A 72,089-nucleotide genomic window follows, 5' to 3' on the forward strand; every position below is an offset into this window, starting at 1 on the left:
ACCTAATCTAACATGAACATTTTTCTCTTACTAACTAAACGCTCTCATTTAGGGAATAAACTTTTTTCTCAAACTACCACCAAAGAAATAAATGGATATATTATATTTCTTGATAATGGTATGATAACAAGGGAAAGCAGGCATACATAAAGACCATTATTTGTAAAGCATGAGAAGATAAATTGACAATCCTATGTCCATGAGCATATAACAAGTGGTGGAAAAAATGTGTTATAGATTTAGGAGTAGGATTAGTGGATCGTAGAGTTTTATTGCTCTTTTAGATTTCTTCTCTCTCAAACAATTGTTCTCTATAGTGAATAATTAGTCATTTTGGTTCATCAATTTTTTTTTCTACTTATTCCTTTCACAAACAAATTCAAACTCACAATCGGCACAACATGCTTAATTAATGGTCTCCCTCTCAGTTACAAACAAAAGCATGTTATGTCCAATACCATACCCTCCTTAATTCAAATTATTAAACAAAAATTTAAAATGTCCAGGAACTCGCCAAATTATTTTATAAGAACATATTTTTGATAGCTATTATATTTTATAATCTATGCAAGGTTTCGATCTTACTTCTGAATATAAGATCGCTATATAATATTTAAGGAAATGTACTTACTTGAAATTCAATTGCATCCTCAATTCCCTCGATGATTGTTTCCATTGTAGGTCGTTCCCGCAAGGTTAAGCTTATACACCGCCATGCAAGTTCTTTGAAGGCATGAAAAGAACGGTTATCAATTTGATCTTTTATATCACGATCTATTAATATCTCGAGTCCCTTCTTATAGTTGCGTCGGACCAGACTTATCATGGGTTTTGGGCCATAAGCCAGCATTCCAGTCAACATTTCCAACAACACGACACCAAATGAATACACGTCAGATTCTCTACTGAGGGCATTGGTTTCTCGGTAAAGGGGATCAATATAGTAGTTGGTACCCGCAACTTTTGTATAGTATTGGGTATCATATTGGTTTTCGGTGCCTTCTTTTGACAAACCAAAATCACAGAGTTTGGCTTCAAAATTTTCATCTAATAATATATTGGCGCTCTTAATGTCTCGGTGTATTACCCACTTGTCCTTACCTAGACGCGAGTGAAGGTAGTCAAGTCCTTTTGCTGCCCCTAAGCAAATCTGGAGGCGTTGTGACCATGTTAGGAGACTCTTTTTATTCGGGTTGTTGAGATGATGATCAAGGCTTCGTATTTGGAAATAATAATCATTTGATCGTCTTCATCACAGTAACCGACGAAAGGGATGATGTTTTGATGGTGAAAGGAGGAAAGAAACTTTACCTCATTACTGAACTCCGTCTCTCCTTGGTGGCCTTTTGGATCAAGGCATTTGATGGCAACTATGCAATTAGCCCAATATTCCGAGAGTTGTGCTTTGTATACTTTACCATATCCACCATCTCCAATAGGAGTTTCTTGACTAAAGTCTTTGATGGCCAAGTTGATCTCCTTTAGTGAAATTCGAAAACTTTCGAGGTTTTGATGTTGGATGCTTTGTGTGGCTATGGTAGAAGCTGCTTCGTAGTGGTTCTGTGAATTTAAATAAATTGAAGTTAAGTCTCACTAATATTTCAATGTATGCCATGTATATAGGCAAAATTTATGAAAAATCATTGTTAATAAATTCTTTGAAATCAACGGAGAAAATGGATTTCCTTTTAAAATTTTCCATAGTCTTATTTCTTGTTCATAAAGCTGGATTTCCTTAAATAACTATTAAAAATTCTTACTTGTATATCTTGTGCTTCCTCAATCCTCTTTACAATCCTTTTAATTGTAGGGCGATCCTCTAAATTCAAACTAATGCATCGATACACAATCCTTATAAACAAACGAAAAGACTGGCTATGAACTTGATCATGTATAAGAGGATCAATCAAGACGTCCAGTCTTTGATCATCATAGTGGTGCCGAACCAAATTTACGAGAGTCTTTGGTCTATCATCACCAATGCTCTTTCGATGATGAGCCTTCATCCCACTTAACATTTCTAAAAGTAACACCCCAAATGAGTACACGTCTGATTTTGTGTTGGTGAGGCGACTTTCATTGTAAATAGGATCTGTGTAGTATGAGATACGTTCAAGACGGTTATAGACTTCTGGTTGATTTCGGTCTACTAATAGTGACAAAGCAAAATCACTAACTTTTGCTTGGTGATCTTCATCTAACAGTATATTTGAGCCCTTTATGTTTCTATGAATTACTACACTTTTCTCCTCAAAACATGAATGAAGATACTCGAGTCCTCTTGCTGCCCCTATGCAGACTTTTAGACGTTGTGCCCATGTTAGGCAATGCCTCTTGTTGGGTGTAGGTTCATGGAGATGCTGATCAACGCTTCCATTGATTGCATAATCATAAACTATAATCTTCTCTTCGCCTTCATCACAGTAACCAATGAAACCAATGATGTTTTCATGGTGGAAACTGGAAACCATCCTAAGCTCATTGTGGAACTCGTCCTCTCCGTGGTAGCTCTCCTTATCAAGACGTTTGATGGCAACTAAACGGTTTTGCGAGAGTTCTCCTTTGTAGACCTTACTTGATCCACCACCTCCAATATATCTTTCCTGACTGAAGTTTTTGGTGGCCAAGAGAATGTCTTTCAGTGGAATTACAGAGCTTTCAAGGCTTTGATGCTGGTGGCTTGGTGCTGTATTAATGGTTGAAGATGCTTCGGGATTCTGAAATATAAATGGAACTGAGTTCACTTAGATATATTAAGACAACAATATGAAGGCTCCAACCACGCAAGAAAATGAAACAGCGGGACCATCCGTGTAACAAATTAAAGTTAGAGACGAGACTAGCGAATCTGAGAAACCACGGGGATCGTTCATGTAATTTTGTTAACAGTTGTCAGTTGACATAAAGTGATAAAACTTCGTGGTCATGACAAAATTGTAAACCGTTTGTGGACTGAATAAACTATTTCTCTGTAGAGCTAGAAAATGTGTATTGGTGTGGGAATCTATATGGTTTAAGTGTTGAAAATTGTTTCAAATTTCTTGGAAAAGTTTTCAAAACAATAGGTGGAGTTTTCATTTTTAATAGAAAATTTAGAAAATATGTTTTGTTAAAACAGATGACTTTTAATTTTATATTTTAGAGAACTAGAAAACCTATGTTGTGTGGGAATCTATATATTTTAAAAAACTTTTGAAATTTAGGAAAAAAACTCCAAAACAATGTTTTTCAGTTTTTTTCAAATTACTTTTAATTTAGAAGATTAAAAATTTATTTTTTCTTGCAATATTATTTTTTGAAAAAATAATAAACTAAACACTTTTTGGGACCCAAGTTATCCTAATTTCGTCTTGATCAGAATCGTACATTTTACAATGAAACAAATCGCCCCCAATAAAAAAAGGAAAGTAGAGAAATTAAGGATGCGTTTGGTTGTGGAAAATTTTCTATTTTTTCAGGAGAATTTTCTAAGAAAAACGGAAATTTTAAAAACTAGAAAAGTGATTTTATACAGTTTTCTGAAGTTTTTAAAATTTCTAAGATTGAAAATGAAAACTCCACTGTTTCCGACCAAACACGTTTTTTAAGCTTTTCATTGAAAATTGAAAATAAAAACCCAACTCTATTTTTTGAAAACATTTTCTTGAAAAATGAAAAACAATTTTTCACAACCAAAGACATCCTAAAATTATGGTGTTGTCCTATTTATGATTGTTTTCTTTCTTACATATTAAACTAGATTTCCTTCAAAATATTTGAATGAAAGACTTACTTGAATATCCAGTGCTTCCTGAATCCTCTTGATGATCGTTTTCATTGTAGGGCGATCCTCTAAGTTCCAGCTAATGCATTGATACGCAATTTCCTTAAATATATGGAAGGAACGAATGTTTACTTGATCTCTAATATCAGAATCAATAAAGTTGTCTAGTCCATCTTCATAGTAGCGTCGGACCAAACTTATGAGTGTTTGTTTCTGCTGATTATCTCCAAAGCTCCTTGGTATGTAAGCGAATGTTCCATTCAGCACTTCAAACATTACAACCCCAAATGAGTAGACGTCTAATTCTGTGTTAACATTTCCGCCTTCCTTGTAAAGGGGATCCAAGTAAAATGAAGTACCAGTGGCCCCATTTTGAGAGACTTGTTGCTGATTTTGATCTATTAGTATTGACTGATTAAAACTACGAATTTTTGCTTTGAAATTATCATCTAACAAAATTTTTCCAGATGTAATGTCTCTATGTATTAATGAGCTGCCCTTTCCACGACCCGAGTGAAGATACTCAAGTCCTACTGCCGCGTCTAGGCAAATCTTGAGACGTTGCACCCATGTTAGGGATCTCCTCTTATCTGGGTTGTAGAGATGTTCTTCAAGGCTATTATTGACAGCGTATTCGAAAACTGTTATCATCTCATTGTCTTCATCACAGTAGCCGATGAAAGGGATAATGTTTTCATGGTTGAAGATGGATGTCAACTCAATTTCAGTTTGGAAGTCATGCACAGCGTCCCTAAAATTGCGTCTGACAGCAACTGTGCGGTTTTGCCACCGTTCTGAGAGTTGTCCTCTGTAGAAGTCACCAAATGATCCACGACATCCAATACGATTGGTCTGAATGAAGTTTTTGGTGGCCAAAAGTATCTCCTCCAATGGGATCCGATACTCTTCTAAATTTACTCTTGAAGAAGACATTGTTTTGTAATATTGGTGAGACTATGTATGATTATGGTACCTTTGGTTAGGGATTAAATAGATTCGCGCTTGCGCTTCTACTTATATTGCATTTAGCTTGAAACAACTGTCATATAAAATTGATAATAAGACAAAATATATATTTTGTGGCAGATATATCTCCCACCTAACGTACCCCTTGGATTTGATATTGTCTAATGGTAATGATGAGATCGCTGATATGCTTATGATGTGATCATTGATTCGCTGATCAGTTTTGACAATTAATAAATTAATATAGAAGGTTTATGAGTTATGACTTTATATTATTGCATGTCTTCATGATCAATATTGAAATTAACTTTATAGTTGCATATGTATCTTGTATAGTGTGTTGCCGATTTAGCGTCTGTGTATGTGTATGTGTATGCATATGTAATATGTTGGTTGTTAAATGTTAATCATGATTGTCATTTGTCTATAGCTGAAATTCATGAATACATACACATCAATTAGATATAGTGTATGACTGTTATTATTATATGTATGTATTAAACTACTTAATTGTTGTTGGCTTGTAACTTGTTGCTGCATATTATTGTTATGTCTATCTACTTGGGCGCCCAGTGTGTTCAACACGTAGCCAAAGGCCAACCCAATAATTTTTCTGGAAGAGGGAGCAAAAAAAATTAATTTTTTTATGGGGAAAAATATTTTAATTTGAAGAGTCAAAATATGTCATTTTGAAGTGGTCAATATATATATATATATATATATATATATATATATATATATATATATATATATATATATATATATATTGGTGTGGTGGCAGTTGTTCCCTTAGCCACCAGTGTAGGCCCGTCCATGCCCGTGGCTCTCGTGACTCTGAAGGGCGCCTCATGCTTTTTAAAACCAAAATTTATATACCAAACTACAAGTTATGTTTAGAATAAAATACATATTACAGTAGAAACCAACAATTTTATATTATTTCATATAAATATATATATATATATATATATATATATATATATATATATATATATATATATATATATATATATATTTAAATTAATGTCTTAAGTATGATTCACATTTTATTTTAAACTTACATAACGAGTAAAACTTGTATTGTTCCACTAATTAATATCTTATAAGAATGTTTTTTTTCCCATAACTGACATCTTCTCATGTTTTTTATGCAATGGATGAAAATTGTCATCCAACAAAAGCAAAACGAATCAATGAATGAAAAATACACATTGCGCTTTCTTTGGAACATGTTTCCAAAATAAAATTAGGGTTTTTGGTACTGTAGCACAACAATATTTGACGAATTTATATATTTAGTCACTCAAGTATTTTTTGTGTTCAATTGGTCCTTAACGTTAGAAAATACCAACTAATTAAGGGTTTGAGGGGAATTATATCAGGTTTACGGGTGACATGCTGACGTGGATTGACATATATGAGTTTGTTTTTGGCACTGTAGCACAACAAAGTTTTGTGAATTTACACATTTAGTCATTCAAGTAACCGACTGTTCCTGTATCGGATCATATAATTGTTTAATTGATGGGTAAATTTAACTTTAATTGTCTATTAGATACAAAAAATACTTGAGTGACTAAATGTGTAAATTCGTTAAACTTTATTGTACTACAGTGTTAAAAACCTATACAATTATTCATTGTCACAATTTTACTCACATAGAGACAAAGACACGGACATGACAACAGGGACACAACACACATTTAACAACCCTAAGAAAATTAAGGAAAAAATATTTAAATATAGTTAAATTGTTGTTTGGGTACTTTTTGTCAACGATGTAATTAGAAGTTTGCGAGTAGGAAATTCATTTGCCAAAACATCAGGCGAGTATATTGGTTTTCACATGGGGAAGATAAATACGAATAAAAGGTAGGATTATTTAGTTTCTCTTAAAGTTAATCAAAAAGCAAAAATTAGTTGTCACTTTTAGACGATAAAACTATTTCTCAATAGAACCAAAATCATCAAAACATATACGATTATTATGTTTATGATGATGTTATATCCAATTTGAGATGTGCGACAACTGTTTCATAAATTACATGTCTTCCAAGTTAATCAAAATAACAAAATTACATAATTACTTACTTCATCCAACAAATTGTAATTTGTGTTTTCCCCATTACCACCATAAATGCTGTGTTGAAGATTTTTTTTTTTTTTTTTGCTAATAAAAGTAGTAGATGAGGCAATGAATAAGTTATGTCTCGATTGTGTGAGCTTTGCTCTTCCTTTGACCTTCAAAATAAACAAAACCAAGCATTTTTGAAGCGGGGGTTTCTTCGATGACCCTTTATGCAATCGTGAAGATTATTATACTACAATCAAAGATCTATAAAAGATCAACAAAATAACACCCATTCTCGGTGTGTGTATGAGAGAGAATGCCACTCTAACATATATGGATCTGTTAGGATCTAGCCATACATATACATGTGGCACATCCGTTGTTGATGCATGTGAATTTTTGTCTCTTTTAATACTTCACAATTCTAAGGATACTCTTAGCTCAACACACTAGTACAAAAGACATTTAATGATCATGTGGTTAAAACTATTAGTTGATGCGGTTTTCAAACTGCACCAATAAATATAGCATCAAAAAATAATATATTTGTTGATGCGGTTCCAAAAACCGCATTATAAAATGCTCTAAACCGCATTAGAAAATGTCCGGGAAAAAAATACAAATAGCACCAAAAAATAACATATTTGTTGATGCGTTTCCAAAACCGCATTATATAATGTTGTAAACCGCATTAGAAAATGTCTGGGAAAAAAATACAAATAGCACAAAAAAAACAAGAACCACCCTATTAAAAAATCGCACCAAAAAATGGGAACCGCGTTAACAAATCTGCTAAAAGACCGTATTTTGGTGCTTTCTAGATGCGGTTGTCTTATTTTTTTGATGCTACAGATATCGCACCAAAAATTTGGAACCAACTCTATTAAAATAGAGCACCAAAAAATAAAAAGCGCATTATTAAAACAAATGGCACCAAAAAATGAGAAACGCATTTTAAAACATTGGCACAAAATACCAATAATTTCTAACTGCGTGTTTAGTTACAATAAAACCCGACCGTCTATTAAAATATCACTTAATACTACAAAACATCCTAATTCTTACACAAATTTTTTCCGACAATCATTCACCATGTCAATTAAACGCGGTATTATTTCTAAGACCATATTTTCAGGTTCATTAGGCAAAGCATACTTTTTCTTCTTCCAAAACTGCAACAAACAAACAAATTTTATATATATATATATATATATATATATATATATATATATATATATATATATATATATATATATATATATTAATATATTTTTAATATCTGCAAAACACTTACTCTATTTTGTAAATCATGTTGAAAGGTTTCAACAAACTCCCATATGAATTTAATTACTATGTATCCACATTCCCAGTTACCTTTTTGTTGGTTGCACTACATTTAATTCACAATTAACTATTGTCAAACTAATTAAAATAAATTTATAAAAAAATAATAGATTACAATCCAAATGTTAAATTGTCCTAGGAAAAGTTTATCAACTAAAGAAGGAAAGAGGTTTTCGTCCTTTTGGTCATTTTCGTCTGTTTTGTCTTTTTCGTTCTTTTTGTCCTTTTTGCATTTTTTCTTTATACCACTCAAAGAATCAAGAATATAACCGGAATTGCTATTTGGACATAGGATAAAAAGCACCTAATGCCGACTATAAAAATAAAAATTACAGAACTAATAACCATGTATGTGTAGTGTGTATATGTATGTATATGTATTATTGAACAAGGAGTTTACTCTTGTAAATATGGAGTAACAAAATACTTCTTCATGATACGAAAATACTTTTTTGATGTGTTCAATGGTGACCGTCATATTTGTTCGACGATTTAAATTGCTAATGTAGAACGAATCAAAGAAAGCACATTCAAAATTGGGCGACCTAAAAAGAAGCTTTTATATATATATATATATATATATATATATATATATATATATATATATATATATATATATATATATATATATATATATATATATATATATATGGGCGGAGAGGGTAGGGGGCTAATGGGTGTTTCCCCCCCCCCCCCCCCCCCCCCTAACTCTTTAGGTATAAATGTATTACAAGTCCACTGTATGCTCCATTTCTTTCACTTGGAATTTACTTAAAATACAAGTATTGGATGGTACAAGTAAAAATACACTATTTACAATTACCCTTCTTTAATTATAATGCTTTAGAACTAAATTATATATATATATATATATATATATATATATATATATATATATATATATATATATATATATATTACGATGTCAGTCTAAGCCCCCCTTATCTAAAATTTCTGGCTCCGCCATGTGTGTGTGTGTGTATATATATATATATATATATATATATATATATATATATATATATATATATATATATATATATATATATATATATATATATATATATATATATATATATATAGTAGGCGAATGCCCGCGCGTTGCGCAGAAACATTTATATAGTTGAAATCTTTACAAATATATGTTTTTTTAAATATAACAATAATGTTGTTGTTAAATTTGAAATAATAATTCATATACTAAGTTGATATAATATATTGACTATTTTGAATTATATGATAATATATACATCTATTAAAACTACATAATCTCAATCTTTTGAATGACATCTATCCGCGGGTTACCATAAATAAAATTAAATATAATATATGGTTTAATGTTATTTATAATTGTTGTTATTGTTAATTATTTTTTTAAAATTTATTTGCTTAACGTTTTAATTTCTATCATTTTAATTATTTAAAACATCAAACAATTTTTTTATTATAATCATTTATATAGAGTTATTTTAACTATTGTTAATGTAAGTTATTTTAAGTTACTTATTTGAAAACTTTTAACGATTATAAAAATATCTTTAGGAAATATTTTAGTTAAATTGATATTATAAGTTAGTTTTTGCATTTAACACTACAATTTATCACTTTTAGATACTCACAAAATATTCTTTGGAATTTTTAAGTGGAACTGAAATTTATATTGAAGTTGGCCATGTAATATTATATTTAAATTAATAATTTAAGTACTTTTTTCAAACTGTTCAAAAGTTGTAGCTTTAAACTGATAATGGTTTATATACAACATATTAAATCTGATAAATTAAGTATAATATGTTAAAAGTAAAAGACATAACTTTATAAGTAGAAGTAAAAATATTATTTTAATATTGACATTTAGTTTATTTATGATTACACTTTAGGTTTGATACTTATTTGACCTTATTAACCAACTTATAATCATTATTAGAAAGACACTATAATTTATCACTTTTAACTATTTACAAAATATTCTTTAGGTTGTTTATGTTGAACTAAAATTTATATTTAAGTTGATCCTATAAGGTTATATTTAAATTAACAATTTAAGTATTTTATACAAATTGTTCAAAAGTTGTAGCTTTAAAATGATAATGGTTTACATACAACAACATATTAGACCTAATAAATTAAGTATAATATGTTAAAAGTTAAAAACATAACTTTATAAGTAGAAGAAAATATATTATTTTAATAATGAAATTTAGTTTATATATGATTACACTTTAGGTTTTATATTTATTTAACCTTATTAACCAATTTATAATCATTATTAGAGAGAAAATGAAAAGTCATGAGAGTTTCAAATGAATGTGATGAAAGAAAAAAAATGAATGGGAGTTTCAAACGAATGTGGTGAAAGGAAAAATGCTTCCTTTATAAGTATATATATATATATATATATATATATATATATATATATATATATATATATATATATATATATGTATGTTACACAATGTTAGTAAAATTAGTTATATCTAAAATGATATTATACCATATTAAAAATATAATAACTTATATCTCAAACAAATGTATAACGCTAAAATCAAGCAAATCCCTTAAAAATAGTTGTAACACCTCGTTATATGGGATGACAAGTCGAACCCTATGGCGATACATTCCTTTGGGTGGAAGAATATTAATGGCATGTGCATCCCCAAACATTTATGCTACTTGAAAAGCAACTTGTTGGATTTTAGGACTTATTTGGTGTATTTTGCTCAAAGATGTATACACTTCAGGATCTTCAATTGTAGACGGCTGAGGTTAGGATTCAGATTCGGTTTCGGGTTTGGGTTCGGGTCCGTGTCTGGGTCCGGGTTCATTTAAATCATTTTGTGGTGGATTCATAAATAATAAAAAAAAAACAAATCACAAAATTAGTACTTAGATATGATTATATACAAACATAAATATCTAAAAACAAACATAATAAATCTAAAAACAAGTTTTCAAGACTAACCATATCAACTAAACCACCTCGCAAAGGTTCATTAGTTTCCATATACTAATAAGAAATGTGGTTTTCCTCAAACTAAAATAACAAACAATTGTTATAATATTAACAAAATCAAACTAAATTAACAAAAAATAAAAGAGTGAACCAGTCGAGGTTCTGTAGACGATAAAGAGAAGTAGTAGTGTTGTCAACAACGTGTATCTGTGGCGATGCATGATTCGAGCCCATTCCTATGCCACTATTTGACATGCTCGTTGTTTTGTTTGCAAGCTAAAATATATTGTAATATTTAAATAAAAATGTGGTTTTCCTCAAACTAAAAGACATATATTGCACATTTCGGCCATTGAACTAGTGTACGAAGAAGATGTTTAACAAATTAAACTTCATCTGTTCGAGTTACGGTATGCACATGCAAGTCCCCATATATTTCGATGATCTCATTAACTTGCACTTTAACACAACCTTCATTTATCGGTTTCGAATGTATAACTGTTTTCGAACCAGAAGCTACTTTCAGCCGGGTGTCGGCCACTTTCAATAACAAATTACATTATGTCATAACATACAAATCATACAACATTTCTTGTAAATATAATGTAAAAAACATAACTTAATATATATATATATATATATATATATATATATATATATATATATATATATATATATATATATTACCTCAATAGGTGGGTATTCTATTAACCGTCCACCAAACGCACCACTAGATTCACGAAATAATGGGCTCGTGTCCACGTGTGGTATCGAGCTTCCTGAGTACGCCCAATGATATTGGATTTTGTCCGTGATCGCCCCCGTGCTCGGGTCCCAACAGTTTAATTAACGGGTCATCCATTAAATACAACTTAGACCGTTCTTTTTGTAGTATACGGTTCAAAAACTCGTATCTTGATATGAGTTGAGGCCATATAATCGGTCTTTTTTTGGAGACCTTGCCATACACTTCGTCCTAAGTGAGTAATGAATTGCTTTTTAGCATTGCTTTCTCTAGCTTTTGCACTTTTTGCCTACACAGATTTCGACAAATGTTATTAATTAATTGTAAACATACTAATAATATTATCAATAATAATAAGTAAATAACAATTAAAACATAGCAAAAACTCAGGGGTTGTTTTCTGTGCAACGAATTTATCCCACACATTGTGATCTATAAAATGTATATTTCTCACTAGCATTTAATCCATTTTTTACAAAGTTTGAAACTAGCATTGATTTAAAATTTGATGCAAGTTTCACAGCGCTTTTCCTCATATATTTTTTTTGTGTTCATCGGACTCGATGTTCCACTGGCTCTACAATTTCAAAACAAAAGAGGTTAAACATAATAGTTAATAAAAAGCTATTCATATTTGTAATAAATTAAAATATACATACCTTGGCTTCCAACCATAAATGTTTAAAATATTTTTCGTCAAGTTTACGAGTATTTATATCTGGAAACCTATGCTGAACCATCATACCATACCAAGACATAAATTTAGTTGACATGCCAAATGAAGCAACACCGCGTTGACCTCTTTTTCTTGTTTGAACATCTTCCATTTTTATAAGCCTAACAATATTGTAAAAATTAAAAATAATTTCATCCATGAAAAACATTAGATCGACATAACAACACAAACCATAATCCAATACAATTGTATATTACAAGAAAACAAAACCATATTCCAACATAATGAACTCAAAAGTGATCGATGCAATGCAATTGGTAGACCTCATATATGTGGGGTCAAATATTACATTTATTAAACAAAATAACAAGCAATAGTATATTACAAGAAAACAAAACCACAATCCAACATAGTACACTAAAAAGTAATCGGTGCAATGAAATTGATAGACCCTGTTTATAATACAAATGCATTGAATACGACAGGAGACAGTAAGATTCTATAATAACACTTTTTGACAACAACAAATCAATATATACTAAACTATACTGTAAAGATAGAGATGTTTATATTCTAAAGATTCTAAACTTGTAAAGTAATAACACTTTTTGACAACAAATCAATATAATACATAGCTTACTTGAGACAACAACAAATCAATAAATGCCAATGTGTTAGAGTAACCCTTAGAGAGGGTAAGGCTCCAAGAACGAAAAGGAAACAAGGCAAACTGAAGCAATTTTCTGATATCCCTTTTATTCATGAACTCCTAGTTTTAATAACAAAGACAAATAATGCAAGAGAGATTAACGGAAACATGATAGCTAATGGAAACATTGGGTGTAATCTATTCCTAAATGCATGCATGAAATAAGGGAAGTGGTGGACTGCTTCAGTCTTCAAAACGTGCTGGTCTCTTGGTGGTCCTCTTAGGTCGTGGATGGGCTACTGGGTCAGCTGCTGCAGTGGGCTGAGACCTTGGGTTCATAACATCACCCCTATCCTGAGAAACGACATTGTCCTCAATGTTGGTGAAAAATGGGAATTGTTTCTGGATTGTCTTGTAGCTTTCCCATGTTGCATCTTCCAGTGGTTTGTTTTCCCATTTGATGAGTATTTCTTTGTTCTCTTTGTTGTCGGTTCTGGTTTGTAAGAATGCTTCTGGAAGTGTATCAACTTTGTCCACTTCTTCAAACTTGTAAGGGCTTTCCTGAGATGAAGGATTATTGGAACCATATGCTTGCTTGAGCAGTGATACATGGACAACTGGATGAATGCGTGCGTTTGCTGGTAGAGCCAAGCGATAGGCGACTTTTCCTATTCTCTCGGTGATCTTGTATGGCCCATAGAATCGGCGTGCTAGCTTATTTATCTTTTGGCCCCTTACTGATTTATGCCTATGGTCTTGGAGACGTATGTAAACAAGGTCGTCCACTTCAAATTCCTTGTCTGCCCGCTTCTTGTTTGCTTGCTTTACCATTCTATCTTGTGCCTTGGTGATTGCTTCTTTGAGGTCGCTGATGATTCGTTGGTGTTCTAGTAATGATGAATCTATTGAGACTGTTTTGTTTTCTCCTGGAATGTAATCGTGAATTGAGATTGGGTCTCTCCCGTAAACTGCTTTGAATGGATACATTTTGATGGCAGTGTGGTAAGAAGTATTGTAGGAGAATTCCGCAAAATAGATGTATTTCTGCTAGGCTGTCGGTTCGTTGAACACAAAAGCACATAGGTATGACTCCAGGCAACGGTTTACCACTTCTGTTTGGCCGTCTGTCTCTGGGTGGTAGGCAGTAGAATGGATGAGTTTTGTTCCGAGTTGCTTGAAAAGTTCTTTCCAGAATTTGCTTAAGAATAATGGGTCTCTATCAAAAACGATGGTTTTAGGTAAACCATGTAGGCGATAGATTTCCTTCATGAATATGGAAGCTAGCTGGATGGCGATGTATTGTGTGGGCAATGGAACAAAGTGTGTGGACTTGGATAACCTATCTACTACAACCCATATAGCTGTCTTTCCTTTCGAATTGGGGAGATGAGTAACAAAGTCCATCGATATTTCTTCCCAAGTTGATTCTGGTATTGGCAGTGGTTGGAGTAAGCCAAATGGTTTATGTGTGGGGGATTTGGTGGCTTGACACACTTGGCAATTTCTTATGAACTCCGAGACATCTTTCTGTAAGTTGATCTAGGAAAACGCAGCTGCTATGCGTTTGGTTGTGGCTGTGATACCCGAGTGACCCCCCAACGATGATGCGTGGAATTCTTGGAGGAGGTTGTTGCGAAGGTTCGGAATTGGAGGGACCATGATGCGGTTGTGGCGATAGACTAAGCCATTACGGATGGAGTGGTGTGGAAATGCTGTTGGGTCCTCGATAACCTGATCAACCAGTTATTTACCCGCCTCATTGTATTTGAAGTACTTCCTGATTTCGTCTAGCCATGTAGCTGTGGGATGTGAGATGGCATGTATCGAGTGTAGTTCTACCCGGCTGAGGGCATCTGCGACCAAATTTTCTTTCCCGGGTTTATAATAGATCTCAAAATCGTATCCCATTAGTTTGGTGACCCATTTCTGTTGTTCGGGTGTCTGAATTGTTTGTGTGAGGAGATGTTTAAGGCTGTGGCGGTCTGTGTAGATGCGAAAATGTCTTCCCAGTAAGTATTGCCTCCATTTTTAGACTGCTTCTGTAATTGCATACATCTATTTGGTGTACGTGGATTTAGCCTGCATGGTGGTACATAGTTTCTTGCTGAAGAAGGATACATGTCTATTGTTTTGAGAAAGCACCGCACCAATGGCCATTCCAGATGCATCTGTTGTGACATCAAATTGTGATTCGAAGTCTGGTAGGGCTAACGTGATCAGGTCTTGCATTGTTGACTTGAGTTGTTGAAAGGCTTCCTGTGCTGACGTGGACCACTCAAAGGTTTTGAGTTTGAGGATGTTGGTCAAGGGTGCAACGATTTTGGCATAGAAAGGAACAAAATGACGGTAGTATCCTGTTAATCCCAGGTAGGCACGTAGGGTGGTATAAGAAGTGGGTTGCGGTCACTGTTGAATGGCTTGTATTTTATCAGGTTCTGGGGCTACTCCATTTGCTGAGATTCTATGTCCCAAAAATGATATTTCGTGCATGGCAAACGTGCATTTGGACGGCTTTGCATAAAAGTGGTGTTCTCTTAGTTTTTCGAAGACTATCTATAGGTGTTTGTAATGGTCGTCCATGGAGGAGCTGTAGATTAGGATGTCGTCGAAGAAAACTAGGACGAACTGTCTAAGGGCTGGTCGAAAAAAGTCATTCATTGCTGATTGAAATGTTGATGGCGCGTTGGTCAGGCCGAACGGCATGACGGTAAACTCGTAGTGGCCGTCTATCGTACGAAACGCACTTTTGTGGATATCCTTCTCTGCTACCCGGATTTGGTGGTAGCCTGAACGCAGGTCTCTCTTAGAGAAGATTGTGGCTCCATGCAACTCATCGAGTAATTCGTCGATTGTGGGTATCGGAAAGCGGTCTAGTACCGTTACTGCATTAAGTGCTCGGTAATCTACACAAAATCGCCATGATCCGTCTTTTTTTTTTTTTGACTAATAGGACGGGTGATGAGAAGGGACTTTGGTTGGGGCGTATGACACCATTTTGGAGCATTTCTGTGATTAGACCTGTCATTATTTTTTTCTGGTACTGTGGGTAACGATAAGGTTTGACATTAACTGTGGTGTTTGGGTTTGTTAAGGGAATGGTATGGTCGTGGGGTCTCGGTGGTGGTAGTGAGTTGGGTTCAAGGAAGATATCTGGAAATTGTTGGAGTAGGGAGTTTATTATCGGGTTGCAGTGGTCGTTCTGGAGTGGTTTCGTGGTGGGTTTAAGTGGTGTGGGACTGTAGTTGAGGGTGTGTAACGAAGCAATGGTGCCCTGGCGCAACAAGCTAGATAAGGTACTAGGTGATACGTGTTGGCTCCAAGATTCTCCTGTTAATGTGCATGCTTTTCCCTCATGCATGAATGTAATCTCTGGAATTGAGAAGTCTGTTGATAAACGACCTAGTGTACTCAACCATGTAATACCCAAGATTACATCTGCTCCTTCTACTGGAAGAACGAAAATTGGAACCTGGAATAGCGAATGGGATAGTTGAAGGTGAACGTTGGGAAAAAATCCTTGGCATTGGATGTACTGGCCGTTTCCTACCATTACTGAAAATGGTTGGATAGATTGGGTATCAAGGTTTAGGAGTGAAGCAACCCTTGGTTGGACGATGTTATGCGTACTCCCACAATCAATGAGGACTTTCACTGGTTTGTTGGCGATGTGTCCTGTAATACGGAGTGTTTGAGGTGACGAGATCCCAAAAAATGTTGCATCTGATAGTGACAGGAATTCCGGTGGTTGTTGCTCTTCGCTGCTGGTGAAGGTTGTTTCTTCTGTCATGTTATCTTGGTCGTCGTTGTCCACAATCAGAAGGAATTGTGGTGGCGAGCACTTATGGCCGGGAACATACTTTTCTGGGCATTTGAAGCAGAGTCCTGCTTTTCGTCTTTCTTGTAGCGCATCAGCCGATAAGCGAGTGAATGGTAGCATGGGGTTTGTTTTCGTGGATGTAGGAGTGGGTGGGGAAGGCCGAGGGAAGTTAGGCGAGACGTTAGGTTTGGTTGTTATACTTGTGGATCCTGTTGACCAACTGGGTTTGAAATTGGTGGTGGGTCGTGCCTTGGGTGTTGGCCCAAGTTTATCTTCTACTAGTTTCGCCAGTGAGCAAGCCTGAGGAAGGGAAACGGGCCTGAGGATGGTGAGTTTATTTTGTATATCTTGGCGAAGCCCGGAAACGAAGCAGTTCTATAGGCTCTGTTGAGAGAGGCCATTGACCCGGTTACTGATGCGTTCAAATTCGGTCTGGTATGCTGAAACAGTGGAGGTTTGTTGTAATTTGAAGAGTGTAGCTTCGTGGTTTTCATATGAAGACGGCCCAAAGCGGAGTTCTAATTCTCGTTTGAATTGCGTCCAGGACCAGTTTTGAGCGAGATGTTTGTACCATGAAAGAGTGTCTCCGGTGAAGTAGAATGCTGTGAGGGTTACACGTTGGGTGGGTGGTACTTGATAGAACGTAAAGTAGTTATCAGCCTGAAAAATCCAATCTAATGGATTGGATCCGTCGAATAAGGGTAATGTTATTTTGGGTGGTCGTACTGTGTTGTTTGGGTGTACGATTGGTGGGTTGTTGGGTGGTTGATTGGGAGGGTGGCGTGGCTGGCGGTTGTGCTCGATCGAATCGTCAATTGTTAACTGGTCAGATAGGGTTGTAATTTGGTTTACCAGGTTTGCGGTTGTTTGAGATTCAGACTCAAATTTAGCTGTTAGAGTTTCCGTTGCTTTAATTAGGGTACTGAGGTTGTTGTTGTGTTGTAACGCGGCAGCGATGAGTTGTGTCAGTTGGTCTGCTATGGTAGGCGGAGGATCCTCTGATGTCGATGAGGCGTCTTTTCTTGGTGGCATGGTGGAAGGGTGAGACGTGAATGAAAGCACCAATTGTTAGAGTAACCCTTAGAGGGGGTAAGGCTCCAAGAACGAAAAGGAAACAAGGCAAACTAAAGCAATTTTATGATATCCTTTTTATTCATGAACTCCTAGTTTTAATAACAAAGACAAATAATGCAAGAGAAATTAACGGAAACATGATAGCTAATGGAAACATGGGGTGTAATCTATTCCTAAATGCATGCATGAAATAAGGGAAGTGGTGGACTGCTTCAGTCTTCAAAACGTGCTGGTCTCTTGGTGGTCCTTTTAGGTCGTGGATAGGCTACTGGGTCAGCTGCTGCAGTGGGCTGAGACCTTGGGTTCATAACACAATGTGTTGACGCCGAGACTTGTGGGAACAATTTAGAAGACGGGGACGGTGGAGTTAGCGTCGGAGGAGTAGCGTCGGCGTTGTCAGCTACCACTTCCGTTGGCGTGACGATGTAGCGTCGAATGTTTGCTATGGAGGTTTTATAGAAAAAGGGTTTACGAATCCGGCAATGGAGGATTCGACAGGAGATAGCTGGCGCGTAATGAAAATTTAGAAGGCAAAAGACGAAACTTTTAGTGGGAAAGAGGGGTTTTGAGGCGGTTTAGGTCTTTTTTGGGCGGTTCCAATGGGCAGATTTTTTGATGCTATTCAACATATTTTATCGTCAACGGCATTATCAACACCAAGAATACGTCGTTTAACTTGTAAGACGATGTGCTCTTTTTGTTTACTCGGGTCTTCGATATAGAAATCTTGTGTGACATGTTTTGAAAGAACGAATGGTTCATATGCATAGCCATTAGTTGTAAGGTCGACAAGTGTAAAACCATCTTTGTCAACTTGAACACCTATACAGTTATTCACCCACTTACATTTGAACACAGGAATAATGAAGTCATAATAGTTCAACTCCCAAATTTTTTGTATAACACCATAATAAGAATCTTTGGCTATTCTTATCAAAGTATTCTGATCTCGTCTGTCGAATTCAGTCATTGATGCTATCATTGTAACTCCACTATTCTGCATTGTAATTTTTTGATCTTGATCTTTGGTGTAAAACGTATAACCGTTAATGTCATGCCCTTGATAAGATTTAACCCTATAATCTGGCCCATGTCCCAACCTTTTCACAGTTTCATCAACATTAGTTTCTGCTACCTTCTTTTTCAGCCACCTCGAAAACTCTTTGTTATGATTGTTTATGTACGACATTTGTTCATTGCCTGTGTATTTTGACTTTAACATGTCCATGTGTTCATCAATTTATGGAGTAAGACATTTCATGTGTTTTAGGAACAGTGAATGTTCAACTTGTAACTCTTCATAAGTTGGCATGGTTATTTTCAAACTGACTCCTCCCTTACCTTCAAGTCGACCCGAATGACGATTTTTAGGAACACCAACACTTTCGGCATCTTTCATATAGCCTATAAAAAATAAATTAGTATATTATATATAATATATTATAAGTTATTGTAACTGTAATATATTATTAATAGGATTGCCTTGGCAAAATTCAATAACCTCTTCAGAAGTATACCCTTCAACAATACTGCCCTCAGGCCGATTACGGTTTCTTACGTAACCTTTTAGGATACCCATATATAGTTCCAAAGGGTACATATACCTTAAGAGTACAGGACCACAAGCATTAATCTCTTGTACGATATGATATATCAGGTGAACCATTATATCAAAAAATAAGGGTGGAAGGTGCATCTCTAGTTCACAAAGTGTAACATAAACGTCTTTCTCCCATTGATCAAAATCTTCTACATCAATAACCTTTGAGTGAATGTTGTTAAAAAACAAACAATGCTTAGTGATAGAATGTCGGACGTCATCTTGTAAAATTCCACGAATTGCGATAGGAATCATATGTGTCATCAAAACATGACAATCATGAGACTTCATTCCAAACAATTTACACTCTTTCATCGACACAAATCTTTTAATGTTTTCAGAATAAGTTGAGGAAACTTTAATATCATGTAAACATTGACAAAACTTTATTTTTTCTTCTTTTGATGTAGTATAACAAGAAGGTGGGAGATAAATACGGTTAGCACTTTGTTCGGGGGCAAGATCTTCACGTATCCCCATCTCGACCATGTCCTTTCGTACATTAACCTCTTTATTTTTATGCTTCATATCTAATAATAAGCATATCAAGCTCTCACATATGTTTTTTTTTTTCTATATGCATAACATCTAGACAATGTCTAACATCCAAATATCTCCTCTAAGGCAATTCAAAAAATAATTGACTTTTTTTTTCCAAAGGGCATCTTTATCAACACGAAATCTTTTTCCCAACACAACATTTATACTTGCAACTCATGAAAATACATCAAATCGTTTCCTCATCGTTCTAAACTCGATACTTCCGTCAAAATCAATAGTTTTCTTCCTAAAACGGTGACTCTTTGGAAGGAATCTTCGATGTCCCATGTATACAATTTTTTTGCAATTTGTTAACCATCTTGAGCTTATTTGATCTTCACAAACTGGACAAGCTTTCTTACCCTTTGTTTTGTATCCTGATAAGTTACTGTATGCTGGAAAATCACTTATAGTACAAAAAATCATGGCCCGCAATTGAAAGTGTTGTTTCTTATAAGCATCATATACGTCTACACCCTAACTCCAAAAAGCTTTTAAGTCATCAATCAAAGGAGACAAATACATATCAATATCGTTACTAGGCTGTCTTGGCCCCTGAATCAATATTTCTCCACTGAGGTGAATCCGCAACATGTTTTAGTTTTTCGTCAGTTACACGTTCTTCCGAATGCCAAAAAAGTAACTTTGCTTCTTTTTCATTAGAAAATAATCTTTTCATTCTCGGTTAGCCGGTGGTCCACTTTTTCTCACATCATCATAAACTTTATCAACATCTTTTTTCCGTTTATACCTCGATGCACTGCAAAAAACATAATTATGTTTATTCTCGAACTGCTTTCTATACAACATACAATTATTTGGACATGCATGTATTCTTTCAACTTCCAATCCCATCGGACACATTAGCTTTTTTGCTTGGTATGTGGAAATGGGTAATTCATTGTCTTCTGAAAAATGTCATGCGAAAGCTCTAATAAACTCGTGAAACTTTTGTCGGTCCATCCGTTTTTCGAATTTAAGTTTATCAACCTCAATACAACATCAATTTCATAAATTTGGAACCTCTATATAATGGTGTTTCTGCTTCTTCAAATAGGCGTTGTAATTTTTCTTGTTCAACATCACCCATATTAGCCTCCATGTCATCAATCATTTCATTGAAATTGTTATTAGTATCAGTCGAATGGTGATCATCATCATCAACATATGAATCGTTGTTGTATGTACTATTATTAATATGTAAATTGCTCGATGATGTGCAACAATCAAGTAGCGTTTCTCCGTGTCATGACCAACAAGTGTAATTGGGCACAAAACCATTTTGCATCAAATGATACTCTATTTCTTTGGTACAATTAAACGTTTTAAAGTTTTTACAAACATTACAAGGAAAAAAAATCGATCCACTTCCTTTATTCATGCGATTTACTTCGCCAACCCTAATAAAAGTTCGAACACCCTCTATATAAAATTCAGAAAAACATGAAGTTTTGTACAACCAATAATCACGATTCATCTGAAAATTAAAATAAACAAACAAAGAATGTAAACATATCGATTTTAAACAAACAAGTTATGTAAATTTTAAAATGTTAATAATCAACAAAAATAATTTAAAAAATAACAATAAACAATCATTTATTAAATAAATAGGTAGAGTAAAATAAAAAGTACATTAAAATGAAAATTTTCTTTAATGAAGATATCGAAACAATTAATAAGGATATTTTGAGTTTTTATGCATTTATGTTGCAGAGAAACTTCACCGAGAAGAAGTAATGAACTATGTAAGTGTCTACAGGGAAACCTTAAACAGAAATAACCATGTTTTAGTTGATGCGGTCTTCAAAATTTAGCATAGAATAATCGAAATTTAATGATGCGTTTTATAAAATATGCTTAGAATAATCGAAATATAATGATGCGTTTTATAAAATAGAGCATCAAGTAATTTAAATGATGCCATCAAAACAAATCGCACCAAAAAATATTTTCTAATGCTAATTCTTTGTGAACCGCACTAAAAAATGTACATGAAGTATCTGTTGATGCTTTTTTAATGCGGTTTTCAAATTATTGTTTAATGATACAGTTTTAATAAAAAACCACCTCAAAAAAGAAAATTATGATTCGCACTAAAAGATACCTTATGTACTAGTGACAAAAGTGGTGCTTAGAGTGGTGTAACAATTTTATCAATGATCTTATTTAATAGTGACAGAAGTGGTGTAACAATTTTATCAATGATATAATTAACTAATTTAATTTTTCAATACTTTCTGGTGTAGGAGCATATGGAAACGGTATGTACTTTATTTTTGCTATTGCTTTGTCGTAATATGCATTGTATATTTCCAAAGATATGTATATTATATATTGGGAACTTTCATCTTTTACGACGTCTAAAAAAAGTTTGTCTTAATTGATTCCCTTTCCTATTTCACAGTTTCTGATAAGATCATCTTTTTCATGCATGATATTCTCGGATATACATTCTTTTGAGATCAAGTTTAACGTTAGATCAGAAATATCTTTATCATTTGTAGGTATGACGTCAATACAACCTCAATCGATTAGCTTTTAATAAAGTATCTATATCCAAAGCATGTTGCAGTTGGTGATTTTAGTGTCACAATTTCATTTTATGTAATTGGAACTAAGATGGAAGCTAAGGGGATTTATAATTTGTACTCTAATATATGTAAGGGTTTTGTGTGGAGTGCACGCATGTATAAGATCGAATTAGATGCCGGTTCGACGACAAGTCGGGGGTCCAGGGCAATGTCATGGGTCCAGGGTTTCCAAAGTGGCAGCGCCGCTTTGGCGGGGTCTAGGGGCAGCGCCCCTAGCGGTGTCCAAAGGGCAGAGCCCCTGACTGGTTTTGGAAACCCTAAATCCTAAATCCGTTAGTTTTGGAAACCCTAAATCATCATTAAATTCTAGATTTCCCTAACTTGCTTCCAAAGCGACCCAGACGAGCAACCCTAAGAGGCAAACCATAATCTTGTTTATTATAAATAAACAATTCTTCTCTTTGAGAAGGGACACACAAAAAGCCATTAGCTCTCTTTTTCTTCAAACGAACATATAATCCTTCTAGCAATTTGGCTTACGATTTCTGTGCCTATATTCGTAAGTGTCCTCTTGGATTATTCAATGCTGAATTTCTTGTAACCTAGGCATAGGGTAGAAATATAAGTTTGGAAAGTGTTCTCACGATCCAAGGGGTATCTAGATCTCCAACATAAACCATAATTCCTCCAACAATCAAACTGATATTTCATATTTCTGGAGATGGAAGAATCAATCCGCAAGATGACTACGAAGTTTGCAAAGCTTGAGAAGTTCGAAGGCGTCGATTTCAAGCGTTGGAAGAAGAAGATGCATTTCATGCTGACTACTCTGAAGGCAGCATATGTGCTGACTACTCCAAGACCACCGGAGGTTGAGGAAGGTGCTACTGAGACAATTGAAGAGATAATATGGAAACATAAGTGGAACAACAATATCTACAAAGGTCACATTCTGAACGATATGTATGATGCTCTATTTGATATCCATAGTGAAGCCTTGTGTGCCAAGGAATTATGGGACAAACCAATGTGACAAATGTGTTTATAGTAGATTTGATGAGGTTATTTTGTCTTCTGGTTTCAAGATAAACCAATGTGAGAAATGTGTTAATAGTAGATTTGATGATGCTACTAGAGCTGGAGTAATCATTTGCTTATGTGTAAACGATATGTTGATTTTTGGTACCGACCAAAATCAAGTAGATAAAACAAAGAAATTTTGATCATCCAAGTTTTCCATGAAAGATTTAGGAGAGACTGGTGTAATTCTTGGAATAAGATTTAAAAGGATGAACAAAGGTTTGGTAAAGACTCAAAGTCATAATATTGAGAAAATTCTCAAGCAGTTTAATTTTATCGATTGTTCTCCTATGAGTACTCCTATGGATCCAAGTGTGAAATTAATGCCAAATAATGGCGTTCCCATTTCACAATTGGAAAACTCTAAGGCTATTGGTAGCTTGATGTATGTCATGACAAGTACCAGGCCTGATATTACTTTTGTTGTGGGAAAATTGAGCATGTATACTAATAATCCTAGTGCTCAACATTGGAAAGCAGTGAATAAAGTGTTTAAGTATCTCAAAGGAACCATGGATTATGGTTTGAGTTACTTAGGGAGTCCTTCGGTTTTAGAAGGTCATTCAAATACAAGTTGGATAACCAACATGGAGGACCATTCCTCAACTTCTAGTTGGGTATTGTTGCTTCGGGGGTCTGTAATTTCTTGGGCTTCTAAGAAGCAATCTTGCATTACAAACTCAACAATAGAATCTGAGTTTGTTGCGTTAGCAGCTGCTAGTAAAGAAGCAAAGTGGCTAAGGAATTTAGTCTATGAGATTCCTTTGTCATTTAAACCGATATCACCTATTTCTATCCTTTGTGATAGTGCAGCCGCTTTGGCTAAGGCATATAGCCAGGTTTATAATGGCAAGTCTAGACACCTAGGTGTTAGATATAGTATGATTAGAGAACTAATCATGAATGGTGTGATTTCGGTTGAGTTTGTGAAATCGCAACAAAATTTAGCAGATCACTTGACTAAAGGTCTGACAAGAGACTTAGTGCACAAGTCTGTAATCGGTATAGGATTAAAGTACATTTAATTTTGTAATGACGAGACACCCAATTCCCTCTTAATATAATGTTAGGAGTTGAATTCAATGTGGAAAGATCATACTTATAGATTGGAACACATGAAGTATTCATCCCACGTATGTGTTTGGTTCTACAAGTTAGCCAGGTTGAAGTTTAACTTCTTAATAATTCCTTTGATAAATGTATGTGCAGATACATGGAAAGGAGTTACCTACGTGATTGTGAAGTGTAGCCACATTTAAAGAGGTTGTGGACTTGACCTTGATACGATCATGAGAGGATTGGGACACATGACTTTATAATAGTGTCAAGTTGTATTTTGCTAGAAATTCAATAAACTAGTATGTATTTTACTATCTGGTATTCAAATGGGTTGATGGGTTCAATTCTTAGAAGACCCCGATTCTCGAGTATTTGAAAGTGTATGATACTAAGTGGAAATTCAATCGTTTCGATATTTTCATTATGTACTAGTTTGGTTTGTTTTGATAAGGTTATGTTTGTTCAATGGTTACACTAAAATGGGAGAGGATTGTTGGTGATTTTAGTGTCACTGTGTCATTTTATGTAACTGGAACTAACATGTGAGCTAAGGGCTTCATAATTTTTATTCTAATATATGTACGGGTTAGTGTGGAGTGCACGCATGTATAAGATATAATTAGAGGCCGGTTCGACGACAAATCGGGGGTTCGGGGGCAGAGCCCCTGGGTCCGGGGTTTCCAAAGGGGCATCGCCCCTTTGGTGGGGTCTAGAGACAGCGCCCCTAGTGGGGTCTAAGAGGTAGAGCCCCTGGCTGGGATCCTGCTGCCATGTCAGTTTTAGAAACCTTAAATCCTCATTAAATTTTGGATTTTCTGGCTTTTTTCCAAAGCAACTCATAATAAAACCCTAATCTCGTTTATTAGATAAACGAATCTTCCTTTTGAGAGGAGACACACACAAATTAGCTCTCGTTCTTCTTCAAACACTCACATAATCTTTCTAGCAATTTGGCTTACGATTTCTATGCCTAGAATCGTAAGTGTCCACTTGGATTATCCTAGGCTGAATTTCTTGCAACCCAGTCATAGGGTAGAAATATCAGTTTGGATAGTGTTCTCACGATCCAAGTGATATCTAGATCTCCAACTCAAACCCTATTTTTTCCAACATAAATCAGATCATATATTGATATCATGCTTATTCATTTTATGTTACATCACTTGCATTTTCTAGCCTTCAATTTTTTGTTTATGTTTCTGATTTGAGTATGCTTGTGAAGTAGAAAAGATGGAGGTGAGAAGACGGAAGAAGTCCTTCATACATAAATGTCATTCGGTCATGTGTAGGGTTTCAATGAGCAACATTAGACAAGGATTATGTGATGTCTCAAAGTAAGCTATCTAAAACTTGACTTTTCAGTTGCTCCTTGAGTTCAGGATATAGTTATCTAAAACCCCATACTACACCTTGTAATCCGAAACCGATTTTGGCTGTTGGGACATCGACTTGTTGTCGGAGAAACAAGCTGAGAAACGCATTCACCGGAGGTTGGATCACTACTAGAATATAGGCCTTTAACGACACGCAAACCATGACACGCAGTGATTTATGATAGGCAAAATCGTGTGTCCAAAAAATAATGTCATCACTTCTAAAATTTGAAGGATTTAGGACATGCATTTTTGCGTGCCATTAAAATTTGTTTCAAAAAAAAAAAAAGTTAAAATACAGAGGACACTCAGCATAAAAGGCGTGTCGTCTAAGCATGTTGTTTTATAAAGTTTTCATCAAATGCGCGTTCTCCATCTTTAATAGCAAATTAGGGAAATCAAATCCCAAAAAATTAAAACCCCCGCCTTCTTCTCATCTTCTACCGGCCGAAAACCTTTTCTCTTTTCCATGACCTAATTAACTCTTTCTCATTTCCTTCTTCAACCTTGAAAGAATCGACAGAAATCTAGGGTTCCATCAAAATCGCGCTCCTTTTCTTACTCTTAGAGAGCCGGCGATTTAGGGTATTACTACATGAGTGCTCTCTGGAACGTCCGACGAAGTCGGGGGTAGCTATAGACAACACCAAATCACCAAAAACGCCATCGAAGGTTTAGAGCTTTGAGTCTCTTTTCCGTTTCCGCCCATTCGCTTCTCTTTCAGCCCCATTTTTGAAGATTCTCACAACAGCTCGATCTCAATTCCTTCCTTGGACTATCTCTTTCCCTGATAATACAAATTGATATAATAAATTATAAAATTGATGGAAGCATTTAACTTAGGTGAAGTTAATTATGAATCACCATTGGTGCGTGGACTTTATTTCTTTCTTACATGGGTTAAAGAGGAAGGCGAAGAAGACGCATGCCAGATTTACAACCACCCGCTCCAACGGCAACTCCCACTCCACCTCCAGTCTACCCTAATTAAAGCCTTTGTATGTATCTGTTTGCACATTATTGTTTATCAGTATGTGTATTCTTGTGGATTTACATGTATTTCTGTGTAAATGTATATCGGTAACGCAATTGTGCTTAAGATTTTCCAATCTCATCGATTTTGTATGGGCTCATCTTTGATAGTCAGCCATTGTCACCTGTTCTGGTCTATAGGGGATAGATGACGATTGTTGGTCATGATTAAAGATTAAAGTCGTAGACGAGTTTCCTCGTCGTTATCTCATTCGTCGAAGAAGACAGGCGCCAATTCATGCACACACAGAATACACACACATTCTAAGCTTTCAACAATGGACGCAATCGATCCAACTCGCAGGTTTCTTAAAGATGTTAAGCGTATCGTTATCAAGGTGAATTGTTGATTACACTCAATTTAATCGTATGGATTACTAGTTCCAACTTTTTTGTTACTTTGATCCCCAAAGTATTTGATTTCTAGTATTGCATGTGGCATTCCCGACTTTTGGAATTTTGTGTTATAACTTTTATTTGTTTGGTTGATTTTGTGCATGTTTGATCATGCATAGTTTTGATTCGATTGATTGAAAATTGAACGGTGTATTCTTCGTAATTTTCTGTTTTGTTTATTCAAGGGTTTAATTCTGTCACTGGTAGTAGGATTTTGTAGTGTTGGATAGTAAATTAAGATGGAAACTGTAGTGAGATCAGTGGTAATCACGTAGCTAATTTTGCCATCTGAGCCTTGGTTATCACAAAACACAAAATCGCAAAAAAAATTGGCATGCCTTGAATGCTCATAATGATAGTTATCTCTTAATTACATATCCAAGAACTAAATTCTCAAGGATTTGAGGTTATCTTGGTGTCATCTAGTGCTGTTGGGGTTGTAGACAAAGGCTTATATATAGGAAACTAATCAACAACAGGTAAACTGTAACTAACTCATAGTTTTTGTTAATCTAGATAGATTTTTGATGACTGATGATTTTTCTTATTTTGAAGCTTTGTGGATCTGCAGAAACCACAAGCTGAGCTTGATGGAAAGGCATGTGCAGCTGTTGGATTCTTTGTTATATTTAAAAGTTATTCATGTATTCAATGAGAATGATTCCATTAGCACCCGCAGAGCTCCATATGAGGTACATCTTGCTTGATTTATTTATATGTATATACATAATAAATGTGTATATGTTACTTATCGCCTTATTGGCTCCAAATTTTTACAGGATTCTTCTGGTATATTCTGGGATAATGACAACCTGACAGCCTTACTGCCTTTGGAGTTGAATGCTGATCTTCTTGGTGCTGTTAAGTGATGTAGATGGGCTTTATAGTGGGCCTCCTAGTGATCCTCAAGCAAAGCTAATTTATACATACATCAAGGAAAAACTGGGGAATACAATTACTTTTGGTGATAAGTCTAGATTAGGAAGAGGTGGTATGATTGTTAAAGTAAAAGCTGCAGTTTATGCTTTACAAGCTGGCATCCCTGTTGTCATCACCAGGTATTCTCTTAGATTTGACATTGTGATCTCACTTTAGTGTTCTTTGACTCTTTAACACCATAATTAACATATGATGTCTTTTAATAAATTGAAGTGGATTTGCTGGGGACAATATTGTAAAAGTTCTTCGAGGACAACGCATTGGTACACTGTTCCACATAGATGCTCATACATGGGTCCCAAGTGGGGAGTTAAATGCACGTGAAATGGCAGTTGCTGCAAGAGAAAGTTCTAGACTCCTTCAGGTATCAATATGATTAGATTTTCTAATTCCATGATCATAATATATTATCTACAAAATATTGCTCATTAGTAAATGTTAATGCAAGCCATGTAAATGTTAATCCATCAGTTTAACTATCATCTTGGTCATAACTAATTGTATTGTACTGACATAATATTATATTTGTAGCTGTTACGGATGTCTTAATTGATGCATCATTAATTTTAGGAGGTGAATCTACACTTAAAGTTCTATACATGAAGCTTGTTGAGGTACAACAGATGGTTGATAATCTTTTCTTCATTATTTTTAACATAGCCTTGATTCTTTATCTTTTTGTCTCCCAGTATGTTTAACAATTGGAGCTTATTCTAAGTGGATTGATGCTGCACCAAATGGATTGTCTTTTTTGCCCTATGTAGGGCATGTAAACATATTGTAAGTTCAAGCCTGTATGCTTTTTTTATAAGTTATATATAATTTTGTTGTGTTGCTAATTAATCATTGAAAAGAACAATTTTTTGTAAGTTACTTATGCTGTAAGTTCAACCTTTTTCAATTAATGAAAAGAACAATTACCTAATATTCATTTATTCATGATATAAATTATAATCATATTATAATGCATATATTTGGATCTTATCCTTCATGTGCAGGTTACTTAAAAGTTTTGATTGAATCTCTGTTTAGCAATACAACATGTTTGCTTACAAAAATTCAGGTTTGGTTTCTCCTCTTCTAAAACTAAATCTATAATTTTTTTATTAAATATTTGTTTTTAGTTTTTAATAATGAGTATTCAATCTGTGCAGGATTTCACTTCTAAACTGGATATAACTGATGATTGTTTATTGTTGGCTTCACGATGCATTCGCTATTGCCCTCATTTGCTGTTCCATCTCCTGTATTCCCATCATTGGTTTCTGCTTCAACAGGGGCCCTACCAAGTTCAAGATTAGAAACCGTAAGTAACTATTTATTTATCCTACTCATCTTCAAGATTAGAATTACCATTAATGCCCTTGGTTTGTTGTGACAGGTGGCGCATGCTCTGTTAGCACTAGTTAGGGAAAGTGCTTTAACAACAATGTATTACATTTATTTAGCATTGGAATGATTATTTGTATTTGACATACTATATATGAAATTGATTGTGTTTTTCATTTTGTATAATATGATATTTTGTATTATCAGGTATCAATGGTCATTTAATTTGAAAATAACTAAATCTATTATTATTTTTTTAAATATTTAAAATTATGACACGCAAAAATGTGTGTCTTCTTCCTTTATGACAGGGGCTTCCTTGATACGCATTGGGTGTCATAAACGCACGTCGTAAGGTTACGACACGCAAGGGCGTGTTGTCTTCCTTTATCACAGGGGCTTCCTTGATACACATTGCGTGTCATAAAGGAATGTCGTAAATACGTGTCATAACTGCGCATCGTAGATGCGTCTCGTAAATAGACGATGCACAAAAGCGTGTCGTCTTTTGTTATGACAGGACGTTCCTTGACACGCATTTGCGTGTCGTCTGAGCGTTTTACAAGACGCATTGTGTGTCGTTAAAGGGTGTTTTTGTAGTAGTGGATACAGTGGGGTTTAGATCAACTCCAACCATCGAGCCATCTTCTCCCTTCACCCATATTCACTGTATCTCTAATATATATATATATATATATATATATATATATATATATATATATATATATATATATATATATCTATATATATATATATATATATATATATATATATATATATATATATATATATATATATATATATGGTTATCTCTCTTTTTGACCCTCTCATTTTTCACTCACACGACGCCTCAACGAAGGATGTAACCCTAATCTGTTATGATGTTATGATTGAGAGAGAAAAGTGTATCTCATTCTCATTATCTAAATGCTTAAGTTACAAAAAAACTCTATTACATCGAACTGTCTATAACTTATTGCAACTAGAAAGTATCATAGAAAAGACGAAAATGCCCTAGAGGCTAAATCAAACTCTAACGACTTTAACTGATATGTAACACACCCTCAATCTGGTGGGTATTGATGAAGTCTGAGATTGGATTATGTTGCTTGCTGATATTGCATACCATTCAATGATTTGGTGAAGATATTTTCCAGTTGATGAGTAATATAAAGATGAGGCGGTTTGATTAATCCTTGTTGTAACTTTTCTCGAACATAGTGACAATCTATTTCGATGTGTTTGGTATACTCATGGAACACTGGATTACGAGCAATGAATATTGCAACTTTATTGTCACACTTCAATGGTATAGGAGTGATGTTAGGAATTTATAACTCATCAAGTAATCTACTAAACCAAGCCAACTCAGTAGTAATTCGTCTCATGGATTGATATTCATCCTCGGTGGATGATAAAGAGACAGTTGTTTGCTTTTTTCATTTCCATGAGATTGGAACACCTCAAAGAGTATAAAGAAGCCACTTATAGACCTTCGTGTTATTGGGCAAGAAGCCCTATCGTAGTTGCTGAATGCTTCAACTTAAAACGACTCATTTTTTTTTGAAAAATAATTCTTGTGTGGGATTACTTTTGAGATATTGTACAACATGAATAGCAGCTTCATAATGTTCTTGACAAGGAGTTTGTTTAAATTGACTTAAATGTTGAATAACATAAGACAAATCAGGACGTGTGTGTAACAAAAAATTTAATTTCCAATAAATTGTTTGTAAGTTGTTGGATCTTTTCGAGGATCTTTCATAAGAGGCGTCAGCTGGGATTTGGAAGGCAATGGTGTTTTGACATATTTTGTGGAATCTATTGAATAAAGTCTCAATAGTTCATTCATGAACTTTTGTTGATGTATAATCATTCCATTGGTGGTGAAATGGAATTCTAATCCAAGGTAATAATTAAGAAATCCCAGATCTTTGATTTGAAACTGGTTATGAAGAAAAGCTTTCAAGCTATTAATTTATGATGACACATTCTCTTGTAAATAAAATGTCATCCACATAAACAACAACAGTGTTAAGGATGTATTTGTTTTCTTCAGAAACACCGAATGATCATTTTGAGAAAGAGAATACCCTTTAGATCTTAATGCAGTAGAGAGCTTAGAATACCATTTCCTTGAAGTTTGTCTTAATCCATATAAAGATTTCTTGAGTTTGCATACTAATGATGGTGATGAAAGGTCAAAACTAGGAGGATGTTTCATGTACACTTCGTGCAAATCTCCATGTAAGAAGACGTTATTGACATCAAATGGATGTATTGGACAGTTCTTTTTAATAGTAAGAGCAACAATACAACGAATTGTAGTAAATTTCACAACAGGAGAAAATGTCTCGTGAAAATCTATTCCTTGTTTTTGTGTGAAGCCCTTTGCTACCAATCTTGCTTTGTGCTTTTCAAGAGTTCCATCAGCTCTATATTTAACTTTGTATACCCACCTACATGATATTGGTTTCTTACCTTTAGGTAATTTTACCGCATCCCATGTTTGATTGTCTTCTAAAGCTTTTAATTCATTAGCCATAGCTTGTTCCCACTCGGGATGTCCCTTTGCTTTATGATAAAAAAGTAAGTTCAAAAACTTGACTAATAGCATTGAATGTATAACTTGTTAGAATAAGAATTGGGTTTTGATCAGAAAAATCATGAAGACAATAATTGGTGATAGTATGGTGACAAGAATGAGAATAACATTCATAAAATGTATGATTACATACATAATCTCGCAAATGAGAAGGTGGTTGAATGACTCGAGTTAAACGTCTTGGAAGAACATTGTTGGTTTCAGGTTGATTTTTAATGGGATTTGGGACAGATGCTATTGGAGTAGAATCTTGATCAGGGGTATCTTTGGGATTTGTGGGTAAAAATGAGGTTCGTGATTAATCAATTGATGTTTATATAATTGAATGCAAATGGAATATATCTTTAAAAAATTTAACATCTCTAGAAAGATATATTTGTATAGTTGTTAGATTCATCACTTTGTAAGCTTTTTTCCTAGTTGGATACCCAATAAAATGCAAGAATTAGAACGAGTCATGAATTTGTCACGTACAATAACCAAAGTATGAACAAAACACAAAAATCCAAATGTTTTTAGATTTGAAAGACCAGGCTTGTAACCATGCAACATTTCAAACGGAGTTTTGTTGTTGAGAACTTTGGATGACATTCGATTCATTAGATAAACAGAAGTGTGTATACACTCACTCTAATAAGTTACTCCCAAACCTGATTGAAAATATAAAGCACCAGCCATTTCTAGAATGTGGCGATGCTTTCTTTCCACTAAACCATTTTGCTGAGGGTTATATGGTGTGTAAGTTTGATGGATAATGCCTTTTTGTTGAAAAAATAGTTGACCTTCATTGCTTGAGCCTAATTCATAGGCATTATCTGAACGAATAACTTTGACCCATTTTTAGAATTGAGTATTAACAAATTCAACAAAACTTTTAATTAATGAGAAAGCATACCTATTATTATTCAATAGATGAATCCATATGCCTGCTGTAAACATCGACCATAGTGAGGAAATACTTGTATTCATCATGAGAATTATGCTTGTAAGGACCCCATACATCCAGAAGAAAATTTTCAAATAATGTAGTTGTATTAGTAACACTTTTAGGAAAGGGAAATTTATGTTGTTTGGCTTTAGAACAAACAGAACACATATCAAGTTTATGAGTAGAATGTGAATTAGGAATGAGAGAAAGAGTTTGTAATTTTTGTATAGGAAGATGCCCATATCTTCTATGCCATAACAAAGCATTACAATCTGTTTTTTTTTACAACTTTATTGAAACAAGAAGGAAGAGGTAGATTAAAAGACAATGTAGACCTAAGAGAATGATAAAAAAACATAAATATCATTCACTATTGTTCCAAGTAGTCCAAATTCAAATCTATTCTCCAATAACGGGTCCTACATTAAACATCTTGAATCAATAAAAAGAATCAAGGTTTGCAGTTGAGAAGTGAGTTTTGTTATCGAAAGTAAATTGTATCTGAAGGAAGGTAGGTAAAAAAACCAATCATGAAGTTATACATCACCAATGAAAGTTACAACAGTTGAATGACCATTAGGAAGACCAATTTGAATAGGCTGAACTAGTTTAGTCATGCATAAAAAAAGGACTATTAAAACAAATGTGATATATTGCTCCAGTGTCAATAATCCATGAATCATGAGGAGTCAATAAAGAAGAAGATTTAGAAACATTTGCAACAAAAGAGCTAAAAGAAAAGGATTTACCTCTATCATTCATAGAACCTTATGTGATAGATGAATTGACTTGATTGCATGATGAAGTCTGAGTAATAGAATTAATACTCGGAAGTTGGAGAAAATGCTTATATTGTTCTGGTAAAATGTTAGGAGCAGTCATAGTCGTAATTCTGAACTATAGGTTTAGACTCTTCTTTCTTGACTTTGGTGAACTTGAAACTAGCAGGAAATCCAATGAGTCTGTAACATTGTGATTTCGTGTGGCCAGACTTCTTACAATGGTTGTAAAACAATTGTTTCTTAGAATTGGAAGAATCAAGAGTGACATGCATAAAAATAGCATTTGGATTGAGAGGAGAGGTAGTAGTAATACCTCTTTGTATTTTTTCTTGAATCATGAGAGAATAAATGATCGAGATTGTTGTTAATGGCTTCATCGTGTGTATTTGACCACAAATTATCTTATAAGACTCATTAAGTCCTATTTACAGTTGAATGAGACGTTAATCTTCAAGGAATTAATTGATTGCAGTACCAGAAGCGCAAGAACAAGGAGGAATTCCTTGAACGATCATTGATTCATCCCAAGTTTTACTTAATTTGGTGAAATAAGTCAAAAAAATCTTCACATCCTTGTGAAATTGAATACAACTGCTGTTGAATTTGACAAAGTAAAGCCCCATCGGATTGAGCATAGCGATGATTGAGTTTAATCCGAATTTCATTAGTAGTTTGAAGAAATCGAACACTATAAGCAATGTTCTTGAGTAGAGAGTTTAATATTCAACTGATTTCCTTGGAATTAACTCGAAACCAATTAGGAAATGAAGGATCTAAATCATGATTGAGCCATTGACAAATCCAATTTTGTTCTTAGCAACTAATGAGATCATCATTGATCTCTTCCATGAATTGTGTCACACCCCCAAACCAGAACAGCGGAAACGTCCGGAGGCGGGTGACTTCATTGCGCAGTATCATAACAATTGCATATAAATGATGTTGGATTAGTGTCTAAGCCCGTAACCATATTTGGTAAGTACTTGACCCGGTTGTGCATGGTCCTTTTGGGTTTGCCTTCACCAAAGCAACTTGATTGGAGAAATAATAGAGAAATAGGTTATTATGGTTTATTAATATATTATAAGAATAATATATTAAAAGATAAATCATATTTGTTTAGTTAATATTGTTCAAGAATTAATTAAGAATTAATTTTGTGATCAACAGGAATTAACTAAACTAGGGGGGCTGAAATGCAATTATGTGATAGTTGGAAAGTAGGGCAAAGGATGCCCTAGGGATAGGGTGGACGAATTCAAGGGGATAAGGCCCTAGAATTCGTCCAAGGATAGGGCTTCTAGAGTTATCCTTGGGCTGCTTGGTGGCTAAGCAATCAGATAAGGATAAGCACTGAAACCCTAATCCCTACAGCTATAAATAGACCCCTTGGCTTAGGAAAATCGGCCACTTGATCCTAGAAGCTCCTAGAGCCGATTTTCTACCTCTCCCCTCTCCCTCTCTTGCCTCTCTATTTGCTCTTGGTGTTTTTGAGCCATTAGAGGTACTACACTTGTGGTACTTGCTTTCAAGACAAGAAGATTGAAGATTTGAGTTGTTATTACGATATAACAACAAGAGGTATATAACCCTTTTCCCTTTGTAAATTTCGAAATTACTAGGAGCATGCTAGGGTTCTTCATGTGCTCATAATGTTGTATATCTAATAGCAAAACATAGATCCGATTCTAGGGTTGCATGCACACATAGGATTGTTTGTATAAAACCCATCAGTGGTATCAGAGCCTTTGGTTTTGTTGTTTTCAATTAGTTTATACAAAAGTATGAATTGGACAATGAGGGTTTATAGCCAATAAACCCTAGGAGGCAAGATTTCAAAATTAGGGTTCTTGAACCCTAAATTTCGAAAATTGATAAGGGTTTTTCAAACCCTTTGCTTAACCCCCAAGATTTCGAAATCTAGGGTTTGCAAACCCTAGGGTTTCGATTTTAGCCTCCTCCCCAAGATAAGATCCTAAATTTTAGGGATTAGGATAATCCCTTATCTTGTAATTATCTTGTAATTGTTTAAAATATGGTAATTAAAGATTTGGAATTATCTCTTCCCATATTTTCGATTTTAGGGGATTTAGGGATTAGGATAATCCCTTATCTTGTAATTATCTTTTAATTGGTTAATTTAAAAAGATAATCCTTTAAGATTTGATAATTAAAATAAATTGTGTATTTCAAGGATAATTATTAAATCAAGAGAGTTTTAATATTTAAAAATTGAAATTAAAAGGTTTAAAATTCAAAAATTTTAAATTGAAATTAAAACCCTAGTGTTTTAAAATGTTTAAAATACACCCTATACTATTATAATATTACAAGATTAATATATATATATATATATATATATATATATATATATATATATATATATATATATATATATAACTTAAAATGCTAGTCTTACCGTTAGTAGGCCTCATTCACGAAGCCAATCTATAAGGGGAGGTATAAGGTTATGGCCTATAAAATGGCCGTTTAATGGGTGTCCACTCTCACCCACCGCTTCCTTGATTGGTGGAGGGTCGTTAGCCGAACGGGTAGGATAGGGCAAACCCTTCCTCATTAAAAGTATAATGAATTATGAAAGTAACTAAATGTTTTTCTACAACAATTCCCAATCTTAGTTACTTTAGGAAAAGTGAATTGGTGCAATTCCATGAAATTAGACTTTGCACCCTTGCTAAGACGTTAGTGGAGCGCGTGTGGTTAACCAGCACACTAATTGGATTCTAAGCATAGGTGGCAAAGGGTGACTCATTGATTGTCATAGTTCGATGGAGCGTGTATGGCTAACCGGCACATCGAATAGGTGACTGTAACAATGAGGGCACCATGTACATTTGCATGGTTATTCACACCCGCTTTGTGATCCTCGGCATCCCAGTCACAAACTAGAGGGGCACATCGAGATTTAAACATGCCATTGAAAAGTTCAATGAATCTCAAAGGAATCTAGGAGTTTTCAATACATCCAAAAACTTAATCTCTTTTTCGTTTTTCATGGTGGAGAATTAGTGAATCGTCATTCACTTACCTTCAAATTATTTGCATGTTAGATTATGGCATCCCTCTTCTAATTTGTAAATAATGTTGTTGGATCCTAGCCCTAATTTCTCATTTGGGTGTTTAATTGGGGATGCATTTCTAATCAAACTTTGTCTTTTTCTATTTCAGATGTCGAACGTCAACAATGCTTCCGACTCGAACTCTTCCGGCTCATTCTCACTCATGAACTTGTGTGGGAGAGTGATCTTTGACGGGTCCAATTTCAATGATTGGATCCACAACATCCGAATGGTCACTCGCTACGAGGACAAAGAGTATGTCCTTGATGAGAAGTTGAAGGAAGTCAACCTCAACACTGCCACTGCTGAAGAAATCGCTGCCTTTGAGGCCCATGAGCGTGATGCCACAAAAGTCCATTGCATCATGCTAGCGACTATGACTGCAGAACTACAAAAGTCCTATGAGGACATGTACCCATATGAAATGCATCAAGACTTGCTGGACCGGTACCACCAAAGTGCGAGGCAAGAAAGATATGAGATCATCACTTCGATGATCACTGCCAAAATGGGTAATGGAGAGTCCCTTACCGCTCATCTGCAAAAGATGCAGAGATATGTTGATCGCCTGCTGAAGTTAAATGTAAACTTCGATGAAGAGCTGTCAATTGACATCATCCTTCACTCCTTGCCTCCCTGCTACAACCAGTTCCGCATGACCTACTACATGAACAAGGAAGAGGTCAGCTTGAGCAAGTTTCAAGGCTTGCTAAGGACTGCTGAGAGCAATCTCAAGGATAAGTCTGTTGCACCAACTCCCACTCCCACTGCTGCGCCTGTCTTGGCAATAAGTCAAGGAAAGGGCAAGAAGAGGAAGGCTCCTTCAAAGAGCCACCACAAAGGAAAGTCCCAAGATGGTACCTCTTCTAGTGGAACCAAAGTTGGTTCTGCTAAGCCCAACTCCAACCCTAAGGAGGCTGAGTGCCGCCACTGCCACAAGATAGGGCATTGGAAGAGAAGCTGCCCGGAATATCTGCAAGCCATCAAGGATGGGAAGATCAAGCCATCTTTCGCAGGTATTTACACAATTAAATCTAATGATTCATCACATGCTATTTCTTGGGTTCTTGATACAAGATGTGGTTTTCACATATGTTCTGATTTGCAGGGACTAAGAAGAAATAGGGATGTGGAGCAAGGAAGGATAAATCTAATCATAGGAAACGGAAGATCGTCGCCTGTCACCAAGATTGGAGTTTATTCCTTAGTGCTTAGTAATGGATTAGGCTTAGATTTAAACAATTGTTGCTATTCGCCAGATATGGCAAGAAACATCATTTCATTTCATGGTTTATATAGACAAGGTTTTAGATATTTATTTGATAATGAAAAGTGTTCTATTTATGCTTATCTTAATAATGTTTTATATTTTGAAGCATTGCCTTGTAATGGAATATATGAGACTGTGATGGTTGTAGATAACTTAGGAAATGATGTGTTGTGTGTCGATTCTTCCAATGGTATGGATAAAGCATGCTTGTGGCATTGTCGTCTTGGACATGTCAACAAGAAACGCATAGCCTAACTCCAAAAGGATGGAGTGTTGGAGTCATTCGACCTTAGGGACGATGACGTGTGCGAATCTTGTTTACTTGGAAAGATGACCAAGTCACCCTTCACTGGAACTTGTGAGAGGGGTGAGGGTCTATTGGATCTCATACACACCAATGTGTGTGGGCCATTTAGATCCACCACAAGGGATGCGAACCGCTTCTATGTAACTTTCACCGACGATTATAGTAGATATGGGTATATCTACTTAATAAAGCACAAGTCGGAAACCTTTGAAAAGTTCAAAGAGTTTAAGCAAGAAGTGGAGAATCAATTGGGCAGGAAAATCAAGATGCTTCGATCCGATCGAGGAGGAGAGTACCTAAGTCTTGAATTCCACGAGTACCTCAAGGAATGCAGAATAGTTTCGCAATTAACGCCACCTAGGACACCGCAGTTGAATGGTGTAGCTGAGAGGTGTAATCGAACCCTGCTAGACATGGTTCGTTCCATGATGAGTCGGGCTTCACTACCTATCTTATTCTGGGGGTATGCCTTAGAGACTGCCGCCCATATCCTTAACTTAGTCCCTACGAAGAAGGTTGCCAAAACACCTCACGAGATGTGGACAGGGAAGGCTCCCTCGTTAGCACATATCAAGGTTTGGGGTTGCGAGGCTTTTGTAAGATGAGAGACTCACGACAAGCTCGAACCTCGTAGTGAGCGGTGTATTTTCATCGGCTACCCGCAGAAATCCTTTGGATATCTCTTCTATAGACCGAGTGACAATGTTGTCTTCGTTGCGAGGAGAGGGGTTTTCCGAGAAAGAGAACTCATAAGCCAAGGAGACAGTGGGAGGCAAATCGATCTTGAAGAGATTCAAGAGTCAAGTGATAAAGGAACCTCCAATGCTCGCGATCAACCCGAGGAGGAAACTCCGGTTGAACCGATTGACGAGTCCTTACCTCTTAGACGTTCCGAAAGGGTTAGTGTTCAACCCTAGTTTTATGGTTTTCATATTAATATGGAAGGGGATATGTTCATTAGTGATAGTACACTAGTGAATTTGGACGAACCTAACAACTACAAGGAAGCCATGGCAGGCCCAGAGTCTGCGAAATGGAAAGAGGCGATGGACAACGAGATTCAGTCCATGTATGACAACCAAGTTTGGAATTTGGTTGACCATGTGCCCGGACGTAAGACGGTCGGGTGCAAGTGGATCTTCAAGAAGAAGACCGACATGGATGGGAATGTGCACACTTATAAGGCGCGATTGGTTGCGAAGGGCTTTACTCAAACTCGCGGAGTTGACTATGATGAGACCTTCTCACCAGTTGCGAAGATAAAATCTATTAGGGTGATGCTGGCCATTGCTGCATTTCATGATTATGAAATATGGCAGATGGATGTCAAAACCGCTTTCCTTAATGGGAAGTTGACTGAGGATGTTTACATGGCTCAGCCAGAGGGTTTTGTCAATGCGAAGCATCCCAATAGAGTGTGCAAGCTTGAAAAGTCCATTTATGGACTTAAGCAAGCATCTCGCAGATGGAATCTTTGTTTCGACGAGAAAGTCAAAGAGTTTGGTTTTCTGCGAAGCGAAGATGAATCATGTGTATATGTCAAAGCCAGTGGGAGTATAGTTAGCTTTCTCGTATTGTATGTCGATGACATACTACTTATAGGAAACGACATCCCGACACTGCAGGAAGTTAAGTCCTGGCTCGGGAAGTGCTTTGCTATGAAGGACCTCAGAGAAGCTGCCTATATTTTGGGAATAAGGATAGTGAGAAACAGAAGTAAGAGACTAATAGGACTTAGTCAGAATACTTACTTGGACAAGGTACTAAAACGTTTTTGTATGGAGAATTCCAAGAAAGGGGAGTTACCAATCCAAAGTAATGCCAAGTTGAGTAAGACTCAAAGTCTGAGTACCGAAGCCGAGATAGCAGAGATGAGCCGAGTACCTTACGCTTCCACAGTCGGCTCGATCATGTATGCTATGACTTGTACTCGCCCTGATGTGGCCTTCTCTTTGAGCATGGTCAGTAGATATCAAGGGAACCCTGGCAAAGTACATTGGACCGCAGTCAATAATATTCTTAAGTACCTTCGGAGGACCAAGGAATGGTTTCTAGTCCTCGGTGGGAGTGATGACTTAAAGGTGCGAGGGTATAGTGACGCCAGTTTTCAGACCGACAGGGACAACTACCGTTCGCAGTCGGGCTGGGTCTTTACCCTTAATGGAGGAGCAGTGACTTGGAAAAGTTCCAAACAAGAGACCGTAGCTGATTCAACATGCGAATCAGAGTACATTACAGCGAGCGAAGCATCAAAAGAGGCGATATGGCTGAAGAATTTCATTGGAGACCTTGGAGTTGTGCCAGCCATACAGGAGCCCATGGAAATTTTCTGTGATAACGAAGGAGCGGTTGCCTTGACCAAGGAACCGAGGGATCATGGTAGATCTCAACATATCGACAAAAAATATCACTTTATTCGACATCGGGTAGAAGAAGGACTCCTCGTAGTGAAGAGGGTATCGTCAGAAGATAACCCAGCAGATCCCCTTACGAAGGGACTGAGTAGGGTTAAGCACTTGCAGCACGCTAGGAGCATTGGGCTGAAGGACGATATTAGTTTAGATTAGATAGTTTGGAAACGTGTAATAGATAAATGTAATTGACATTTTGATGATTAAATAAATGAGTATTATTTATTAGTAAAGTTACTGTCTTATGTTGATTATTTACCTATTGTTTCATTTTTCCTGTTTTGACTTCCTGAATAATATGATTATTCGAATGGTCCACAGTCATTCATATGTTGGAAGTAGGTATGAATGGAGACTATCATGAATTGGTGTGTAGATTGTCTGAAAGGTATTAGACATAGCAAAAGTTTGCTGCAACGTTCATGAGTGCTTATGAACAAGTTTTGAGCATTGGAATAAACCTACGCTTGCTGGAATCGCTTCATGGAATTCATCACGAGTGATCGCAAGACAATAATATCATATGGTCTTAAAACCTAGATATATGGTTTATTGTTTGTTGATTGGTTGTGCATTGATAATGCGAAAACGTATCAGTAACTTGATGTTATAAAACGCATTGTTGTGTATGATTTAATTAGTGAATATTAAATGCATATAAGTCGAAGTTTATCTGTTCCTTTTATCCTAAGAGGGTAAAAGCGATATCAGGGCCCCTCGATGATTTGGTTTGACTTATGTGTCGGGCCCGGTCAGGACTGAATTGATGTGTTCAACTAAGTTCTATGTCAAACGAATCTAAGATCGAGAAACAAATTGCTGGACAATAAGTATGACTATGTTCCATGTGATTGTCCGCACGATATCTAGAACAGAGGGTAATACGATCCCCTATCTAAAGGACAGGTTACTGATAGGATCAAAGTTAGACAGCGTCTTTGAGAGCTACGATTGCTAATCGGATTCTACTTGCATTTATGGTTACTAGAGTTATCCAAATGGGAGACTGTTGGATTAGTGTCTAAGCCCGTAACCATATTTGGTAAGTACTTGACCCGGTTGTGCATGATCCTTTTGGGTTGCCTTCACCAAAGCAACTTGATTGGAGAAATAATAGAGAAAGAGGTTATTATGGTTTATTAATATATTATAAGAATAATATATTAAAATATAAATCATATTTGTTTAGTTAATATTGTTCAAGAATTAATTAAGAATTAATTTTGTGATCAAAAGGAATTAACTAAATTAGGGGGGCTGAAATGAAATTATTTGATAGTTGGAAAGTAGGGCAAAGGATGCCCTAGGGATAGGGTGGACGAATTCAAGGGGATAAGGCCCTAGAATTCGTCCAAGGATAGGGCTTCTAGAGTTATCCTTGGGCTGCTTGGTGGCTAAGCAATCAGATAAGGATAAGCACTGAAACCCTAATCCCTACAGCTATAAATAGACCCATTGGCTTAGGAAAATCGGCCACTTGATCCTAGAAGCTCCTAGAGCCAATTTTCTACCTCCCCCCTCTCCCTCTCTTGCCTCTCCATTTGCTCTTGGTGTTTGTGAGCCATTAGAGGTACTACACTTGTGGTACTTGCTTTCAAGACAAGAAGATTGAAGATTTGAGTTGTTATTACAATATAACAACAAGAGTTATATAACCCTTTTCCCTTTGTAAATTTCGAAATTACTAGGAGCATGCTAGGGTTCTTCATGTGTTCATAATGTTGTATATCTAATAGAAAAACATAGATCCGATTCTGGGGTTGCATGCACACATAGGATTGTTTGTATAAAACCCATCAAATGAAACATAGCAAATCCAAACATCATACATCAACATAACAAGCTTACATTGTTTTACATCATGTTTATGTTCTCAAATTTTTCACAAAAGAGACATCAATAAGCAATCCAAAAATATAGCAAAATAATCTTGAGTCCGCGATCCACGACCTGCTTATTGGTTTCCTGAGAATACAAGTCGTTTGAAAAGCGTCAACATAAAATATGTTGGTGAGTTCATAAGCATTTTTGTATAAAACTTTGATGATAGTTTAGAAATCCAGAAAATCCAATATTTTCTTATCGATTAGTTGTAAGTCTTGTTTTGTCTCGAGTATAGTTGCAAGTGTGTCTTAGTTAGTTGTTTTCGAAAATCGTATATAATTGTTTCCTCCAGAAAATCCTATATTTTCTGATGTATAAGATAGTAGCTTTGAAAACCATAAAACTTGTATAGAAAAGTTTCATTTGAACGAACCCAAAACATAGTTGTTTGTAAACCAAAAGTGAAATCTGTATAGATACATTTCTGATATATTCTAGTGAGTCGTTATAACCATACTAATACGACGGAGTGCCCGTTATGACGTTCTTCAGGCGTCCGTTTCGTTTAAGACATTTGTCACCCTAGACTGGCCAGTCTAGCTGTAGCGAACAGCGAAGGTGCGGGCTGTCAACCCCGTATAGATCTATACACAAATTCCCGCTCTCCCTCCAGGAGACTCTAGTTATAACTCTTACAGGACTTAAAGTGTACAATATTGTATTAATATATGTACTGTGAAGATTTGTCCGACTAGAATACTAACCGATCTTTGAGCAAATCGTGAAAACCATTATTTACTAAATAGATAATAATAGCCGTACTCGTTGACTAAATGTCTCGTTTCACTATGTTTCATTTGTTGAAAATAATCCGCATTAAATATTTATCAAATCGAACCAATATTAGCGAAATCGACAAAATGGCTCTTTTATTTATAAATTACTAAGTGAAGTCCCATTTGTCGGAAGATGTCAAGTTATGGTTTGTGTAAAACTATGACTTCTGTTAAGTTATGACAGCAGCTTTATGACATGCAAATTTTTCTGTCATAAAGGCTTTATAAGTATATTTCCTTAGTGAAATTATTTATCTCAAATATTTGTAAATAACTACTACTAGTTTGCAAAAAGTCATTAATATGACCCTAAGTTCTAAATTTCGAAAGTTTCTAGACACGGTGGCATCATATCAAGATATATTTTTAACAACTTTTAATTCTACACAAAGAGCCATGGATCAAGGGAGTATGCTGGACATACTCAAAAACTTGGGAGGTTCCTTTTGTAAATAGTATTATTCATATGCTGATTAAAATATTATTTATCTTAATGTATTTTGTGAATCCTCACGTTCACACGGAGTTAAAATAAAATAATAATATTCAACACACACACATACCAAACATATGTATACATGCAGTCATTTAAGAATTTAGAACAAGAGATGACTTGTACTCTCCCCCAAAAACAATAGAAACTTAGAAAAAGTGGGGTATGAAGCTCACCTTGGTTTAGTTTGCTAGAGATTTGAAGGGGTGTAAGGAGCTTCCAAGTTCCAACACTTGAAAGGTTCTTTGAACTTTAAGAAATCCTATGAATAATTTTATATGTAAATATAATTAAATCTTAGGAATGATGTGGAAAAATCACTATTCAAAGAAGATGAACACTTACCAAGGAATTCTGGAAATTTTCCTTGAAGGAATGAACTTGGAGTTTGAAAGAGTTGAGAGTACTTCTTAGGAGTTTGCTGGAGGTGAAAGTGGGAAGTGGAATAAGGGGGAAGAAAGAGTTCACGTATTCTAGATGGAGGGATAAGGAGTGACTTGACATTTGCTTGGAGGGCTGGTGGGTAAAGCTTATTTTCTAAGGATAATGTGTGTTTAACTGGGATTTGCATGGGAAAATGGAGGATTTGCATCACATCACAAAGTCAAACTCCTTATCTTCTGAGAAACCCTTTAAAAAAATCTTGGATATTATTTTATATATAAATATGTTTAAAATAATTAATTTTGGCATAAAATAGGGGTTTAAGGGGTTTAGGACATGGAAAATACGAGTTTGGTGTGATTTCCGGCGTCAAAATGCCTTAAAATGATAAAAAGGTCCGGAAATGACAAAAATCCGGAGTCCAAATGCGAGGTCTGGCGTCAGGATGCAATTATCGGAGCAAAGGAGTAAATTCTGAAACAAACAGTGAAGTTTCGGAGCCAATCTCGCAATTCCAGAGTAGTTCCTCGGTTCCGAAGTCAGGAGGCGGAGTCGGTGGTCCGGTTCGAGGTGCGAAGCCGGCTGGCCCTTCCGAAGAGATGCGAGGCGAGATCTTCCGGGCTCATTCTTCCGGAGTCATGCGAAATTGTCCGGATGGGAGGCCTATTCCGGAGCTTCTCACTTCCGGAGCCATCCTCAAAATTCCAGAGCTACGAGGTCCGGAGCAAGGGTGGAGGTTCCGAAGATGAGCTTCCTCTTGGCTCCTTAGAAGGCATTCCGGACAAGAGGTTCAGGACCAAGAGGGTTCCGGACGAGAGGTTCAGGACCAAGAGGGTTCTGGACCAAGAGGTTCAGGACCAAGAGGGTTCCGGATCAAGAGGCCCCTTTTGGGTTTTCTCCTCCGGTTATGGGTTGTTTTCGACTGAGAAAGGTACATAGAGAGATTTGGGAGAGATTTTACATACTTGGAGAGATTTGGGAGAGATTTCATATTGTTGGAGAGATTTGGGAGAGACTTGATATTCTTGGAGAGATTTGGGAGAGACTTCATATTCTTGGAGAGATTTGGGAGAGACTTCATATTCTTGGAGAGATTTGGGAGAGATTTGATATTCTTGGAGAGATTTGGGAGAGACTTCATATTCTTGGAGAGATTTGGGAGAGATTTCATATTCTTGGAGAGATTTTAGAGAGAGAGAGAGAGATACAGTGGGAGAGATTGAGAGAGACTTTGTCGGGGGCCTTTATTAATGTTTTTCTTCGTAGTTCAAAGGTCGTAGACTTAGTTACGTCCCATTTCGAGTGTTATATATCCCCGAAGAGCACTTACTAATGTTTTATAGAGCTATTACTTCCCTCAATCAGATTAGGGTTTTAAATTTTGAACATTTGAAACCTTCAAGTGTTACTTTGCATTAAGATTTATAGTCATACATTAGAAAACATAAAATAATTCCTAACATATAAGTGCTAGATGAGTTGACCAGTTGCCCCGTTAACCTTGACTTGACTTTGACTTGACCTGAAACTTGCCGGTTGTCACAAATTGAAACCAATACCACTGAAAACAGAGGCAACAAGAATAGAATTCGGATTATCTGAAGAAACAATAAAATAAAGACTGGTATGATCAATAGATGTAGAAGAATTAGGAATCGATGAAGACATGATGATGAAAAAAGGAAATAAATGAATAATGAAAAAATGAGGATCGAAGAACCCTAATCTGATACCATGTTATGATGTTATGATTGAGAGAGAAAAGTGCACCTCATTCTCATTATCTGAATGATTAACTAACCAAAAACCTCTATGCTGAAATATATATATATATATATATATATATATATATATATATATATATATATATATATATATATATATATATATATATATATATATATATATATTTGGCTAGGTTATAATGTGGATCGATAACTATTGTGCGGACGTGTAGACAATGTTATTCTTTGAGAATTACTAAGAAATTATGTTTTTTAGTAATGCGAATACGTTCAATTTCACACAATTATTGTCATTTTCATGCATTCTCATTAATTCTTATTCATTTTTGTTCTCACACATCGTTTTTCACTCATTTTCATTCTTACAGAATACGACTCAATAAACATTCTGACAGAATGAGAACAATAAAAAAAATCTATAATAATCTTATAGACGATTTAATTAGTGAGAATGTGTGATAATGACAATAGTTATGTATGATTGAACGTATTCACATTATCAAACAATATATTTTCTTTATCATTTTCACAAAATGGCACTGTCCACACGTCCGCACAATAGATGTCAATCCACCTTTGAACCTAGCCCTCTCTCTCTCTCTCTCTATATATATATATATATATATATATATATATATATATATATATATATATATATATATATATATATATATATATATATATATGTCAAACTGTCTATAATTAATTGTAACAAAAAACTATCATGGAAAGGACGAAAATGCCCTTGAGGCTAAATCAAACTCTGATGACTTTAACTGATATGTAACATAATCTATCAAACTTTTGGACTAGAATCAATCACCTTTCGTATAATTGTAACAAAAAACTATCATGGAAAGGACGAAAATGCCCTTGAGGCTAAATCAAACTCTGATGACTTTAACTGATATGTAACATAATCTATCAAACTTTTGGACTAGAATCAATCACCTTTCCTATCTCAAGTTGCAGGTCATAAATGAGGAAAAGTCACTTCTCAATCGATGGATTCTCAATCGATGGAGGTCCTGAACTCTTCCCTTTTGTCGTTACTTCCTAACAATCCGTTTTTCATTAATTTAATGATATTTTTAGGAAATTGAAATTTAACAACTGGACTATATATTTCTCTTAATTAATTTAAGTAAACCCAAAATTAGTAGAATAGCTTAAAAATACTTTAACTATTAATTATTTAAATATCAATTAAATCCTTTAAATACCACTTAATCCTCTTTCTTTTACTTCATTTAAATATAAATTAAATTCTTAAATATAATTTGTAATATTTAAACAATTTAATTATTCAAAATAATTAGAGTAAATTATACAAATCGTCTCTCATACACATGCCCACGTTCGGTCTCTATTTTAAAAAATTAACTCGGGCCGTCCTTGTATAACTTTTTTTTCACTCGAGTCGTCCCTATGGACATAAAATTACTATTTTGCCCTTAATAATTTTTTTCATTTTTATTTTATTGTGTTTATCATTTTTCAGATTAAAAAATAAAAAACAAATAAATAAATAAGCTCACCCAACTCGCCTATCCCTCCACTTCCCTTTCACAATTAGATTCGTCTCCCTCAATCTCACCCTCTCTTCCTCTCTATCGAATCCGACAACATCTCTATCCTCTATTTTTCTGTCAAGCATTTTCCAACGACTTGGACCTCTCCAACCACCGTTGTCCGATCCATTCCACGGAGAGACCGTGAAACACTTAATCATCTGATTCCATTACATACCACCAGTTCTAATTCATCACCACCATTCAAAGCTGGATTCAGATTTGTAGGTACTAATTTTTTTGCTCCTCTACCTCTGACTACGCCGTCTGCTTTCAGTTTAACAACCCTAAATCATATCGATATGTATAGGGAGAGGACGTGAGAGATGTTGGCTAGGGTTTGTAGTAAATTGATTCATGGTTATGAGGTGAAGTAAATTGATTTAGTCAATCAATTCTACTAATGCTTTGCTGATGTTGAATTAAACACTGTCATGTCCTGATTCTTCATTCAGGATTTGCCATGATTCTTCTTTCCTGATAAGCCTTCTTCCTTATTTACCAATCTTTTGTAGGTGGGTTTTTCCAAATGAGACTATTGGGTGTGATGATGTTGTTGCATAGTGTCGACAGGTGGTGGTGTTAACAGTAATATGGTTGGTTCGGTGGCGGTTTGAGTATAAGTGGCTGGTTTGGTGAAGGAGGTGGTGGTTTATCGTTATTTTCAGTGAAAAATATAAGCTCTGAACTAGGGAGTGGTAGGGTGAAGTGAGAGGTGGTGGTGGTGCTCCATTTTTCGGTGGTGGAGTAGATTATTGGTGGTCATAGTGGTCATGTTTTCTTCAAAAAAATAGAAGGTTGCAGGTGAAGGAGCGAAAATGTGAGGATAGAGAGGTTTGTTGCAGTTTTGAGACAGGGGGAGAGAAAGAGAGAGAGTGTGTGTGTATGAGTGTTCGATAGTATCGCTGGAGGTGTCTTGGGAGTCGTCAAAGTTGTCGTGGGAGTCTTCACTCTTCAGAGGGGTCTTGGAGTCACCAGAGTATAAAGGTGAGGGTAAGACAACGAAATTATAGATGAAATGGAAGGAGGGGCTAAATGCGCAATTTGGCACTTAAACGATTGAAGAATCGTGTAATTTACTCAATTAATTATATGATACATATATTTATTTTTAAATGTAAAAAATCTTACCCCTTAATTTCGGGTGTTACATGAATATATATTCATTATTGAAAATATATGTTCGTAAATGAACATAGAAAATGTGATGTAACAAGTTGATGTAGATGTAAATCTAGATTTCAATAATTAAGTTTAATATTTCAAGATAAATTATGATCATGTGTGAAAATACATATGTTCATATATAAATATATGGTTATATCTAAACATATGTTCATAAATGAATACAATTATACAAGCGAAGAAATGCATACTTCAATATTCTCTTTATTGGACCTATCTTTCATGATGACTCTAACATCATATCCTCGTAGACGTTTTTATCGGCAATACAAGAAATCATAACAAATATGTTGGCTATCATAAGAGAACATAGTCATTTCGTCATTATCACTCGCTTTCTCAACCGACCGGTGTTCATCGTCTTAATCAACAAGGAAGTACATGAGTGGAGTTAGGCTTCCAGACCAACGTCAAACATGTCATCCAATGCGACTTTGTGGAGGTCGGAGGTAACACTCCAATAGGTTTTGGTGGCTATAGTTAAGAATGAGATGGAATCCTTGGTGCTATAGTCTTTAATGCACATTTTTTTTATCAGTCTATTACTTAAAAAGACAAAATTACAAGTTTGGTCCCTATGGTATGTTAAAAATTGGATGTTTGGTCCACAAAGTTTTTGCATTTCACTTGTATTTATTTTAAAAGGGGTGACCACGACATGGCAGATTATGTGGGATCATTGAATTTTAATGACCCGCCACGACGCGGTCTTGAGGCACCACGCCATGCATGTGTTTTTATTGAAAACCCAAATATCGGGTTTTAGACCTCATATAATAAACATTAAGGCTAGAGTTTTAGCCTCCATCTTCCTCCCAACCTCAAAAACCCTAAACCTAGCCTCCATTAAAGTTATGAGCTCATTCTTAGTACTTTTTCATGATTTTAGAAGGAGAAGGAAGCTCTTGGTGAAGTGGCTACTTGTCAAGCATCATTCCGTCGTCCAAGCTTGTCTCATAGACCTTGGTGAGTGCCCAAGACTCAAACTTTTCTTGCCATGTTGCTAGATCTCTTGTTTTTGTCCCATTTTTCCATGATTTAGATGGATTTAAGTGATGGGATCTCATAAAGTTTGCAACTTTATGAATCTCCTGGTCAAAATAAGCAATTAGTGTCTTGGATCTGGATTGTAACCAATATTTGATCTCCTGCATGGGATTTTAGTCATTAAACCCTATTTTTGCCCTAAAATGGAAAAGGCATGTATTGCACATTTAAGTCCATAAAGCCATGATTTTTAAGGTCACTTTGTAGTGTGAAACCATTCTAGAAGCTTTAGAGGGGCAACTCTAAGGATTTAGTGCTTAGTGAGAATCTTGATGCATTAAGTCACCATTAGTGGTTGGGTTTTGGACATTGGCTTATGGAACGATTTGAGGGTTAAAGTTGGAAACTTTACCCATCAAGATCATGGGAAGGACCATATATGAGCCTTGGAGTTTTTGTAGTCGAAGGAAAGGACTTAATGGTTTAAGCTGTCTAGACGTATCACCACCGTGTGGTTAAGGTCGTCACAATGTGGTGACTTGGTCAAGACCCACCTGGTTTGTCGTTTTGCGGCCACAACGTGGCGACTAGTTGGGTTGACTTTTGACTTTTACTTTGACATGGATTTTGACCAAAGTTAGACCTATGGGTATTTTGGGTATTTTGATTTGTATTCTGACTTTCGATCACTTTATTTATTAAAATGACTAGTTGAGTTGATTTCAGAGGAGCATGTTTTTTCAGTTTCTCATGTGTCTATGAGGTGAGTCTTCTCACTGTATCCATGGGTCAATGACATAAATGGTTGCCCATTATTGTGTTATCTTGGATGATAGCTGCTATATGGTTTATATGTGGTTGTATGTGTGAGAACAATAAATAAGAAGATCGATAGATTCTATATTAAAGATGCGAATTAACGACAAGAACAATGAATATCAAAAGTGTGCCTAACGCTTTGATTAAACAACTCTAGAAGAGTTCTTCAGGAGGAAATTCTTTGTAAGAGCGTACAAACGACAATTAGGGTTGAAAGCATTAACCCTAAAGAGTTACATGCATGCACTATATATAGGCTAACACTAGATGGAAAAAGTGATAATGGACATGCCCATTTCAGAATAAATAAAGCTATACAATTACATATTTGACACAACACTTAATAAACCTAACAATCTCCCCCATTGTGTCAAATTTTGAAGGAGTGTCTTTATTGTTGTCTTCTCTGAACTTTGAATAACTTTGGCATTAAATTCAGAAGAGTATTTCGGACAACCAAGTACCACTTGATCATATCCGAGAAGCACTTGAGATCTAGAACTGAGTTCGCCTTGTAAGCTTCAGTCATCACAAGTATAACGCCAGAGCAGCAGAGGAGTATAAATGTTTGTCTCGCAAAAAGAACATACTTCTTTAAACCGTTGTACCCTCCTTTCAGCTATACACCACACTCCAATGCTCTTTACGGAATTTTCCCAGTTTTATCTTTTGAAGGTCCTACAGTTCCTCTTCAGGCTTCAAAATCGGCCTTTTCTTTAGAACAGACGCTATATCAACATCCATCCTCGCAACTTACGGATGTAGCAGATAAGCATCCTCTTCAGATGTGCAACGATAGGCTCGAATTGTTGTTCATCTTTCATCAAAATTTTGAACAGGGAAATCCATTCGTAAGGATTCATAAAGTGTAAGTCGGCCAAAGTGAACTCATCCAAAACTTTATTAGTTCTCCGAAACCCCTTGAACTTTATATTCACAAAGTCTTCAGTCGACACAGGTGAGTAAACCTTCACTCCCATAATTTTCTTGAAACTCCAAGTCAGATACTGAGGCTTGCCATACTTCAGATAGAAAGAGAAGAGCATATGATTCACTGTACTATCAGAGATCAGAGACATTTCAATCTTCTCGAAGCAGCAAAACAAAAAGGCCCTGGATGTGATGGGGAAATCAACTTCAAATTTTGCATCATTATTCAGATCAAATAAAGCCGAAGGCTCAAGCCAATAGATGCTCGGATAGTCAATAGCCTCTCTCTGAATTCATTCTATCATCTAGGAAGGAAATAGTGATTTCCGAGTTTCAAGGGCGATCTTTGTATTCTTGGCCTCTGCTTCTTGTGCTTCTAACTCCTTTCTGATCTTTAGAAGATCATCAAGTTCTTTATCACGCTTCTTTCTCACTAGCTTCTCAGATTCAAAAAGCTCTTGTTTTTCCTCGTCATCACCAACCATTTTCTCTTTTCCTTTTGTTGATGCAGAAGCTTCATTACCCTTTTGACCAGGTTGAGTCTTTGGCTTTTGATCTTCAGGTGATTGCTTTGGCTCTTCATTCTTTTGCGGCTTTGAATGAGGCTCTTTGTCTCCCCCTTGTTTCGGAAGAGCCCTGCTCCCTGAAACATATTCAAGCTGGTTGAGCATTACGAAGACTGGCTGAAGCTTGTCAGTTGTTTGTTGATGAATAGAGACTGCGAACAAAGAGTCACGAGTGTCAACCAACCTCATAAGATACTGATTGATCTTAGACACACAACTTTTGACAATGGTCTTCTCATTTTAAAGATCATCAATATGCTTGGAAGCATTCTTCAGTTGGACAGAAAGGACCTTGGCCTTCTGAGTCTTCTCAACGAACTCGTCCATGATCTTATTTTCAGCTTCCAAGTCATCCTGCAACTTTTCAATCTTCATGAGGACAGATGCATTGAGTTCAGCTTAGTTAAGTTTTATTTCATAACAGACAAGTGAGAGAGCCTCCTGCTTAGCTTGCAAGGAAGTCTGAAATCCTGCAATGACATTGTTCATGGCTTCGATATTTGAGTCAAAGGAGGTTATGAACTCAGCCATAAACGTAGTGACATTTTAAGTTGTTGTAGTTTTTCGACTTTTGCGGTCGTTTCTGAAATCTTCTGCTCGGAAGCTTTAATTGCCTTGGTGGATTCTTCATGGAATTTTGTGTTTTCTTTGGCAAACATCTCGATAGTGGCCCTATGGGGGGTCAACATGTACTCCCAGTTTGATGAAAATGTAGATTTGGAAGACTCTAAAAGAGAATCCAATTTGCCGTTAAGCTTCTTAAATTGTCCTTTGGTCATCGGTGCATCATCACCATCGTTATTTTGGTTTATGGTGAAGGGGATGTAAACGAAGTATGTAAATGTTTCATGATCATCTCCGAATAAAATGTCATCATCTTCGAAGTTAGGAGGAGCTATTGAAGTGGCTGGTTCCTTAGTCACACCAGTGTTGACATCTACCCCCGTATCAGATACATTGACATGAATGCCTGGAGTATGTACCTCCTCCGAAACGGACTTGGTAATAGTGACTTCTGGTGGAGGGGTTGATTCAGAGAAGATGGTAGAGGTTAAGGGAATAGAGATACGAGGAAGAGAAATTCCAACAGAAATCTTTGGTGGTAATGGAGGGATGGAGGAGATCAGAATTGTGGTTGTGATAGGTGAGGATGGTGGAGTGTTCATCTGAAAGTCATCATAAATAGGAGCAGAAGAAGGAGTTGGAGAATATACCTTCGGAATTGATTTAGTAGGAGTGGGTTACGAAGTAGCAACAATGTCTTCTTCTGCATGCTTTATTATGGCATCCTCTCGAATTTCCGAGACAGTTCTTGATTCCGAGTCCTCCTAAGCAACCCGAGATGGAGATGTCGGTTTCTAGCTTGCTTCTTGTTGGTATTTGGAACTTTGATAACTTCAGAAGGACCAAAATTTTCTTTTCTCTTCCCTCCCCCCTTTGGTTTGTTACCTTCCTCGATTACCTTTCGTAAGTCATCCGACATGGGGCGAACACCAGATGTAGGTAACTTGCAATATTCGTTCACAATCGCATTATATTGAGGAACCTTTACCAACATTTCCTCAGGAATTGACCCAATAGAAGTGAAATTCATAGGGTCACTCATCACAAACGTAGACGTTTGGGATTATCAGAACTGCAGCCATGACTAAGTCAGTCATCAATGGAACTTGGAAGTGGCCTAGGTCTCGTTTGACCACAATCAACCAAAAATCGAGCACAAGAGATTTTCGTATGGTGAGTAGTAGAGATAGTGCTCTGAATGAGTTGAGCCCATAAAATTGCACCATAATCGAGATTGACACAATGGTAGAGACCATAAATAATAGTATAGAACCACTTACTTGCGATTCATGAACCTACAACTCACTCTGAAAAACTTTTGAATAGGAGAGTGAACAGTCCATTTGACATAGGAGGAATAAAGGACTTCCTAAAATTAGATAACAGGGATATGTCTCCGGTGAATCCCATCTGATAGAACATCATAATCAGTGCAGAGGTTGAAATCAAGTCAGGATCATTATGGGCTTCAGTAGAAACAAGCCCAAAAAGTTTGCTGAAGCGGGACTTACTGATCGAGGTCTTGTGTGAAGCCACCTCGAAGTGAATGACTTCATCGGTTTGGCTGTAGGTTGCAAAGAAGTAAGCTTTTGAGATATAGACTAGTGGAATAGATTCCGCCATGCTTAAATCTTGAGCCAGTGGCGAGAACCTTAGGCATTCAATCATCAACCTAAAAACTTCAGTGTAGTGTGATGAATCAAGATCGAGAACGAGGATTTGATTTGGCTTCACGTTCAGCATGATGACAGAGGATGATTGATCGGCGAATAAAGTGGTTCTTGATGATCCTGCCATTGAAGCAACGAAGAAGATGATGAATAATAGAGAGCCTTTACGGTTTGTGCCATGAGGGTTTAGAATATTGTGTGAGCGGTGAGAGAGAATGAACCGTTAAAAACCCTTTTATACACGATGTGATAAGTGGTGAGAGAAAACTGCCATTTGACGTTACTGTACATATTAAAAGTAGCCTAGAAAAATGTGACAGCTCATCAATGGTGCCAGACGACGTTGTAACAGACACGCGTGATGTCAGGGATTTGAAAAAGATGCGCCTGATTTGAATCCTTATCTACAAGAAACCGTCGTTTCGGTTTTGACATATTCGGAATTATCAGCCAATCCATCATGACCTATTTTCTAAATGAAAGTAATCAATTAGAATTAGAACCAGACTTTGAAAAATCACAAGGATTATTGTGCAAGAGTGTGCCAAAGAAAAAGAAATAAAGCAAATTAAATTTGTGGGATTCTGTGATGTCAAATAATATTGACATGAAAATCAAATGGATCCCGGTAAATGATTTCTTCCTTCTGAGTCAAGAGAGACTCTGAAGTGCTTGTGTGGTATCCCATTGAATTACGATCATATATTTATTGAGAAACAGTGAAAGGCTTCTTTTAAGTAGGCTAAAAGGGTGGCTTAAGCTTCAATCAAATTCTAAAACTTAACATAAGTCCGAAGATCTGAGAGAAGTACTTGTTTGACTAGTGTAGCCATAAGAAAAAGTATGCCTTGGATATTCTTTAAGTGACTGGATATGATGGAAATCTCAAGAACAAAAACCTGGATCTATTGGGAAGAAATGTCTTGGCTTGAGAACATTTCATTAAGGTCACTCAAAAAGAAAAATGAGATTTCAAACCTGTAAAGGTACAAACCATAAAGGTTTTATTCATTAATTCCTTGGTGGAAATATCTAGAACATTTAATTGTTCACCGTCAATTCAGAAATGGTTTTTCAAATTTTGGGTCTCACTCAGAATCGTGGTGATAACGATTTCAAGATCATAAACACAGATGTTGTGTAGCCATAAACCTTATTGGTAATTGCTGAGAGTATCAAGGGTTACATTTATGAACATGAAACTGATGGACAAATCGTGGAGATGGGTTGCGAAGAAGATAATGAATGACAAAGCAGTCAACTCTTAACTCAATGTGAGAAGAGTAAGGTAGCTCAATGACTTATGTGAAATTATAGCCAGATTGGGAAGAAACAATCAGAACGAAAGTTTCATTAAGGCTTCAAACATAGAGTCTAAGAGGCTTGGGACAACATGCATCAACATGCTTCTAGGGACACTTAGCTAGTACATAGATTCAGAAGTATACCCGCCCCATCATTCTAAATAGAGGTAATGAAAAATACGTACATGAGAAGAGAACGTTCGCTTCTCAAAAGTAAGATGTTTTTGATATTTTTAAGTTTCTGAAAAAGATAAAATAGAAATAAAGAAAATATTTTTGTGATTTTTGGTTTTCTGAAAAATAATGAAAAACAAAAATAAAGAAAATATCAAAGATAAATAAATTCAGAAACACAAATGAACAGTAACTTCCGAACCATTCTGAAGCATGGAATTAATCGGAAGACACTTAATGTACAAAGGATACAAAGAATTTCCGAAACCCCGACGAACAGTAGGTTCCAAACCAATCTGAAGCTCAGAATTAATCGGAATTTGGAAAACGAATTCTGAACCGTTCCGAAGCTCGGAATGGTTCAGAACATGAAAAGTAAATTCCGATTACGAAGGGGATTTCGGAACTAAGTCCACTTCAATCATGCCTAGCCATTGTAAAATTTGATTGAACGTTGTTTCAGGTAGGGCCTTAGTAAAGATGTCTGCCATTTGATCTGAGGATCTAACAAAATGAACTTCAACGTTCCCATCCTCAACATGATCCTTTATGAAGTGATATTGCAGTGCTATATGTTTCGTCTTTGCGTGTTGTACTGGATTATGGCAGATCCTGATTGCGCTTTCGGAATCACAATATAGTGGAATTATCTTCATGTTGAGTCTATAATCCCTAAGTTCATTCTAAGTCCACATTACTTGGAAAGTGCACGATGCAGATGCGATGTATTCAGCTTCTGTAATAGATAATCAGACACATGTCTGCTTCTTAGATTGTCAACTCACATGTTTGCTATCCAGAAACTGAAAACCCCTAGAACTACTTTTACGATCAAGACCACATCCACCAAGATTAGCATCAGAATATGCTTGCACGAAGAATCCGGAGTTAGAAGGATACAAAATTTCGAGAGATGTTGTTCTTTTGAGGTATCAGAATATGTTCTTTACAGCTACCATATGTGGTTCACGGGGATTTTCCTGAAACCTGGCACAATAATATACAACAAACATAATATCAGGACAACTTGATGTTAGATACATTAAAGATCCAATCATCTGGCGATATAGAGTGATATCAGATGCTGGCTTGTATAAGGACACAGTAAGTTTCGTTCCGAATGCCATAGGAACCTTGACCTTCGAATCACCCACCATTCCAAATTTCGTTTGGAGGGTCTTCGTGTAGGCTTCTTGATTGATAAATATGCCTTCTGAACTCTTTCTAATTTTTAAACCAAGGAAAAAGTTAATAGGACCCATTGAACTCATTTCAAATTTAGTTTCCATTATTTTTCAGAATTCAACTGTTAATTTCGGATTAGTAGATCCGAAAATAATGTCCTCAACAAAATTTTAAATGATCATTAAATGGTCACCATCTTTCTTGCGAAAGAAGGTTGGGTTAACTGAACCTTGTTTAAATTTTGATTATTTAAGAAAACGAGTAAGGGTTTCATACCATGCACGAGGTGCTTGTTTCAGACCATATACAACCTTTTCCAGTATGAAACAATGATTTGGATATTTTTCATTAATGCAACCTGGTGGTTGTTCCACATAGACTGTTTCCTCGAGTTTGTCATTCAGAAATGAACACTTCACGTCCATTTAATAGAATTCAAAATTTTTGTGAGCTGCATATGCAAGTAAGATCCGAACAGATTCAAGTCTTGCTACCGGTGCGAACGTCTCTTCATAGTCTATTCCTTCCACTTGGCAATATCTTTTCAAAACCAATCGTGCCTTGTTGCGAATAACGTTTCCTTCCTTATCTAACTTATTCCGAAACACCCATTTCATTATGACAATAGAAGCATCCTTCGGAGTGGGAACTGATCTCCAATTTTATTTCTCTCAAACTCATTGAGTTCTTCTTGCATAACTTGAACCCAATGTGCATGATCAAGAGCAATCTTCATAGTTGTAGGCTCAATTTTATAAATGAATGAATTAAACATGCAAAATTCCAATTTTGAAAATAATGCAATTTGTTTCTCTTTTTGTTGAGCCCTTGTAAGAACTCCTGAAGATGAGTCTTTGATTACTTGAGATCTTGGATGATCTTTGGTCCATTTGGTCATAGGAGGATAGTTCGGATCATAGGCCGGATCGATTTTAGCAAACACTTCCTCAAACTCTGATTGTGAATCAGAATCATTGTTTTCATTATCTCCCTAAAAGTTTGAATTTGACCCTTCATCCAAAATCGGATTCTCGCCCTAGAGAGGAGTATCGTTATTAGAGTTCAAAGTTGAACCCTCCCCTGGAATGTAGCATCTGTCGGTTGTGGCTGAGGTTCCTTCGAAAATGGTGGCTCTTTAGAAGTCTCGATTTGTTTAAAAGCTTCATTAATAATCCTTTTCAATTCATCATTGTGATTTTCCTTGGACTTCAATTATGAGGAAATGGATTTATTAGGCTCATCAAACAAATTCAGAAATTCCTCATATGAATTTGAGAGACGAAATGTCATAGGATTCGTTGACGGAAAGATTTCATCAGATTAACAATTTGCTTTCTGATACTTCTTCATATAGTTATCATCAAAGGTGACATAGTAGGTTTCCTCGATCTTTTTGGACTTCTTGTTCAGAACCCTATATGCCTTGAAGTTAAAGAATAACCCAGAAAAATTCCCTCATCAGCTTTCATTTCGAATTTGTTTCGATTTTCTCTAGAATTGAATGTGAAGCACCTAGAACCAAACACATGAAATAATTTTATCTTAGGTTTCCTATTGTTCCAAATCTCATAAGAAGTAATCAGAAATCTTTTATTGATGTAGGATCGGTTCTGTGTGAAACAAGCAGTTGCGATGGCATCAGCCCAAAGGTAGAGAGGAAGATTCACAAATGATAACATCGTCCTTGCAGCTTCACAAAGAGAGCGGTTTCTTCTTTCAACTACACTGTTCTGTTGTGGAGTGTATGGTGAGAGAAGTTATGAGCAATCCCTTTTCCAATTAATAATTCTCCAAACACTTGGTTTTTGAATTCCGATCCATTGTCATTGCGAATTTTCCAAACAGGCTTTCGTAATTGAAGCTTAATCTGCTTGATGAAATCTATCAGCTTCGAAGTTGCATCTGATTTCTGTCTAAGAAAGAACACCCAGGTAAATCTAGAAAAATGATCAACAATAACCAGGATATATTTATTACCACCAATACATTCGATGGCTGATGGACCATAAAGATCAATATGCAATACTTCTAGTGGCTCAATGATTTTGGTATTGATGATGGTTTAGTGGCTCTTCCTACTTTGCTTTCCAAGTTAACAGGAAGCACAAAGATGTTCCTTCTCGACGTTTAGGAGAGGCAGACCACAGAAAGGATCGCCAATGACGAGTTTGTTTATGTCCTTGAAGTTCAGATGTGAAAGCCTTCGGTGCCATTGCCAACTATCATCCGAAGATGCTTTTGTAAGCTAGCAAATAGAGGGTTTCCCTTTGATTGGATTCAAATTCAAAGGATACATCTATCCCTTCCTTTTGGACTTTAGAAGCACTGACTTAGATTTCTTCTCAATTATTTCCGAACCTTCTTCATCAAACGACACAATTAGATCAATACGTACAACCGATTGCGAAACACTTATCAGATTGTGTTGTAGGCCCTCTACATATGCTACCTTCCGAATAGGAATTTGCCATTCGTAATCATTCCATAGCCTTTTATCTCTCCAGTGGCGTTATTTCCAAACTTCACTCTTCCTTCGTCTTTTAACAATCTAAACTCTCGTAATTCTTCTCTTCTCCCAGTCATCTGACGATATCAGCCACTCTCAATATACCATTTGGAATTTCACTGTTCGTCATGCATAACCTGCAAAAATTATAGAGATTTAGGAACCCAAACCATCTTGGGTCCTTGTGAGGATTTCATTTGAACAGGAAATATCTTGGTTTTATCAACCCAAAAAGATTTTTTTTTCAAAACATGATTCTTCCCTTTTTTGATTTTGAAAACTTCCACTTTATGATCACAAAGATTAATTTCAATAAAATTGGATTTTCGCTGAATATATTCTTTGATTTTTGGTGCCATTCTCTTAGAAAATGCCTTTTCTTGCTTTTTCAAATTTGCTTCGTATTCCTTGAGTATTATCTCTGGTTTCAAAACAACTTTACTTTTTCCCTTAAAATTTTTCGACTTGATGTCAGGTTTTGAAGGTTGGGACTTAGGATAAAAACTTGTTTTTGGCTTTCCAATTTGTTTCGAAACCTGTGATTTTGGAGCAAAATTTAACTTTGGTTTCAGATTTTTAGAAGAATCAACTTTGTGAATAGAAGGTCGTTCTGAACTGACATAACTTTTATTGGAATTCTTACTTTTCCAAAAACGTTTTCTTTCTTGCAAATTCTTCCTATATCTAACATTTAATTGTCTTTTCTTAACAATAAATTCTTTAGTAGACTTAAGAATGTTATATTTAGGTTTTTCTTTTCTGACTGGAGTTTCATGTTGTTCCGAAGATTTCTCACTGGAAACGTCTTTTGTGCTACTTGGCCCTGCCTTATCGTAACAGAGGTCCACACAATTTAGAGGTTCCGAAACGTACTTCCCTTTTGTTTTCCAAGAAGTCATTTCCAAAAGACCTTTTGTTTCATCTGCATTATCAATTGTGTGACAACTTGAATCTTTTTCCGTTAATGTTAGCCCGATTCCGTCAACTAAAATTTGAATTTTATTGAGTTCCGTTAAATTCCTTTGGTTTGGAAAATAGTTTTAGTTATATAATTGAATTTTATATATGATTCGGAACCAAAATCGCGCGAAAAACCCGAGTGTCCTTCGAAAAATCAGCAGTTTCCGGCCTGACTAGTGTTCACGGCCTTGAACCCGATCACGGCCGTAAACCCATTCACGACTGGATCCCACCACTGACCATACTCCCATGCTATATATACGTGACCTCTACCCTCATTTACACTTTTCTGGCCGCGAACACACTTCCTCTCTCTAAAAACCCCCACCCGAAAACCCGAGATTTCTCAAGTTTTATTTTCATCTAACATTCGGTTCACCTTAAAACACATTTTAGAGCATCTAACACCAACCTTTTCGTCGATTCAAACATAGTTGTTCTTGAGTTCATGGTCGTACACCCTTCAAATCTTCAAACCTTCAAGGGTCGCAAACCGTTCATGGTCGTGAACCCTTCAAAAGTTCATATTTCCTTCAAGAACACCGTTCACGGCCGTAAACCCTTCAAGGGGCTGTTCACAGCCGAGAACAGTTCACGACCGTAATCCCCTTCACGGCCGCAAACCTTCCTAAGTGGTGAACTTGGCTGAAAACCCGTTTTCTCTGATTCAATCGATTCTCGGTAACATTCCTAAACCAAAAGAAGTGTTTTTCCAACACTATAAATAATGGTTTCACTAATAAAATGCATATATGTATTTAATTGATATTAGGATTCCGTTAAGTGTTGCGAACATCAACCCGAGGGTCTTCACTCCCAGTTTCGTTGTCCGACATTTCACGCAACCAACTGTGAGTTCATACCCCTATACTTTTATGGTTTTTATGTTTTCGGGGGGAGAGTACAAGCCAAACACAAATGATTTGTGAATTTATACAAAAGAATTTCAAAACACTTAAAACTGATGCAATGGATATAGTCACACGGTTACCACATTTCATAAAAATATTTAGATATTTTATCCCTATTGTATTATGCTGAGCGTCCCTTACTGCCAAATTGCATAGTTTTCAGATCAATTCATGAACCAAATACATAATATTCATGCAAACTATAATAGGTATAGTTTGGGATTTCAATATACAGTATTACAAATTCAGAGCTTATACATTGCTAAACATATAAACTATGATAGACTTAGTTTATGATATTCACGGGTAACAAGGATACTTTATTACAAAATTATTTAAGTATAATCATTACTCTATAAAGTATAAACACGAGTTTAAATACCATAGATCAATACAGAACTGCACGTAAACTAGATTATACAGAATTGTAAGACTACTTCAAAATTGTACCCTTTTGGTGTACTGAACTAAATCCTATCATAGTATAACCAGAGTCTCCTGGAGGGACAACGTGAGATTTGTGAATAGATCTATTCGGGACTGACAATCCCACACCTGAACTGCTAGCTACAGTTAGGCAGGCATGCCTAGGGTGACAAATGTCATATATCCGACACTTGAAGAACGTCGTAAAGATATCTAGGTCATATTAAGCATGGTTATATGACTCACAATAGTATAAACTAACCTTTTTGTTTACGGGATTTCATTTTTCTTTAGTTTTATTTTCATTAATATAACTATTTCATAATACAACTGGAGGATTCCAGGGATTTCAACTCACGGTTTTATTTTAATTAATAAGACTAATATACATACTGGTGTTATCCATGGTTTTTATACAAAAAGGGGTTTTACATTCAAAACTGTAATAGACAATTCATCTGGTGGTAATCTTGCATTCAAACTAATACTTCATGGAACACTGTAACAAACACATATGTTAGAAAATATTGGATTTTCTTGGAAAACATACAAACTTTTTCACTGATTCATTAATAATATTTCATTACAAAAACATGCTTATGAACTCACCAGATTTTATGTTGATACTCTTTTCAAAACCGCTTGTATTCTCAGGAAATCAGTAGACAGGTACCCTCGCAGCTTTTGAGAAGACGGAGTGAATTAGAGTCACATCTTTATCTTTCTGTTACTTTTGATGTATATAAATATGAAACAAACAGATGTAAATACCTTATATATATATATATATATATATATATATATATATATATATATATATATATATATATATATATATATATATATATATATATATATATATATATATATATATATATATATATATATATATATATATATATATATATTCAATGTAATGGTTGTGTTTTCTTTGAACACTATGATGCAATTGTTGTGATACTACATATGACGTCATCCACCCCCGAACATTTCCGCCGTTTCGGTTTGGGGGTGTGATAGATTGGTATCAGAGCTATTGGTTATAGTGAACTAAGTATACCGAACCTTACATGGTATACAACTATAAATACTAAAGGGCCGAAGCGCTCTGAAACTAAAAGTATACTTTAAAATTTTAAGTATTTTACAAAAGTATACAAGTATACATATGTACAAGAAGCTATAACATAGTAAGAACTACATAAAAATATTTAGGGCAAGTTGGACACTGTAGTTAAACCTGAATAGTTATGTAGTCATATGTGGGGCCAATATAACCTGATCAACTATATTTGTTCGAGATATGACCAACATGTATTTGGGAGTGACTGTTGTGTTGCGACAAGTCTAAAACTCACCAAAAACATATACAAATGAAGCACATAGTTAAAATACTATAGGAGTATTTTATGGTTCTATAACACTGCACAGAGTTATCACTAGTAATACAAATCCTCATAAATGAAAGACATGCAATTCCTTGTTTATGTTAGTAAACCCTTATTGTAGATCTCTATTATCGCTGTAGGATTTAGATATGTCTTGCTCGAAAATATCCGATTCTTGATCAGTATAGAAGGCTTATCGTCATTTCCCCCCTTGTATCTTTTAGAGAAAGATGCCTCCCAGGAAGAGACCCAACAGAAAGAGCAACAAACCTCCAACAGATCCTCAGCCACCACCTCTTCAGTTCGATCCTGCCATGTTCCAGGCAGCAGTTACAGCCGCTGTGGTTGTCGCGATGGCGCAAATAAATCCTGGCGACTCTAGAGGATCAGGAAGTGGTACCCATCCCCAAAATATCGAGGGTGGTCAGGGACACCAGAAGGACTGTTACTACAAAGATTTCATGAATGCGAAGCCCAAGTCCTTTGACGACAATGGAGGAGACATTGCCCTAACCCGGTGGTTCGAGAAGATCGAATCGATTTTCTATATTTGTGCTTGTTCTGAGGCCAACAAGGTGAAGTTTGCCGCCTGCACCTTCACCGATAGAGCATTGACTTGGTGGAATAGCCAGGTCAAATCCCTAACTCTGTCGGTAGCAACTGCCATGGGTTGGGAGAGTTTAAAGGAACTTATGCTTGTTGAGTACTACCCAAGGGGCGAGATGCAGAAGTTGGAGCACGAGCTCTGGAACCTGAAGATGAAGGGTTCCGACATTGCTACCTATACAACTAGATTCTGCGATCTGGCTCTTCTATGTCCGGGGATGGTCACCCCGGAAAGCAAGAAGATTGAGAGGTACATTTGGGGATTGACGCTCCCAACTCAAGGAAATGTTTTGGGTGCTAAACCTCTCACATTGGACAGTGCCAAGTGTTTGGCGCAAACTCTTATAGATCACGGGGTTGATCTTGATGAAGTGGCAACCGTTCCCGAACCACCAAAGGCGAGTGGTGGGAAGAAAAAGTTTTGGAACACGCGTAAGGGCTAGTGTTCGCAGGAGCCCTCCAAGAAACAACAAACGGTAGCACTTCATGCTGCTACCACTCCTGATGCTGTTCCAACCGCTCAAGCACCTTCCAGTAGATATGTTGGTAATCTTCCAAGGTGCGACAAGTGTAACTTTCATCATGACGGTCCCTGCCGTGATTTGCAATGCAATAGTTGTGGCAAGAAGGGGCACACAGCTCGATTTTGCAAGACACCAGCCCAACCAACCAATCAGGCTCCTGGAGCGGGTATTGGTCAAGCCTGTTATGGCTGTGGGGAGACAAGGCACTTCAAGAGAAATTGCCCCAAGGCAACAACCGCTGGAAACACGGGGAAAGTGCTAGCCATGGGCCAGGAGGAAGCGGTTGATGATCCCACCATTTTTACGGGTACGTTCCTCCTCGATAACTCTTATGCATGCATTCTTTTCGATTCTGGTGCGGAGAGAAGTTTTGTTAGTCATGCATTTAAGCATCTACTCCAGCATAAAGCCCAACCTTTAACCGAAACATTTACCGTCGAAATGGCTAACAGAAAGAAAGAGAACACTAACGACGTATTCATCAGCTGCACCCTTACCCTAAACGGCCATTCCTTTCCAATCGACCTTATGCCAGTTTCCATAAAAAGATTCGATGTCATCATCGGCATGGATTGGTTGATCCCCAATCGTGCTGATATCCTTTGTTATGAAAAAGCCATTCGTCTCAATCTTTCCTCGGGCGAAACCCTCATAGTCTATGGTGATAAACTCAGCTCAAACCTTCGTATCATTTCATGCATCAAAGCCCAGAAATATATACGAAAGAAGTGCCATGCATTCCAAGCCCATGTCGTTAATGAGAAGCAGGAAGTTAAAGACCTCGAGAGCATCCCCGAAGTCTGCAACTTTCCTGATGTCTTCCCCGAAGATCTTCCTAGAATCCCTACCGAGCGCTAAGTCGAGTTCCGTATCGACTTAATTCCCGGAGCTACCCCTATAGCCAAATCCCCTTACCATCTAGCGCCGCAAAATTCCAAGAGTTATCCAGCCAGCTCAATGAGCTACTCAGCATGGGATTCATCAGACCAAGTTCCTCGCCGTGGGGAGCCCTGGTCTTGTTTGTGAAAAAGAAAGACGGATCCTTTCGGATGTGCATAGATTATCTTGAATTGAACAAGCTTACCATCAAAAACCGTTATTCCCTACCCAAAATCGACGATCTCTTCGATCAACTCCAAGGATCTTGCTACTTCTCAAAGATAGACCTGAGATCAGGGTACCATCAGTTGCGAGTCCATGAAAGTGATGTTCCCAAAATAGCATTTCGGACTCGCTATGGTCACTACGAGTTTGTAGTTATCCCCTTTGGTCTAACCAACACACCCGCAGTATTCATGGATCTGATGAATCGGATGTGCCGCACTTTCCTAGACAAGTTCGTGATAGTATTCATTGATGATATACTTTTCTACTCTCAGAGTGAGGAAGATCACAGACAACACTTGAGGCTAGTGCTATAAACTTTATGGGCGGAGAAACTATACGCAAAATTCTCTAAGTGTGAATTCTGAATCAGAAAGGTAACTTTCCTCGGTCACGTGGATAGCAAGGAAGGAATACATGTGGACCCTTCCCAAAATCAAGGCGATCGAGAATTGTTCAGCACCGAAGATGCCCACAAAAATCCGTCAATTCTTGGGTCTCGTTGGCTACTATCGCAGGTTTATCCAGAATTTCTCCAGGATTGCTATGCCTTTAACCACCCTGACTTAGAAAGATGTACCCTTTAGTTGGGGAGAAAAGCAAGACACTATGTGTCAAACATTGAAGCAGACCCTAAGCAGCGCACCTATCATGTATCTGCCTGAAGGGACGAAGGATTTCGTTGTCTTCTGCGATGTGTCCAATCAGGGCCTAGGCTATGTGCTCATGCAATGAGGAAAGGTTATTGCCTATGCCTCGAGATAGCTGAAAACACACGAATTCAATTATACAAATCACGATCTAGAGTTGGGAGCAGTGGTCTTTGCATTAAAGATTTGGAGACATTATCTCTATGGAACCAAGTGTACGGTCTTCACCGACCATAAAAGGTTGCAACATATCTTCGATCAGAAAGAGTTGAACATGAGGCAACGGCGGTGGGTAGAGCTACTCAGTGATTATGAGTGCCATCTCGACAAGGCCAATGTGGTAGCAGATGCCCTCAGCCGGAAGGAATATTCAGGTCGTAAAGTGAAGGCACTGACAATGACCATCCATTCCCATCTGTCCGCTCAATTCAGAGAGTCTCAGCTGGAAGCCTTAAAACCAGAGAACAGTTCGGATGAAGCCTTGAGAGGAATGGAAAAGAACTTGGAGATCAGAGGAGATGGAGTTAACTATTTCATGAACCGGATATGGACTCTAAAGTTCGGCGGTTATAAGGAGGTTGTCATGAACGAGGCTCACAAGACTAGATACTCCGTTCACCCAGGTTCGGATAAGATGTACCTGGATCTCAAAAAGTTCTATTGGTGGCCAAACATGAAAGCAGAGATCGCTACCTTCGTGGGCAAGTGCCTGACTTGCGCCAAGGTGAAGGTGGAATATCAAAATCCCTCACGTTTACTTTAGAAGCCAGAAATACCTTAGTGGAAGTGGGAAAGGATTACGATGGATTTCATCACTAAGTTGCCCAAGTCTCCAAGTGGGTACGATGCCATCTGGGAATTTGTCGATCGATTGACTAAATCCGCCCACTTCCTGCCAATCAAAGAGACATTCAAAATGGAGAGACTTACAAGAATCTACATCCAAGAGATAGTTCATCTGCATGGTGTGCCTGTGTCCATTATCTCCGATCGAGATAGCAGATTCACCTCGAGATTTTGGCAGTCACTGCAAAAGGCTCTTGGAACTAAGATGGATATGAGCACATCTTACAATCCACAGACAGACGGGCAGAGTGAGAGGACCATTCAGACATTGGAAGAGATGTTAAGTGTACGTGTTATAGATTTTGGCAAGTCGTAGGACACCCATTTGCCCTTGGTCGAGTTATCTTATAACAACAACTATCACACTAGAATCATGGCTGCACCATTTGAAGCCCTTTATGGTCGTAAGTGCAGATCCCCTCTGTGTTGGGATGATGTGGGTGACACGCAACTAGCTAGAGGTCAAATTCCCGACAGCTCTCTCACTGGCCCAGAAATCATCCGTGAAACCACAAAAAACATAGTACAAATCCTGGAACGACTAAAAGCTTCAAGAGATAGACAAAAGAGCTACGCTGATAAGAGACGAAACCCTTGGAGTTCCAGGTTGGTGACCGTGTTCTATTGAAGGTCTCACCCAGGAAAGGCATGATACGCTTTGGAAAGCGTGGTAAGTTGAATCCGAGATACATAGGACCATTCGAGATCCTCGCTAGGATCGGTCCCGTAGCATACAAACTTCGTTTACCCCAAGAGCTTAGCAATATTCATCCCATCTTCCACGTCTCGAAACTTAAAAAGTAATTATCCGAAGAAACCCTTGTGATCCCTCTTGACACGATCGAGATCAACGAGAACCTCAGTTTCGTGGAAGCGCCAGCCGTTATCATGGATCGAGAAGTCAAAAGAACGAAACAAAGTCGCATACCGATAGTGAAGGTCCATGATTTGTATTCTATGTTTGAATTTCGGGACGAAATTCCCTCTATCGGGGGGATGATGTGACAACCCGAATCTTTTTCCGTTAATGTTAGCCAAATTCCGTCAAATAAAATTTGAATTTTATTGAGTTCCGTCAAATTCCTTTTGTTCGGAAAATCATTTTAGTTATATAATTGAATTTTATATATGAGTCGAAACCAAAATCGCGCGAAAAACTTGAGTGTCCTTCGAAAAATCAGCAGTTTCCGGCCTGACTAGTGTTCACGGCTGTGAACCCGATCACGGACGTAAACCCGTTCATGGCTGGACCCCACCACCGACTATACTCCCAGACTATATATACGTGACCTCTACCCTGATCAACACTTTTCTGGCCGCGAACACACGTCCTCTCTCTAAAACCCCCACCCAAAAACCCGAGATTTCTCAAGTTTTCTTTTCATCTAATATTCCATTCACCTTAAAACACGTTTTAGAGCATCTAACACTAACTTTTTCGTCGATTCAAACATAGTTGTTCTTGAGTTCACGGTCGTACACCCTTCAAATCTTCAAACCTTCAAGGGCCGCAAACCGTTCATGGTCGTGAACCCTTCAAAAGTTCATATTTTCTTCAAGAACACCGTTCACGGCCGTAAACCCTTGAAGGGGCTGTTCACAGCCGAGAACAGTTCACGACCGTAATCCCCTTCACGGCCGCAAACCTTCCTAAGTGGTGAACTTGGCTGAAAACCCGCTTTCTCTGATTCAATCGATTCCCGGTAACATTCCTAAACCAAAAGAAGTGTTTTTCCAACACTATAAATAATGGTTTCATTAATAAAATGCATATATGTATTTAATTGATATTAGGATTCCGTTAAGTGACGCGTACATCAATCCGAGGGTCTTCACTCCCAGTTTCGTTGTCCGACATTTCACACAACCAACAGTGAGTTCATACCCCTATACTTTTATGGTTTTAATGTTTTCAGGAGGAGAGTACAAGCCAAACACAAATGATTTGTGAATTTATACAAAATAATTTCAAAACACTTAAAACTGATGCAATGGATATAGTCACACGGTTTCCACATTTCATAAAATATTTAGATATTTTATCCCTTTTGTATTATGCTGAGCATAAGGGACGTTTTCGACTTACTGCCAAATTGCATAGTTTTCAGATCAATTCATGAACCAAATACATAATATTCATGCAAACTATAATAGGTGTTGTTTGGGATTTCAATATACAGTATTACAAATCCAGAGCTTATACATTGCTATACATATAAACTATGGTAGACATAGTTTATGATATTCTCGGGTAACAAGGATACTTTATTACATAATTATTTAAGTATAATTATTACTCTATAAAGTATACACACGGGTTTAAATACCATAGATTAATACAGAACTGCACGTAAAGTAGATTATACAGAATTGTGAGACTCTACTTCAAAATTGTACCCTTTTTGTGTACTGAACTAAATCCTATCATAGTATAACCAGAGTCTCCTGGAGGGAGAGCGTGAGAATTGTGAATTGATCTATTCGGGATTGACAATCCTACACCTAAACTGCTAGCTACAGTTAGGTAGGCATGCGTGGGGTGACAAATGTCATATATCTGACACTTGAAGAATGTCGTAAAGGTCTCTAGGTCATATCAAGCATGGTTATACAACTCACAATAGTATAAACTAACCTTTTTGTTTATGGGATTTCATTCTTCTTTAGTTTTATTTTCATTAATAGAACTATTTCATAATACAACTGGAGGATTCCAGAGATTTCAACTCATAGTTTTATTTTAATTAACAAGACTAATATACATACTGGTGTTATCCAGGGTTTTCATACAAAAAGGGGTTTTACATTCAAAACCATAATATACAATTCATCTGGTGGTAATCAAGCATTCAAACTAATACTTCATGGAACACTGTAACAAATACATATGTTAGAAAATATTGGATTTTCTTGGAAAATATACAAACTTTTTCACTGATTCATTAACAGGATTTCATTACAAAAACATGCTTATGAACTCACCAGCTTTTATGTTGATACTCTTTTCAAAACCGCTTGTATTCTCAGGAAATCAGTAGACAGGTATCCTGGCAGCTTTTGAGAAGACAGAGCGAATTCGAGTCACGTCTTTATCTTTCTGTTACTTTTGATGTATATAAATATGAAACAAACAAATGTAAATATCTTTTATATATATTCAATGTAATGGTTGTGTTTACTTTGATTACTATGATGCAATTGTTTAGATACTACATATGACGTCATCCAACCCTGAACGTTTATGCCGTTTCGGTTTGGGGGTGTGACAAATTGGCTTGGACCAGAAGAATTCATCGCATCCATTTGCATTGTCATCAGCAACCAGGGACGTTAGTTTAGATGCTTTATTTTTGTCCAATCCTGTCTTAACAAAAACTTGATTCAGAACAGATTGGACTATCGGAAAAACAGTTTCCTTTTCTTTTTAAGCTTTAAAACCATTATTTTCAACAATTCGAACAAATCGATTGCGTTTTCTGAAATTAAACCTTTCTTAGTTTCATCAATATTTTACACAAACACAGAACAATCAATTTCATCCTCAAAAAAAATTTCACTCATATCACTTTCATCAAATTCATAAATGTTTTCGGAATCAAATGTATTTTCTGAATTTAATTTCTTGCATAATGCGTCATATTTTTGCATAATATTAGATTTGATTTGTTCCTTATCCTTTTCATTTAACATTTCTTTCAACATATTTTTGTGATCTTTAGACTGAATGTATTCCTCGATTTTCTCAAGTCCAACCCTATATGAATAAAAAACGTCATCTGAAGAAACAATCGATTCACATTAACAACAATCAACATCGATTTCTTCCTCTTTTAATTCTAGAAAGGGTAAAATCATTTTATACAAACCTTTCCCTATTTCACAATCCAGATGCAATTGAGTAGTATTGAAATATAAACGCTTAGCAACTAAACAAAAAATATTCCTTTCTTTCAAAAGTGCAAGACTATCTCTTTTAAGATAAATAACATCATCACGTGATCTAGTAAGCTCTAATTCCAAAGCCTCTATTATTAATCTTCTCTTTTCACTCTTAAACGTTACCCTATTGATTTGATCATTCAGATTAGTATTGCTAAGACGAGTTCTTTTTAAAGTATCACTAAAATTAGAAACAATATATCTTAAATTGTTTAATTCAGAATCATAACGAGACACAGGAATGTTAAGAGATTTGAGTATAAAATGTACCTTATTAACGACCTTATCACACTCTTTCACTTGCTCCGAAACATTCTTCGCAGCAAAACAACTTTCGGAAATTTGACCACCATCACTTGCATACGCTCTTTGTTCCGAAACTCTGTTCTGAACCATCAAGAACCTGCCTTCATAATCCTGCTTATCTGACTTTACCACAAAACACCCTCCATGTGTGGGTTTCCTGACTTCATCGTCCTCTAAGTCTTTAGACCATACATCGACTTGTCCATCATCATCTCTTCCTTCCTTCACAATCAACGCGACTTCACATTCGATATGTTTTTCTTCCTAAGCTCCTCTATCTTCTGAACATAGTAAACATCGTCCTTCTCATTCTCTCTCTCTCTCTCTCTCTCTCTTCTCGTTCTGCTTCCTAAGCATGAATTC

General features: G+C 36.3%; 2 protein-coding genes and 1 pseudogene across 2 annotated transcripts in view; 1 reads left to right on the forward strand and 2 right to left on the reverse strand.

The window, feature by feature from the left end:
- Positions 1–4,765, reverse strand: part of LOC145160842 (uncharacterized) — an 11,356-nt gene extending 6,591 nt beyond the window's left edge. Inside the window, exons 1-4 of the mRNA XM_079080206.1 lie at positions 3,773–4,765; positions 1,761–2,717; positions 1,312–1,560; positions 632–1,150 (exon numbers count right to left, since the gene is read on the reverse strand). Coding sequence (XP_078936332.1) covers positions 632–1,150; positions 1,312–1,560; positions 1,761–2,717; positions 3,773–4,696 — 2,649 coding nt within the window. The 5' untranslated portion in view covers positions 4,697–4,765. The remainder of the gene's footprint in view (positions 1–631; positions 1,151–1,311; positions 1,561–1,760; positions 2,718–3,772) is intronic.
- A 13,915-nt stretch (positions 4,766–18,680) lies between these two features.
- On the reverse strand, positions 18,681–20,138 carry LOC145123364 (uncharacterized). Its single transcript, XM_079058579.1, has 3 exons — positions 19,541–20,138; positions 19,400–19,462; positions 18,681–19,258 (listed from the first exon to the last, which is right to left on the reverse strand). The coding sequence occupies exons 1-3, from the start codon at positions 20,136–20,138 to the stop codon at positions 18,681–18,683; spliced, it is 1,239 nt and encodes a 412-aa protein (XP_078914705.1).
- A 3,976-nt stretch (positions 20,139–24,114) lies between these two features.
- Positions 24,115–25,048, forward strand: LOC145123373 (secreted RxLR effector protein 161 pseudogene; annotated as a pseudogene).
- Positions 25,049–72,089: the final 47,041 nt, after the last annotated feature.

Source organism: Lactuca virosa, chromosome 1 (genome assembly GCF_052849685.1).
Source record: "Lactuca virosa cultivar CGN04683 chromosome 1, Lactuca_virosa_CGN04683_v6, whole genome shotgun sequence".
Taxonomy (NCBI): Eukaryota; Viridiplantae; Streptophyta; class Magnoliopsida; order Asterales; family Asteraceae; genus Lactuca; species Lactuca virosa.

Coding starts and splice junctions, on each gene's coding strand:
- LOC145123364 (XM_079058579.1), bottom strand. CDS start 20,138: ATGGGGATACGTGAAGATCTTGCCCCCGAACAAAGTGCTAACCGTATT. Junction 19,463..19,540: donor GGTTATTGAATTTTGCCAAG/GCAATCCTATTA, acceptor TATTTTTTATAG/GCTATATGAAAGATGCCGAA. Junction 19,259..19,399: donor TCATTCGGGTCGACTTGAAG/GTAAGGGAGGAG, acceptor CAAAATACACAG/GCAATGAACAAATGTCGTAC.